General features: G+C 46.5%; 1 protein-coding gene and 1 pseudogene across 1 annotated transcript; one reads left to right on the top strand and one right to left on the bottom strand.

Moving 5' to 3' along the window:
- Positions 1–42914: 42914 nt before the first annotated feature.
- Positions 42915–59235, bottom strand: RBX1 (ring-box 1). Its single transcript, XM_002743801.6, has 5 exons — positions 59137–59235; positions 56622–56700; positions 50542–50612; positions 46525–46610; positions 42915–43099 (listed from the first exon to the last, which is right to left on the bottom strand). The coding sequence occupies exons 1-5, from the start codon at positions 59212–59214 to the stop codon at positions 43087–43089; spliced, it is 327 nt and encodes a 108-aa protein (XP_002743847.1). The 5' UTR covers positions 59215–59235; the 3' UTR covers positions 42915–43086.
- A 6074-nt stretch (positions 59236–65309) lies between these two features.
- LOC100391163 (diphosphoinositol polyphosphate phosphohydrolase 1 pseudogene) lies at positions 65310–65990 on the top strand (annotated as a pseudogene).
- The last annotated feature ends 5600 nt before the right edge of the window (positions 65991–71590 follow it).

Genomic DNA, 71590 nt, shown 5'->3' with positions numbered 1-71590 from the left:
GCTAATTTTTTGTATTTTTAGTAGAGACGGGGTTTCACCACGTTGACCAGGATGGTCTCAATCTCTTGACCTTGTGATCCACCCGCCTCGACCTCCCAAAGTGCTGGGATTACAGGCGTGAGCCACCACGTGCCTGCCCGATGAGCTGGGAGTAGTTCTTATGGGAGGAGAAGTGGCAGTTCTGGGGTGACATCTAAGACTGGAGGAGTTGAGGTCCAGGGGAGCACCTGGCTGTCTAGGGGAAGAACAACCCAGGCCTTGAGGAGCCCCTGCTTTGAGGGAGAGGAACTGATGGAGGAGGTAAGTGAGCAAGGGACAGAAAGAAAAGGGCAGGGAGGGAGTAGGGGGGCTCCGAGCATGGAGATCTCAAAACCGGTGAATAGACTTTGGCTTTCACTCTGAGATGGGGAGACTTTGCAGGGTTTTAGGCTTGAGAGGGACATGGTCTGACTTAAAGGAACCAGCCAGCATTCAGTGGACCAGGCCTGGCAGTCTGAGTCGTAAGGAGAGAGAGAAGCCAGTCAGACTCAGAGAGCCCCCCAGGGGTTCCCAGGGTAGTGTGGTGTCCCCCAGTCAATCAGATTTGCACTGTGCAAAGGTCACTTCCACCAGCACATGGGAACACTTTGTCTGACTTATGTAGTGTGTCCTGATAAAGATGTGTTGAATATAAATGGGCCAGGCAGGGTGGCACGCTCCCGCAATCTAGCCCTTTGGGAGGCTGAGGCGGGTGGATCACTTGAGATCAGTGGTTCGAGACAACCTGACCACCCTGGTGAAACCATGTCTCTACAGAAATACAAAACTTATTCAGGCATGGTGGTGCACGCCTGTAGTCCCAGCTACTCAGGAGGCTAGGGCAGGAAAATCGCTTGAACCTGGGAGGCAGAGGTTGCAGTGAGCTGAGATCGCACCATTGCACTCCAGCCTGGGCTACAGAGTGAGACTCTGTCTTAATAATAAAAATAAATAAATAAACAGGCTGGGCTCGGTGGCTCACGCCTGTAATCCCAGCATTTTCGGAGACTGAGGTGGGCAGACACCTGAGGTCAGAAGTTTGAGCACAGGCTGGACAACATGGTGACACCTTGTGTCTACTAAAAATATAACAAATTAGTCAGGTGTGGTGGTGCACACCTGTAATCCCAGCCACCCGGGAGACTGAGGCAGGAGAATGGCTTGAACTCAGGAGACAGAGGTTACAGTGAGCCAAGATTGTGCTACTGTGCTCCACCATGGGTGACGGAGCAAGACTCTGTCTCAAAAACTAAAAATAAAAATATGGTGGGGGATGGTGGCTCATGCCTGTAATCCCAGCACTTTAGGAGGCCAAGGTAGGAAGATCACTTGAGGTCAGGAGTTCAAGAGCAACCTAGTCAACATGGGGAAACCCTGTCTCTACTAAAAATACAAAAATTAGCTGAGTGTGGTGGCATTCGCCTTCCAAGCCTCACACCTCAGGAGGCTGAGGCATGAGAATTGCTTAAACCTGGGAGGTGGAGGTTGCAGTGAGCCCAGACCTTGCCACTGCACTCTAGCCTGGGTGACAGAGTGAGACTCTGTCTCAAAAAAAAAAAAAAAAACAATCAACATTAGAACATGGCAACCGTAATTGTTACAGACAAGATCCTCAGTGGGTGCTCAAATTTGTGGGTAAAAGTTTAAGGAGAAATAGAGCATTGGCATAATCTCAAAATATCTCCCCCCAAATGTTTATTAACCACAAAGATAATTGTACAGATAATAACAGGCAGACACCATCTTAACCAAATGATTAACCAAATGATTTGTACATCACCAGGAATAAGACATGCCAACACTGTTCACCTCTGATGCACCAAGAAGAGAGGGTTGCTCCTCCTGTTTGTCTTCCCCAAAAGGCATAACCTCTATCTAGTCAGAAAGAAACAGGCAACACTGTAATCTCAGAACTTTGGGAGGCCGAGGCAGGCAGGTCACCTGACGTCAGAAGTTCAAGACCAGCCTGGCCAACATCTCAAAACCCCATCTCTACTAAAAATACAAAATTAGGTGGGCATGGCGGCATGCACCTGTAATCCCAGCTTCTTGGGAGGATGAGGCAGGAGAATCACTTGAACCCAGAAGGCGGAGGTTGTAGTGAGCTGAGATCACACCATTGCACTGAAGCTTGGGCAACAAGAGCAAAACTTCGTCAAAAAAAGAAAGAAAGGGCCGGGCACGGTGGCTCATGCCTGTAATCCCAGCACTTTGGGAGGCCGAGGCGGGTGGATCATGAGGTAAAGAGATCGAGACCATCCTGGTCAACATGGTGAAACCCCGTCTCTACTAAAAATACAAAAAATTAGCTGGGCATGGTGGTGCGTGCCTGTAATCCCAGCTACTCAGGAGGCTGAGGCAGGAGAATTGCCTGAACCCAGGAGGCAGAGGTTGCAGTGAGCCGGGATCGTGCCATTGCACTCCAGCCTGGGTAACAAGAGCGAAACTCCGTCTCAAAAAAAAAAAGAAAGAGAGAGAGAGAAAGAAAGAAAGAGAAGGAAAGAAAGAAAGAGAGAAGGAAAGAAAGAAAGAAAAAAGAAAAGAAAAAGAAAGAGTGAGTGACAAATCAAAAGTGAAGGACGTAAGGACATGCTATGAATACCTGACCAGGCCAGGTGAGGTTCATACCTGTAATTCCAGCACTTTGGGAGGCCCAGACTGGAGGATTGCTTTAGCCCAGGAGTTTGAGACCAGCCTGGGCAGCAATGCGAAACCCCATCTCTACAAAATATTAAAAAGTAATTAGTGTGCACCTGTGGTCTCAGTTACTCAAGAGGCTGAGGCAGGAGGGTCACATGAACCCAGGAGGTAGAGGCTGCAGTGGAAAGTGTTTGCGCCGGTGCATTCCAGCCTAGACAACAGAGCAAGACGCTGTCTCAAAAAACAAAAGGACAGGTGAGGTAGCTCACGCCTGTAATCTCAGCACTATCAGAGGCCGAGGTGGGCGGATCACCTGAGTTCAGGAGTTCAAGACCAGCCTGGGCAACATGGTGAAACCCCATATCTACTAAAATACAAAAAGAAAAAAAAATTAGCCGAGCGTGGTGGCATGCACCTGCAATCCCAGCTACTCAGGAGGCTGAAGTGGTAAAATTGCTTGAACCCAGGAGATGGAGATTATAGTGAGCCGAGATGGCGCCGCTGCACTCCAGCCTGGGTGACAGGGTGAGACTTCATCTCAAAAACAAAACAGACAAACAAAAAAAACACCCCAGATATCTGACCAGTATTCTTCCGAAGTGTCAAGGTCATAGATAAGGAAAGACTGAGGGACCGTCACAAGGAGGGTAAAGAGACATGATGGTTTACCTGGATTGGATCCTCAGACAGAAAAACAAACCCTCCCAGAGATGGGGCATTAGTAGTAAAATTGGTAAAATCAGAATCAAGTCTGTAGTTAGCATTGTGCCAGTGTGAATTTGTTGCTTTGATAACTGCACTATGGTTCTGTCAGATGTTAACCTTAGAGGAAGCTGGGTAAGAGGATATATGGGAACTCTGTGCTATTTTTGCAATATTTCTGTAAGTCTAAAACTATTTCAAAATAAAAAGTGAAAAAAAAATTAAAGCCGATTATACCTCTAGCACCCAGCTTGTGATCTTAAATACCATTTCCTTCTCAAAGGCATCAAGGCTCCTTAGAAACACTGACTCCAGGTCTGGGGCAGAACACAGGAAGAGTCCGGCACATCTAGAAAAATCAGTGAGCAAAGAAGCTGTCAAAGACTCACAGAGGGGTGAGCTCAGTGGCTCACACCTATAATCCCAGCACTTTGGGAGGCCAAGGTGGGAGGATCATTTGAGACCAGGAATTCAAGACCAGCCTAGGCAACGAGGCGAAACCTCATCTCTACAAAAAAATAAACAAAATTAGCCTGGCGTAGTGGTGCAAGCCTGTAGCCCCAGCTACTCTGGAAGCTGAGGTAGAAGGAGGATCACTTGAGCCTAGGAGGTGGAGGCTACAGTGAGCTGTGATCATGCCATGGCACTCTGGCCTGGGTAACAAAGTGAGACCCTATCTGAAAAAAAAAAAAATTGGCTCACACCTGTAATCCCCGGACTTTGGGAGGCCAAGGAGGGTGGATCATGGGGCCAGGAGCTCAAGACCAGCCTGGCCAATATGGTGAAACCCTGTTCTCTACTGAAAATATAAAAATTAGCCGGGTGTGGTGGCTCTCGCCTATAGTCCCAGCTACTCAGGAGGCTGAGGCAGAAGAATCGCTTGAACTAGGGAGGTGGAGGTTGCAGTGAGCCAAGATTTGGCCATTGCACTCCAGCCTGGGCAACAAGAATGAAACTCTGTCTCAAAAAAAAAAAAAAAGAGAGAGAGCGAGCGAGCACAGAAACGGCCACATGAGGTTGTCGTCATCTTGCATCCTCTCATGAACTAAGGGATCTGAGCATTGGATGGCAGTGGCCTCTGATGTTACACCAGAAGAAGACAACCAGACATTATTTGCCTCTCAATGAAATCACATACTTTCCGTGAATTATTCATGTCAAACACTCAAATCTGGCCAGGCACAGTGGCTCACGCCTATAATCCCAGCACTTTGGGAGGCCGAGGTGAGCAGATCACAAGGTCAGGAGACTGAGACCAGCCTGACCAACATGGTGAAACCTGTCTCTACTATAAACACAAAAATTAGCCCAGCATGGTGGCATGCACCTGTAATCCCAGCTACTCAGGAGGCTGAGGCAGGAGAATCACTTGAATCCTGGAGGCGGAGGTTGCAGTGAGCTGAGATGTGCCACAGCACTTCAGCCTGGGTGACAGAGCAAGAATCAGTCTCAAAAAAAAACAAACCCTCTGATCTGAATCGCTTGAACCTGGGAGTCAGAGGTTGCTGCAGTGAGCAGAGATTACACCAGTGCACTCCAGCCTGGGTGACAGAACAAGACTCTATCTCAACAAAAAAAAGGAGAAAGAAAGAAAAGAAAACACCTCTAATATGAGCTGGGCAGGACAGGGTGGCATATGCCTATATCCCATCTGCTTGGGAGGCTAAGGTGGAAGGATCTCCTGAGCCCAGGAGGTGGAGGCTGCAGTGAGCTATGATCCCACCACTGCACCCCAGCATGGGCCACAGAGTGAGACCCAGTCTCTAAAACAACAGCAGCAACAACAAACCCTCTAACCTGATTCTGATCAGGCTCTATAAGAAACTACAAATTGACAGGAAATGCAAAGGACAGAAAGCTTGTTAAATTGTACCAGAGGGATGCAATCAGCAAAATCCACACCGTCTAATATGATAGAACAAGTGATGCGTATAGATACGAGATCTGAATGACCTATCAGCTAATTGCGCAGTGTGGTCCTTATTTATTTATTTATTTTAGAGACAGGGTCTCACTCTGTCTCCAAGGCTAGAGTGTAGTGGTGGGTGTGTATCTTTCCTCAAACCTTTCAGTGTGCAGTGTGTATCTCTAAAGCTCAGGCCTAAAAAAATACATTAACTACAGTACCATTATAACAACTAAGAAGATATACAATAATTCCTTGATGTCAAACGGTCTAGTCAGTGTTCATATTTCTAAGTGTTTTTTTTTTTTTTTTTTTTTTGAGACAGAGTTTTGCAATTGTTGCTCAGGCTGGAGTGCAATGGCGAGATCTCAGTTCACTGCAAGCTCTGCCTCCCGGGTTTGAGCGATTCTGCTGCCTCAGCTTCCCAAATAGCTAGGGTTACAGGTGTGCACCACCACACTCAGCTAAGTTTTGTATTTTCAGTAGAGACGGGGTTTCACCATGTTGACCAGCCTGGGCTCAAACTCCTGACCTCAGGTGATCTGCCTTGGCCTCCCAAAGTGCTGAGATTATAGGCTTGAGCCAGCGCGCCCAGCCTTTATATTTTTGTGTGTGAATTTTCTTTTCCTTTTTTTTCTCCCTCCCTCCCCTTAGTGAATTTTTAAGAAATGAAGCCCCAAGGCTGTTGCAGATCAGTTGGCCTGTTAGTTTCCCCTTTTCCTTGGGAGGCTTGGGAGGAAGGGGTAAAGGAGGTGACCTGACAGCAGGGCAAGGAGGAGAGGAGGGACAGAGTTTGGGGTCGAGGGGTGGGGAGGAAAGGGAGCTGGAGGAGCAAGGTGGGCCCCTTCCTACCCCACTGCTGGGCTCTGCTCAGCCCCAGGAGAGCCTCTGGGGTGATGTCTTCCCCATGTGGCAATGGCAATTGCTCCAGACCCAGCAGTTCCCCATGGCCAACACTTCCTCCTGCTCTTCTCACCCCTCAGCCTTTGCTAGGTCAGCTTGGCCCTGGGCTGGTGCCCACACCCATGGCCTCCCTCCTTCAGGCCTATTTACCTGGCAAGGTGCAGAATGCTGAAGGGTGTGCACCTGTCAGCCTCACTCAGCTGGGGAGGGGGCCAGGGTTAGAGCTTGACAAACTGCTTGCTTTTTTTTCTGCTGTAAATGAGGAACATTGGTTCATATGGACTCCAGTGATGAATTGCTGGGGAAAGGGAGCTCCCTTTGTTTAGTTTACAAAACCCACAACGGGGGCCAGATGTGATGGCTCATGCATGTAATTCTAGCACTTTGTGAGGCTGAGGTGGGAGGATGGGTGAGTCCAAGAGTTTGAGGTCAGCCTGAGCAACATAGGCAAGATTATTTGAGCCTGGGTGTAGAGGCTCAAACAAATCAAAACTTTAGCCAGGTGTGGTGGTACATGTCTGTAGTCTCAGCTACTTGGGAGGCTGAGGCAGGAGAACCACTTGAGCCCAGGAGTTTGAGGCTGCAGTGAGCTGTGATGGCACCACTGTACTCCAGACTGGGTAACAGAGCCAGACCTTGTCTCTCTTTTTTTTTTTTTTGAGACGGAGTTTCGCTCTTGTTACCCAGGCTATGGCGCGATCTCGGCTCACCGCAACCTCCGCCTCCTGGGTTCAGGCAATTCTCCTGCCTCAGCCTCCTGAGTAGCTGGGATTACAGGCACGCGCCACCATGCCCAGCTAATTTTTTGTATTTTTAGTAGAGACGGGGTTTCACCATGTTGACCAGGATGGTCTCGATCTCTTGACCTTGTGATCCACCCGCCTCGGCCTCCTAAAGTGCTGGGATTACAGGCGTGAGCCACCGCACCCGGCCTCCTTGTCTCTTTAAAAACAGAAAACAGGTTGGGCACAGTGGCTAACACCTATAATCCCAGCAATTTGGGAGGTCGAGGCAGGCGGATCATCTGAGATCAGGAGTTCAAGACTAGCCTGGCCAATATGGGTGAAACCCCGTCTCTACTAAAATACAAAAATTAGCCAGGCATGATGGTAGATGCCTGTAGTGGCTGAGACAGGAAAATCGCTTGAACCCGGGAGACGGTGGTTGCAGTGAGCCAAGATTGCACCACTGCACTCCACCCTGGGTGGCTGAGCAAGACACTGTCTCCATCTCAAAAAACAAACAAACAAAAAACAGAAAACAAAAATGAAGCCCACAGGGACACTTATTGCCCAGGCCATGCAACCGGAGCTCCTCTGGGGCAAGGTCCATGACCCAGTGATGTGTGGGTCCCCAGTGGGAAACACAGAGCCCGGCACGTTGGGTGGTGGAGGGAGGAAGGGGTCTTGGGAAACATTTACTAAATGAACAGTGAATGAATGAATGAGCCATGTTAAATACAGCTACGGTGAACACCGAGCAAAGTAGAACAGAGCAAGAGTTCCAAAGGCAAGCAAAGACCTAGGCTCAAATCCTTTCCTTCCGACGGAACTAGCTCTGCGGATTTGGGCAAGTCACTTAAAACACCATCAGCCTCAGGTTCCCCAACTGTAAAATGGAAGCAAAGAAATACAACCTTGCTTATGAGGTTTACATGGAATGCTGCAGAGCATGTGGATAATGGGCTTAATAAACGGTCACCATTATTTATTTATTTATTTATGAAACAAAATCTTGCTCTGTTGCCCAGGCTGGACTGCAATGGCATGATCTTGGCTCACTGCAACCTCCACCTCCTGGGTTCAAGCAGTTCTCCTGCCTCAACCTCCGGAGTAGCTAGGATTATAGGCGTGTGTCACCACATCCAGCTAATTTTGTATTTTTATTAGAGACATGGTTTCTCCATGCTGGTCAGGCTAGTCTTGAACTCCCGACCTCAGGTGATCTGCCTACTTTGGCCTCCCAAAGTGCTGGGATTATAGGGGTGAGCCACGGCGCCCGGCCTATTTTTATATTTTTTAAAATTAAGAAATATTTTATTGTACTTTTTATTATTTATTTTATTTTTGAGATGGAGTCTCACTCTGTCACCCAGGCTTGAGTGCAGTGGCGCAATCTAAGCTCACTGCAACCTCTGCCTCCTGGGTTCCTGTGATACTCCTGCCTCTGCCTCCTGAGTAGCTGGGATTACAGGCATGCGCCACCATGTTTGGCTACTTTTCTATTTTTAGTAGAGACGGGGTTTCACCATTTTGGCAAGGCTTGTCTTGAACTCCTGACCTCAGGCGATCTACCCCTGCACTCAGCCTCCCAAAGTGCTAGGATTACAGGCATGAGCCACTGGCCATCACCATTATTAGTAGTATTGTTTACTAATTCAACAAATATGCAGTAAATGCCAATTATATGCAGGGTCCTTTCTAGGCACTGGACAAAACATGCCAAGACCCTTCCCTCATGGGGTTTAAGTTCAGACACGGGAGAGGGACAATAAACACATGACATGTGACAGAGTGAAACCCGTTTAGTGAAACCCTTCTCTACTAAAAATACAAAAATTAGCTGGGGGTGGTGGTGCACACCTGTAGTCCCAGCTACTCGAGAGGTTAAGGCAGGAGAATCGCTTGATCCTGGGAGGTGGCACTGAACGGAAATTGCACCATAGCACTCCAACCTGGGTGACAGAGTGAGATTCTGTCTCAAAAAAAGAAAAAGAAAAAAAATTAAAAGACTGGAGGGGAGGGAGACAGATGTGCTGTATCAGGAAAGAGTATTTGGACAGAAAGAATGGGCCTGTGTGAGTTTCACCAGGTGGGGTGGCGGGAGTGCAGTGAGCTAGGGAAAGTGATGAGAGGAAGTCAGAGGTAAGGTGGCCAGATCACACAGGGCATCACCAGCCTTTGTGAGCTTGGCTTTTACTCCAAGGAAAGAGAAGCTACGGCAGGGTTTTGAGCATAGAGGCAACATGATCCAACTTATATTTTGGATTATTATTCTTTCATTATTTTCAGAGACAGTATTGCACTGTCACCCAGGCTGGGTTAGCGTTTAAAATGTAACTCAGGGGGCTGGGTTTGGTGGCTCATGCCTGTAATCCCAGCACTTTGGGAGGCTGAGGCAGGTGAATCATGAGGTTAAAAAAAAAAAAAAAAATGTAACTCAAGGGCTGGGTACGGTGGCTCATGCCTATAATCCCAACACTTTGGGAGGGTGAGGTAGGAGGAATGCTTGAGGCCAGTAGTTCAAGACCAACCTGGGCAAAACAGCAAGATCCCCATCTCTACAAAAAAAAAAAATTTTAAGTAGGTGGGAGTGGTAATGTGCACCTGCAGTCCCAGCTACTTGGGGAATTTGAGGTGGATGGATCACCTGAGTCCAGGAGTTTAATGCTGCAGTGAGCTATGATTGTACCACTGTACTCCAGCCTGGGTGACAGAGTGAGACCTTGTGTCAAAAAATAAATAAATAATTTAAATAATGTTTTTTTTGAGATGGAGTCTTGCTCTATCACCCAGGCTGGAGTGCAGTTGTGCAATCTCGGCTCACTGCAACCTCTGCCTCCCAGGCCCAAGCAATTCTTGTGCCTCAGCCTCCTGAGTAGCTGGGATTACAGGAGTGGGCCACCATGCCTGGTTAATTTTTTTATATTGTTTGGAGAGACAGGGTTTCACCATGTTAGCCGGGCTGGTCTCGAACTCCTGGCCTCAAGTGATCCAACTGCCTTGGCCTCCCAAAGAGCTGGCATTACAGGCATGAGCTGCCACACCTGGCTTCAGATTATTAAAATAAAGGCTAACCCCAGCTGCCTGGCTGAGCAGAAACTATAAAGAACAAAGGGAGACAGAGGCAGAGAGAACCCAGTACTAGGTGCCGAGGTGTAGCAGAGGTGGTGACAAAGACAAATGGTTGGATTCTGGAGATACATATTTTGAGACAAGGTCTCACTCTGTCACCCAGGCTAGAGTGCAGTGGTGCAATCATAGCTCACTGCAACCTGAAACTCCTGGGTTCAAGTAAGGCTCCTGTTCAAGTGAGTCTCTGCCTCAGATTCCTAAATTCTGGACATAGATATATATAGCTTTATTTCCTGAGGGTTTGGATGTGGAGTGTGAGACAGAGCCGAAGATGGCTGGATGGTTTGCTTTATTTTATTTTGAGATGAAGTTTCACTCTTGCTGCCCAGGCTGGAGTACAATGGTGTGATCTCAGCTCACCAAAACCTCCATTTCCTGAGTTCAAGTGATTCTCCTGTCTCAGCCTCCCGAGTAGCTGGGATTACAGGCATGCACCACTACACCCAGCTAATTTTGTTTTTAGTAGAGACGGAGGTTTCGCCATGTTAGTCAGCCTGGTCTTGAACTTCTGACCTCAGGTGATCCACCCACCTTGGCCTCCCACAGCGCTGGGATTACAGGCATGAGCCACAACGTCTGGCCGATGGCAGGAGAATTGCTTGAAGCTGGGGGACGGAGGTTGTAGTCAGCCAAGATCGTGCCACTGCACTCCAGGCTGGGTGATAGAGTCAGACTCTGTCTCAAAAATAAATAAATAAATAAACAAACAAACAAACAAATACTTGTACATAAATGTTTATAGCAGCACTACCTGTGACAGCCAAAGGTGGAAATCACCCAAATGTCCATCACCTGGCGAAGGGCTATATAAAATGTGACGTATACCCATGCAATGGAATATTATTCAGACATAAAGAGGAACGAAGGCTTGTTCCATGCCAAAGGGTAGATGAACCTCAAAAACATTATGCTGGCCAGGCACAGTGGCACCTGCCTATAATCCCAGCACTTCAGGAGGCTGAGGCAGGAGGATGGCTTGAGCTCAGGTGTTTGAAACCAGCTTGGAAAACAAGGTGAGATCTTGTCTCTACGAAAAATGCAGTTTAGCTGGGCATGGTGGCACATACCTTAAGTCTCAGCTATTTGGGAGGCTGAGGTGGGAGGATCACTTGAACCTGGGAGGCTGAGGCTGCAGTGAGCTGAAATTGCACCACTACACTCCAGCCTGGGCAACAGAATGAGACCGTCTCAGAAAAAACAAAAAAAAACATATGCTAAGTGAAAGACACATCACAAAAAGTCACATATTGTGTGATCCCATTCATATGAAGAGTCCAGAATAGGTAAATCCATAGAGACAGAAAGCAGATTTGCGGTTGCCTAGGGGTGGGAGCAGGTGGAATGAAGAGTGAGTACTTAGCAGGTATGGGTATGACGTAAATGTACTAAAGGATCCTGAACTGTGAGCTGTATTTTATTTATTTATTTATTTTAATAGTGATGGAAGGCCAGGCTCGGTGGCTCACGCCTGTAATCCCAGCACTTTGGGAGGCCCAGTTGGGTGGATCACCTGAGGTCGGCAGTTCGAGACCAGCCTGACCAACATGGAGAAACCCCGTCTCTACTAAAAATTCAAAATTAGCTGGGCATGGTGGCGCATGCCTGTAATCCCAGCTATTCGGGAGGCTGAGGCAGGAGAATCGCTTGAACCCAAGAGGTGGAGGTTGTGGTGAGCCAATATTTGCCATTGCACTCCAGCCTGGGCAACAATAACAGAGCTTCATCTCAATAAATAAATAAATAAATAAATAAAACAAAAATTAGCTGGGCGTGGTGGCAAGTCCCTATCATCCCAGCCACTCGGGAGACTGAGACAGGAGGATCACTGAAACCTGGGAGGTGGAGGTTGCAGTGAGCTGAGACTGTGCCACTGCATTGCAGCCTGGGCAACAGAGCAACTCTCTGTCTCAAAAATCTATCATCTATCTATCTATCTATCTATCTATCTATCTATCTATCTATCTATGGTGATGGAGTCTCACCCTGAGCTCAGCTAAGCCTCCCAAAGTGCTGGGATTAAGGGCATGAGCTACCATACCTGGCCACTGCACACTTCAAAATGATTATTTTGTGAATTTCACCTCACTTCTAAAAAGAAAGAAAGAAAAACAGAAAGCTCCATGGAAAACCTAATTCTAGGCTCCTGAGACTCAGCACTATGTAGTGACTGCCACTGCTGTCTTCTACAGGGCCATCGGTCTACGGACTGACCAGCTTTTTTTTACAGGTTCTCCACCTGGTAAAGAAGAGGGGCCCAGAGAAAGGTCAGTTTAAGGCAACTGGATTTCTCAAGCCCCAAAGCAGGAAATCTGGTCTGACAAGCACGGGACTCACATCTGAAATTTGCCCTGCCCCGGAGAACCTGTGGCTGGGGGTTGCTGGCGTCAGAAAGAGCCTGTACTTCCGGGTTTGTCTTGGTTGGGAAGGAAGGAGCGGGAGCCGCCAACCTGACTTCTCGAGCCTCCATATTTAACCCATCAGGGCCCAAGGCTCCCCGATGTAGAAGCAACTTTAGAGATACCTATGAGGAAATGGAAGCTCCAAGAAGTTAGAGATCTTCTCCCAGGCCACAGAGCCAGTAAATGGCTGAGCCGGGGTTAGCGGGAAGGAAACTAACATTTTTTTTTTGAGATGGAGTTTTACTCTTTACACAGGCTGCAGTGCAGTGTTGCAAATCTTGGCTCACTGCAACCTCCACCTCCCGGGTTCAAGGGATTCTCCTGCCTCAGCCTCCCGAGTAGCTGGGACTACAGGTGTGCACCCCCACCCATGACCCGCTAATTTAGTTTTTTGTTTTTTTTTTTAGACGGAGTTTCGCTGTTGTTACCCAGACTGGAGTGCAATGGCGCGATCTCGGCTCACCGCAACCTCCGCCTCCTGGGTTCAGGCAATTCTCCTGCCTCAGCCTCCCCAGTAGCTGGGACTATAGGCACACACCACCATGCCCAGCTAATTTTTGTATTTTTAGAAGAGACGGGGTTTCACCATGTTGACCAGAATGGTCTGATCTCTTGACCTCGTGATCCACCCGCCTCGGCCTCCCAAAGTGCTGGGATTATAGGCGTGAGCCACTGCGCCCGGCATAATTTTGTATTTTTAGTAGAGATGGGGTTTCTCCATGTTGGTCAGGCTGGTCTTGAACTCCAGACCTCAGGTGATCCGCCTGCCATGGCCTCCCAAAGTGCTGGAATTACAGGCATGAGCCACTGCACCTGGCGGAAACTAACATCTATGTAGCAACTACCCTATATCCAAAGCCTCACCTTGCAATGGAGCTGTTAGTAACCCCATTCTGCTCATGAGATTGAGAGGCTTAGTGACCTGCCATCATCACAGAGCTACTAAAAGGCAGAGATACTATTAAAATATAGGCCTACTTGACTTTTCAACAATCTACTGTTCTTCCTCACCTATGTATCCCCAATGCCTGGTATTAAGGAGTGTTTAAAACTCATTTAATATCCAGAGGTTGAGGTGGGAGGATGGCTTGAGCCCGGAAGGTAGCGGCTGTAGTGAGCCTTCATCGTACCACCGCACTGTAGCCTGGGCTCCAAAGCAAAGCCCTGTCTCAAAACAAACAAACGAACAAAAATTAGCTGGGCGTGGTGGCAGGCGCCAGTAGTCCCAGCTACTCAGGAGGCCAAGGCAAGAGGCAGAGATTGCAGTGAGCCATGATTACACCACTGCACTCCAGTCTGGCAACGGAGCAAGATTCGGTCTCAAAAAAAAAGGGGGGGGGGGGCGCATTTAAAGAAAGAATGAATGAATGAGTCACACCTTGCTCTTCCACTTTGCCGCACCTACATCCAGATTCACTCTGTTCAAAGTTAATAGATGTTCTGGAGCTTTCACATAGTTGTCTATGGTAAGTGAACTTTAAGAACTTTTAGAAATAACAGCTGCAGGCAATCCAGGACAAAAACAGTGGACCTGTTTCTTGCTAAACAGGTTAGGGCTCTTCTGTTCAAGCTGACAAGGGTTAACACAAAACAGCAAAAGCTAGAAGAGATTTCCTAACACAGCTTTACCGTGACTCGCGATTGTTATTGATCAAGGACCCCTCTGTTCGTCCCAACACCACCACCTTCAACACACATGCCTGTTTTAAAAAGCGATGTCTGTTGAGATATCGGCCTTTAAGTGGTGACTAAATTGTAACATATCAACAGTTTTCAAGCTCCTATCAGAGCTTCCTAGCAGCAGGAGATCACTACCATTACCCCACTGAGCTGATAGCATTTTAGCTCCAAGCAGGAAAGCTTGAACCATTTTATTTTGATAGTTAATGCAAGCCTGTAGGATTTGGACTTCTTGAAATATTGAAAATACCTTCTTTTTTTTTTTTTTGGTGCCTTGACTCAGATTGAAAATACTTTCTTAAGACCTTTTCTTTTTTCTTTTTTTTGAGCGGAGTCTCACTCTGTTGCCCAGGCTGGAGTGCAACTGTGCAATCTCGGCTCACAGCAACCTCCACTTCCCAGGTTCAAGCAATTCTCCTGCCTTAGCCTCCTGAGTAGCTGGTACTACAGGCACCTACCACCACACCTGGATAATTTTTTGTATTTTTAGTAGAGACAGGGTTTCACCACGTTAGCCAGGATGGTCTCAATCTCCTGACCTCATAATCTGCCCACCTCGGCCTCCCGAAGGGCTGGGATTACAGGCATGAGCCACCGTGCCTGGCTCTAAAGACCATTTCTAACAAAATTGGAAATGAAATGAGAAAATAAACGTAGCTACAAAGAACCTTTAAAGGACTGTGATTATTACACAAATAAAGCCTGGTGGGGCGCAGTGGCTCGCACCCACAATTCCAGCACTTTGGGAGGCCAAGGCAGGCAGAGTGCTTGAGCTGAGGAGCTGGAGACCAGCTTGGGCAACATGACGAAACCCAAGGCTATAAAAAAATACAAAAAAACAAGTCGGGCGTGGTGGCGCACGCCACCTACCCAGCTACCTGGGAAGCTGAGGTGGGAGGATTGCTTGAGTCCAGGAGGTCAAGTCTGCAGTGATCGGTGATTGCGCCACTGTGCTCCAGCCTGGGAGACGGAGAAAACCTGTCTCAAAAAACAAAATAAAAAGATTAATTTGAAATAAAATGGAAGACCTACATTTTGACCCAGCAATTCCATTCTAGGAATTTATCTTACAAACATATTTTTATATTAATTCAATAGTTTTTTTTGAGTCTGTGTTCTGCTAAATGCTATGCTCATATTTGCTTCTTTTTAAAAATTTTCTTTATTTTGTATTTTTGGAAACAGAATTTCTCTCTTATTGCCCAGGCTGGAGTGCAATGGTGCAATCTCGGCTCACCACAACCTCTGCCTCCTGGGTTCAAGCAATTCTCCTGCCTCAGCCTTCTGATTAGCTGGGATTACAGGTACACACCACAATGCCCAGCTAATTTTGTATTTTTAGTAGAGACATGTAACCCAACTCTTTACACATCAACAATTTTCAAGCTACTATCAGAGCTTCGTATCAGTAGATCACTACCAGTCAAACTCCCAACCTCAGGTGATCCGCCCACCTTGGCCTCCCAAAGTGCTCGAATTACAGTCGTGAGCCACCATGCCCGGTCTTTTCTTTCTTTTTTTTTTTTTAATAGCGATGGGACCTCACTACACTGCCTAGGCTAGTCTTGCACTCGTGGGCTTGGCCTCCCAAAGTCCTGGGATTACAGGCATGAGCCACCAAGCCTGGGCCTTCAGCAATTATTCTTTTAGTATCAGATACCTTTCTGGTGCCAGGAATATAAATTAGTAAACAAATTGGACAAAATCAAAACAAAACAGCAATAAAACCCTTTGTAATCTGGTGGTAGGAAACAGACAATAAATGTAATCAGAGAGTAAATTATATATACTCTGTTTGAAGGTGATGATTGCTATATGAAGAAAATTGAGCAGGACAGGGAGATTGAGAAGGCTGGGTGGGCATCTTGAAGAAGGAAGGCAGTGAGGGAGTGAGCCATGTGAATATGGGTGGTGGGGAGGGAAGGGCAAAGTCCCTGGGGTAGGGTTGAGCCTGGTGCATACACAAGAGTCATGCACAAGATTTCATTACAGTATCATTGGTAACAGCATAGGATTCAAAGAATAAGTATTCATTTATAAAGGGCCAATTAAACAGGCTATGGTACATCTACCAATGGAATATTAAGCAGCTATATAAAAGAATAAGGAAAATTTATGAAGTGAGAAGGAAATATCTCTGGAATATATTATTTGGTGAAAAAAGCAAGGAGCAGAATATATTATATGGTATGCTAACTTTATGTAAAAAAAAAAAAAGGAGGGAAATCAATATTATTAACATGTCAATTCTTTGCTGGGCGTGGTGGCTCACTCCTGTAATCCCAGGATTTTGCAAAGCTGAGGTGGGTGGATTACCTAAGGTCAGGAGTTCAAGACCAGCCTGGCAAACACAGTGAAATCCTGTTTCTACTAAAACAAAAATTAGCCAGCGTGGTGGAAGGCACCTATAATCCCAGCTACTCAGGAAGCTGAGGCAGGAGAATCACTTGAATCTAGGAGGTGGAGATTCCAGTGAGCCAAGATTGCACCATTGCACTCTAGCCTGGGCAACAGAGCAAGACTCCATCTCAAAAAGAAAAAAGAAAAAAGTTTACCAGTAAAGTGGGGTGAAGGAAAAAAAAAAGTCAATTCTTTCTCAATGAATTTATAAATTAATTGTGAGATCCCCCAAAGAAACTGAAAAGCTGGATTTAAGCACTAAGAAAGTTCATGGCTGGGTGTGGTGGCTCACACCTGTAATCCCTGCAATTTTGGGAGGCTGAGGCAGGCAGATCACTTGAGCCCAGAAGTTCAAGGCTAGCCTGGGCAACATGGTGAGACTCCATCGCTACAAAGACAACAACAACAACAACAAAAATCAACCAGGCTCGGTGGGGCATGCCTGTAGTCCCAGCTACTTGGGAGGCTGAGGTAGGAAGATGGTTTGAGCCTGGGAGTTTGAGGCTGCAGTGAGTCATGATCATGCCACTGCACTCGAGCCTAGGAAACAGAACAATATCCTGTCTCGAAAAACAAACATGAAACAAACAAAAATGAAAGAACTAAGAAAATTCTTTTTTTAAAGACAGGGTTTCATTATGTTGGTCAGGCTGGTCTTGAACTCCCGACCTCAGGTGATCTGCCCACCTTGGCCTCAAAGTGCTTGGATTACAGGCGTGAGCCACCGCACCAGGCCAAGAAAATTCTTTTTTTTTTCCTGAGACGGAGTTTCAGCTCTTGCTACCCAGGCTGGAGTGCAATGGCGCAATCTCGGCTCATCGCAACCTCCGTCTCCTGGGTTCAGGCAATTCTCCTGCCTGAGCTTCCTGAGTAGCTGGCATTACAGGCACGCGCCACCATGCCCAGCTAATTTTTTGTATTTGTAGTAGAGATGGGATTTCACCATGTTGACCAAGATGGTCTCGATCTCTTGACCTCGTGATCCACCCGACTCGGCCTCCCAAAGTGCTGGGATTACAGGCGTGAGCCACCACGCCCGGCGAAAATTCTTAAAGAGAAAGAAGGGAACTAGCCCAACTAGATATTAAAACATATTATAAAACTTCTATAATTAGGCCTGGCACAGTGGCTCACACTTGTAATCCCAGCATTTTGGGAGGCCGAGGCAGGCAGATCACCTGAGGTCAGGCGTTTTAGAGCAGCCTGATCAACATGGAGAAACCCCATCTCTACTAAAAAGACAAAATTACTGGGTGTGATGGCACATGCCTGTAATCCCAGCTACTTGGGAGGCTGAGGCAGGAGAATTGCTTGAACCCAGGAGTCGGAGGTTGCAGTGAGCTGAGATCACACCACTGAACTTCAGCCTGGGCAACAAGAGCGAAACACTGTCCCCCCACTCAAAAAAACCCTATTATAATTAAAATACTTTTGGCGGCAACACAAGTAGACAAGATTAATAGAATAGAATACATAGTCTTGAAACAGACCCAAATACACAAGGAAAGACTGGATTATGCAATAAATCATAAATCATTCGGGTCTATTGACTAGTCATCTGGAAACAAATGCCTTTGTATCCTTCCTGCATTACTTACACTAAAATAAGTTTCAAAAGGCTCAATGATATACATCTAAAACATGAAACCATAAAAGTAGCATATTAAAAAAAATTATAATCTTGCAGTGGGATAGGCTTGCTTAATTAAGCATGACTCAAAACTCAGAAATTATCAACTCTGACCACAGTACAAATTTTGAAGTTTTCCATGAAAAAATAATAGTCAAAAAACAAACCAAACAGTAATATATGCAACAAATAAGACAAATTTTTGGCCGAACGCCATGGCTCACACCTGTAATCCCAGCACTTTGGAAGGCCGTGGTAGGTGTATCATCTGAGGACAGGAGTTTAGACCAGCCTGGCCAACATGGTGAAAACTGTTCTCCACTAAAAATACAAAAGAATTATCTGGGCATGGTGGTGCGTGTCTGTACTCCCAGCTATTCGGGAGGCTTAGGCAGGAGGATCACTTGAATCTGGGAGGTAGAGGTTGCAGTGAGCTGAGATCGCCCCACTGCAATCCAGCCCAGGTGACAGAGTGAGACTTTGTTTCAAAAAAAAAAGAAAAAAAGACGGCCAGGCGAGGTGGCTCACACCTGTAATCCCAGCACTTTGGGAGGCTGAGGCGGGTGGATCACAAGGTTAGGAGATTGAGACCATCCTGGCCAACATGGTGAAACCCCGTCTTTTCTAAAAAATACACACACAAAAAAATTAGCTGGGCGTGGTGGTGCACACCTGTAGTCCCAGCTACTTGGGAGGCTGAGGCAGGTGAATCGCATGAAACTGAGAGGCAAAGGTTACAGTGAGCTGAGATCACAAAACTGCACTCCAGCCTGGTGCCTGGCCACAGAGCAAGACTCTGTCTTAAAAAAAAAAGGTGGGGGAGACAGAATTCACAGAAAAGAAATTATTACAGCTCTTAAATATATTAAAAGATGATCAGTTTCACTTAAATCCACAATTCCATTTATACTTAATGATTGGCAAAGAGAAAAATTGTTTTATAATGTAGATGACTTGTGTTCTATTTTTATTGAACACTTCTGATCTGTATAAAGACAAATCTGGCTGGGCATGGTGGCTCACACCTGTAATCCCAGCACTCCTGGGAGGCTGAGGCGAGCAGATCACCTGAGGTCAGGAGTTCAAGACCAGCCTGGCCAACATGGTGAAACCCCATCTCCACTAAAAATACAAAATTCTCTGGGCGTGGTGGTACATGCCTGTAATCTCAGTTACTCAGAAGGCTGAGGCAGGAGAATGGCTTGAACCCAGGAGGCAGAGATTTTAGTGAGCCGAGATCCTGCCATTGCTCCCCAGCCTGGGCAACAAGAGCAAAACTCCGCCTCAAAAAAAAAAGAGACATACTTAATATCTCTAAACTTGAAATTTGCTTTGTACAAGTCTATGGCTTTATTACTTTTCAAAACAAAAGTCACATTAAAATACAAACTACTCAAGAGAAAAAAAAAAAAAAAGAGAGAGAGATGGAGAAATAGGAACACTTTTACCTTGTTGGTGGGAGTGTAAATTAGTTTAACCATTGTGGAAGACAGTGTGGTGATTCCTCAAGGACCTAGACATAGAAATTCCATTTGACCCAGTAATCCCATTACTGGGTATATAAGGATTATAAATCGTTCTGCTATAAGGACACATGCACATGAATGTTCATTGCAGCACTGTTTACGATAGCAAAGACCTGGAACCAACCCAAATACCCATCGATGATAGACTGGATGGGGAAAATGTGGCACATATACACCATGGAATACTATGCAGCCATAAAAAAGGATGAGTTTGTGTCCTTTGTAGGGACATGGATGAGCCTGGTAACCATCATTCTCAGCAAACTGACACAAGAACAGAAAATCAAACACCGCATGTTCTCACTCATAGGTGGGTGTTGAACAATGAGAACACATGGACACAAGGAGGGGAGCATCACACACTGGGGTCTGTAGCGGGGAAATCGGGGCGGGACAGCAGGGGGTGGGGAGTTGGGGAGAGATAGCATGGGGAGAAATGCCAGATATAAGTGTTGGGGAGGAAGGCAGCAAATCACACTGCCCTGTGTGTTCCTATGCAACAATCTTGCATGTGCTTCACATGTACCCCAAACTTAAAATGCAATTTAAAAAAAGAAAAGAAAATGTATAGAGCATGAAGAGCCAGTGGCTATGGGTAATGTCTGTCCCTGCACTATGAGTAGTGAAAACCCGGCAAGGTGAGAACCCATATTTCCTGATCCAGCTCCAGGCTGAGTGGGAATGTGGACCCAGCATGGCCAGATCTTCAGATAATTTAAAAGAGGCAAGCAACTCTCGTACACTGCTGGTAGGCATGTAAAATAGCGCGGCACTATGGAAAACACTTTGATGATTCCTCAAAAAGTTAAACATACAGTTACCGTATGACCCAGCAATTCCATTCCCAGCTAGGTATCCACCCAAGAGAACTGAAAACGCGTCCACATGCCAATTTGCACACGAACATTTATAGCAGCACTATTGATTTTACTTTTTATTTTTTGAGACGGAGTTTCACTCTTTTGCCCAGGCTGGAGTGCAGTGGCATGATCTTGGTTCACTGCAACCTCTGCCCCCCAGGTTCAAGTGATTCTCCTGCCTCAGCCTCCCAAGTAGCTGCAATTACAGGTGCCTGCCAGCATGCCTGGCTAATTTTTTTAAGACCGAGTTTCGCTCTTGTTACCCAGGCTGGAGTGCAATGGTGCGATCTCGGCTCACCCAACATCCGCCTCCTGGGTTCAGGCAATTCTCCTGCCTCAGCCTCCTGAGTAGCTGGGATTACAGGCACGCACCACCTAATTTTTTGTATTTTTAGTAGAGTTGGGGTTTCACTGTGTTGGTCAAGCTGGTCTTGATCTCCTGACCTCAGGTGATCCACCCGCCTCATCCTCCTAAAATTAGGATTACAGGTATGAGCCAATTTTTGTGTTTTTAATAGAGACAGGGTTTCACCATATTGGCCAGGCTGGTCTTGAACTCCTGACCACAAGTGATCTACCTGCCTTGGCCTCCCAAAGTGCTGGGACTACAGATGGGAGCCAACAGGCCCAGTCTTTATTGGCTTAATTTTTGAGCAGGCAAAGCAAATGAGTGTTTGGCTTATTAGCTACCAGTTTGGAGCCTCTGTTTTAACAGAAATCACATTCTTACCTGGGGTTTCCACCTCCCAGCCCCCCTCCCCAGGGAGGCTGCTTCTTCTTTCTCATCCCTTGACGCTCTGGAGCCCACCCTGAGGCTTCTTCCAACCATCATCCTTCATTATCTTTCTAATCTAATCTAATCTAATCTAATCTAATTAGTTAATTATTAGAGCATGGTCTTCCTCTGTTGCCCCAGATGGAGTGCAGTGGCACAGACTCAGCTCACTCCAACCTCAAATTCCCAGGCTTAAGAGATCCTCCTGCCTCGGCCTCCTGAGTAGCTGGGACTATAGGTGTGTCCCAGTGCCTCCAGCTAATACTGTTTTTTGTTTTTTTCTTTCTTGAGATGGAGTTTTGCTGTCGTTACCAGACTGGAGTGCAATGGCACGATCTCGGCTCACTGCAACCTCCGCCTTCTGGGTTCAAGTAATTCTCCTGCCTCAGCCTCCCGAGTAGCTGGGACTACAGGCAAGCGCCACCGTGCCCAGCTAATTTTTGTATTTTTGGTAGAGACGGGGTTTCACCATGTTGACCAGGATGGTCTCGATCTCTTGACCTCGTGATCCACCCGCCTTGGCCTCCCAAAGTGCTGGAATTATAGGCATGAGCCACCGAGCCCGGCCGGTTTTTTTTTTTGAGACGGGGTTACTCCGTGTTGGTCAAGCTGGTCTCGAACTCCTGACCTCAGGTGATCCGCCCACCTCGGCCTCCCAAAGTGCCAAGGATTACAGCTGTGAGCCACTGCGCCTGGCCAGTATTGTTGTTTAAAGACCTCACTGCCTTCAAAGTCCTTACCTCTCAGCTATACTCATTCACCAAGAAGATTAGACCCAGGTGTACTTTCTTCTTCCTTCCTTCCTTCCTTCCTCCCTCCCTCCGTCCCTCCTTGTTTCCTTTCTTTCTTTTTTTTGAGGAGTTTTACTCTGTTGCCCAGGCTGGAGTGCAGTAGTGCCGTCTCGGCTCACTGCAACTTCTGCCTCTCGGGTTCAAGTGATTCTCCTGCCTCAGCCTCTGGAGTAGCTGGGACTGCAAGCACCTGCCATCACACCCAGTTAATGCTTTGTATTTTTAGTAGAGATGGGGTTTCACCATGTTGGCCAGACTGGTCTCGAACTCCTGACCTCGTGATCTGCCCACCTCAGCCTCCCAAAGTGCTGGGATTACAGGTGTGAGCCACTGCGCCCAGCCATTTTTTTGTATTTTTGATAGAGACAGGGTTTCACCAAGTTGGCCAGGCTGGTCTCGAACTTCTGACCTGGTGACCTGCCTGCCTTGGCCTCCCAAATGGCTGGGATTACAGGTGTGAGCCACTGCACCTGGCCTCTTTTTTTTTTTTTTTTTTTTTTTCCCAGACAAGGTAGGCCAGACTGGAGTGCAGTGGCATGATCTTGGCTCACCACAATCTCTGCCTCCCAGACTCAAGCGATTCTCCTGCCTCAGCCTCCCGAGTAACTGGGACTACAGGTGTGTGCACTATCACCGCTGCTCACACAGCCTAGGCTCAGCTTCCCACCCTCCAGCAGGAGCAGCCAGAGTAAACCTCCCCAGACCCACATCAGAGCCAGCTCCTCCCCTCCTTTGGCTTCCTAAAGGGCTTGGAATGGATTCCCAAGTCCATGGCTGGGTCCCACAGGAGGGCTCCTTCCCACGTTCGCTCCCTGCCACGATCACCTCTGAGAAGGCCACCCTTGCCCTGAAGGTCCTGCCCTAAAACAATTCCTCCTCCACTCTCCTCTTGCTCCACTCTGTTATTCTCTATCAACCCACAGCACCTGACATACTGATGTTTCCTTGCTGATTTGATGATTTTCCTCTCTCCAGCAGGACAAGCTCCATGGAGGATGTGGGCACAACATCACCTTTTTCTTTCTCTTTTTTTTTTTTTGAGATAGTCTCCTATCGTCCCTGCTGGAGTGCAGTGGCACTATATCAGCTCACTACAACCTTCACCTCCCAGGTTGAAGCAGTTTTCCAGTATCAGCCTTCTAAGTAGCTGGGATTATAGGAGTAAGCCACCACGCCTGGCTAATTTTTTAAATTTTAGTAGAGGCGAGGTTTCACCATGTTGGCCAGGCTGATCTTGAACTCCTGACCTCAGGTGATCCAGCCTCCTTGGCCTCCCAGAGTGCTGGATTATAGGTGTGAGCCACCGCACCTTTTCCACTGCTGCAACCCATGCCTTGAACCAGCCCAGCTCATAGCAGGGGTGTAATAAATATTTGTTGAATAAATGGATGACTAAAGAAGCCTATTTTATTTTATTCGGGCCTCAAGAGCCCGTTCTGAAAGTCAAAAGCTGAATTTATTATTCCTGCTTTAGCAATCTAATTTTCCCCAAGGCAATTCATCCTCGGTATTAGGCGGGTAGTCAAGGAGGAGCAGCAGCCAAGAACACGTCAAGGAATATTTTCTTTTGAGATGGAGTCTTGCTCTGTTTCCCAGGCTGGAGTGCAGTGGCGTGATCTTGGCTCACCACAACCTCTGCCTCCCAGGTTCAAGTGATTCTCTTGCCTCAGCCACCCAAGTAGCTGGGACTACGGGCACATGCCACCACGCCTGGCTAATTTCTTTTTTTTTTTTTTTTTTGAGATGGAATTTCACTCTGTCACCCAGGCTGGAGTGCACTGGCCTGATCTCGGCTCACTGCAACCTCCACCACCTGGGTTCAAGTGATTCTCCTGCCTCAGCCTCCTGAGTAGCTGGGATTACAGGCATGAACCACTACATTCAGCTAATTTTTGTGGTTTTAGTAGAGATGGGGTTTCGCCGTATTGGCCAGGCTGGTCTTGAACTCCTGACCTCGTGATCTGCACGCTTCAGTCTCCCAAAGTACTGGGATAACAGGCGTGAGCCACTGCGCCCAGCCTTTTTTGGTATTTTTAATAGAGACAGGTTTTCACCTTGTTAGCCAGAATGGTCTCGATCTCCTGACCACGTGATCCCCCCACCTTGGACTCCCAAAGTGCTGAGATTACAGGTGTGAGCCACCACCCCTGACCAGAATATTTTCTTTTTTGGTTGGTACCAGGGCTTGGGCAGGGCAGGAAGAGATTATGCGTCTCTCAGCACAATAACAGACAAGTTCTTACCCTGAAGGACTGGACATCTTTCTGTCTTCCCCGACGTGAGTCTCCATTGTCTATGAAAAGCAGAATGGAGCAGGCTGGAGGCACCCAGCTTCCCCTTTATTCAGGGGCTGGGTATGTTTTGGAGTTCAGGGGCTGGGTATGTTTTGGAGTTCAGGGGCTGCGTATGTTTTGGAGTTCAGGGGCTGGGTGCATATCACTGTTCACTGGCTAAACACCAGTAGGAGTAGAGGTCTCTACCTGAATTTGAGCTCAGGGAAGAAGAAATGTCATTGAGAAAAGGAAATGTAATACCTGAAGGAAATGATTGAGACGCATACTTTCAAGGGAGAAGAACCCTCAAGTGAAAAGGCCTCCAGGGGCTAGGTGAGGTGCCTCATGCCCATAATCCCAGCACTTTGGGAGACTGAGGTGCGAGGATCACTTGAGATTAGGAGTTCGAGACCACTCTGGCCAACATGGTGAAACTCTGTCTCTATTAAAAATACCAAAAAAAAAAAAAAAAAAAAAAAAAAGCCCAGTCATGATGGCTCCTGCCTGTAACCCCAGCATTTTGGGAGGCCGAGGTAGGCAGATTACCTGATATCAGGAGTTCGAGACTAGCCTGGCCAACCTGGTGAAACCCGTCTCCACTAAAAATACAAAATTAGCTTTCATGGTGGCGCATGCCTCTAATCCCAGCTACTCAGGAGGCTGAGACAGGAAAATCACTTGAACCCAACAGGCATAGGTTGTAGTGAGCCAAGATTATGCCATTGCACTCCAGCCTGGACAACAAGAGCAAAACTCCGTCTCAAAAAAAGAAAAAAAAAAGTAGCTGGGTGTGGCGGTGCACACCTGTAGTCCCGGCTAACTCGAGTGTCTGAGGCGGGAGGAGCACTTGTACCTGGAAGTGGGAGGTTGCAGTGTGCTGAGATTGAGACACTGCATTCTAGCCTGGGTGACAGAGTGAGACTCTGTCTCAAAAATAAAAATCAAATAAATAAATAAATAAAAACCAAAGTCAACACACACGTGCCTGGCTGGGAGAAACCTTTGCCTGCCATGATGTGACAGCTTCATAATGAAAAAGAGAATTTTGAAAGCAATAAGAAAACGACAACCCAACAGGAAACCGGGCAACTGATAGGAAAGGTGATTTGGAGAAGGATCCAAATTCCCGGTAGACCTGGGGAAATGACGTTCACTGTCTCCAGAAACCAGAGGAGTGGAAACGTGGTGGGCTAAACTGTGTCCTCAAAAAAATATGTTTTAGTCCTAACCTCCAGCCACCTCAGAATGTGATCTTTGTGGAAACAGGGTAATAATAGAGGTAACTGGTCAAGATGGGGTCATTCTGGAGCAGGGTGGGCTCTCGTCCAACATGGAGTCCTTAGAAGGAGCTGGCCAGTGAAAATGGAGACACACAGGCGGGTGGTCACACACAGATGAAAGATCAGAGGGAGGCATCTCCAGACCAAGGAACACTAAAAACTGCCAGCAAACCACCAGAGGCTGGGCTGGGGCAAGGAAGTCTTCCACCCTACAGGTTTCAGCATAAGCATGGACTTGTCCACACTTTGATTTTTGTTTGTTTGTTTTTTGAGATGGAATCTTCCCCCGTCACCCAGGCTGTAGTGCAGGGCCATGATCTCAGCTCACTGCAATCTCTGCCTCCCGGGTTTAAGCAATTCTCCTGCCCCAGCCTCCCGAGTAGCTGAGATTACAGGTGTATGCCACCATACCTGGCTAATTTTTTTATATTTTTGGTAGAGATGGGGTTTTACCATGCTGGTCAGGCTGGTCTCCAACTCCTGACCTCAGATGATCTGCTTGCCTCAGCCTCCCAAAGTGCTGGGATTGCAGGCACGAGCCACCATTCCCAGCTGACACTGATTTTGGACTTCAAGCCTCCAAAGTCGTAAGACAATACATTTCCATTTATTTATTTATTCACTTATTTTTTTGAGATGGAGTGTCGCTCTGTTGCCCAGGCTGGAGTGCAGTGGCACAATCTCAGCTCCTTGCAACCTCTACCTCCCGGGTTTAAGCAATTCTCCTGCGTCAGCCACACAAGTGGCTGGGATTACAGGCATGCATCACCACACCCGGCTCATTTTTGTGTTTTTAGTAGAGATGGTGTTTCGCCATGTTGCCCAGGCTGTTTTCCAACTCCAGGCCTCAAGTGATCTACCAACCTCGGCCTCCCAAAGTGCTGGGATTACAGGTGTGAGCCACCGTGCCTGGCCACATTTCTCTGTTGTTTTTTTTGTTTTGTTTTTGAGATGAAGTCTCACTCTTGCCCAGGCTGGAGTGCAATGGTGCGATCTCAGCTCACTGCAACCTCTGCCTCTCAGGTTCAAGCGATTCTCCTGCCTCAGTCTCCCTAGCTGGCAATACAGGCACCCACAACCACACCCAGCTAGTTTTAGTATTTTTAGTAGAGATGGGGTTTCACTATGTTGGCCAGGCTGGTCTCAAACTCTCGATCTCGTGATCTGCCCACCTCGACCTCCCAAAGTGCTGGGATCACAGGCATGAGCTGGAGAGACTGTGCCCAGAAGCGGATCAGATCTGAGCGCAGTCTTCTGAGTCCGAATCTCATGTTCTTTCCACTGAATGACTTTACCTCTTATGCAGGGAACAAACTCTCCAAGTGTTGAGTGTTAGAAAATGTTCCCATTTAAGGGGTGGCGGGGTCGGGGGCGGTCATCTCCTGAAAGAAAGGAATCTGCCCAGGGAAACTCAGACTTCCCAGGGCTCTGGGTTGCGGGGTGGCAGAGCACCGTGGTTGAGATGTACACTAAAGCCAGAATAAATAACCCTAGACCTCTCCTGTATGAAATTCTAGGCTGGGCGTGGTGGCTTATGCCTAGAATCCCAGCACTTTGGGAGGCCAAGGCGGGTGGATCACGAGGTCAAGAGATCGAGACCATCCTGGTCAATATGGTGAAACCCCGTCTCTACTAAAAATACAAAAATTAGCTGGGCATGGTGGTGCGCGCCTGTAGTCCCAGCTACCTGGGAGGCTGAGGCAGGAGAATTGCCTGAACCCAGGGGGCGGAGGTTGTGATGAGCCGAGATCACGCTATTGCACTCCAGCCTGGGTAACAAGAGCAAAACTCCATCTCAAAAAAAAAAAAAAAAAAAAAAAAGAAATTCTAGTGGAGGCAAGTCATAGAAGACATCAAAGGTTTCAGAAAAATTTGTGGGAGAAAAGCACTAGATTGAAGAGGATTCTATGTATTCCCTTACATATTTCTGGGAACTGGGAAAAGCTAGTGGTACCAGTTGGGTTCCTGGTAGCAAACAGGAGAGACCAACTGGCTAGCTTGTGCAGGAAGGGGACTTGTTGGGAGACCATCAGACAGCTCAGCAAATGGCAGGAAGGGCTGGGTGAGGGATTACACACCTGTAGTCCCATCTCTTTGGGAGCTCAGGGGTTCAAGACTAGCCTGGGAAACCTGGTGAAATCCCATCTCTACAAAAAGCAGGAAGATTAGCCAGGTGTGGTGGCACATTGCCTGTAGTTTGACCATATTGGCCAGGCTGGTCTCGAACTACTGACCTTGTAATCCGCCCGCATTGGCTTCCCAAAGTGCTGGGATTACAGTCGTGAGCCACCGTGCCTGGCCTCATTTCTATTTTTAAACCACCTAGTGTGTGGTCCTTTGTCATACCGTCCCTAGAAAATAAACACGCAAATTAAAACAACATTGAGATCACTTTTTTTTTTTGAGAGGGAGTTTCGCTCTTGTTACCCAGGCTGGAGTGCAATGGCACAATCTTGGCTCACCGCAACCTCCGCCTCCTGGGTTCAGGCAATTCTCCTGCCTCGGCCTCCTGAGTAGCTGGGCCTACAGGCACATGCCACCATGCCCAGCTAATTTTTTGTATTTTTAGTAGAGACGGGGTTTCACCATGTTGACCAGGATGGTCTCGATCTCTTGACCTTGTGATTCACCCGCCTCGGCCTTCCAAAGTGCTGGGATTACAGGCGTGAGCCATCGTGCCCTGCCTAGATCACTTTTATTTTTCTCATCAGTTGGCAAAAAAAATGAAAAATATTATATCTGTGCTGGCAAAGATGTGAGAAAAAGATGCACTCCAGCCTGGGTAACTCTCACTGCAACTCCGATGGGAGTGGGATTTAGTGACAGCCCTTGGGAGGCAATTTGGCAAGACACCGTCAGATAAAAATGAAAAGGCTCATGTCCTACAGATTGGCAATCCCGGTTCTTTCTGTCTATCCTGGAGAAATACGTACACATGTTCACAAAAGAGTTGCATAGTAGAGGCCGGTGGCTCAAGCCTATAATCCCAGCACTTTGGGAGGCTGAGGCGGGTGGATCACAAGATCAAGAGATCGAGACCATCCTGGTCAACATGGTGAAACCCCGTCTCTACTAAAAATACAAAAATCAGCTGGGCATGGTGGTGCACGCCTGTAGTCCCAGCTACTCGGGAGGCTGAGTCAGGAGAATTGCCTGAACCCAGGAGGCGGAGGTTGCGGTGAGCCGAGATTGTGCCATTGCACTCCAGTCTGAGTAACAACAGCAAAATTCCATCTAAAAAAAAAAGAGTTGCAGCATATTAGAATGTTCTTTGTGGCATTTTTGTAACAGCAGAAAACCTGACAAATCTATGACATCTGTGGATAAGAAATGGCTCATGGGCTGATCTGTCTCTGCCCAGGGGAGTTCACCGTGAAGTTGCTGAAGCATAAGATGCAGGCATCTCACTTGCACCTTCCCCTTCCAAGGCCCAGGGAGGGGGTCTAACAATTTCTATTTGCAACTTTGTTCCCTCTCTCCCTCCCTCCCGCTCTCTCTCCCTTCCTCTCTTTTTTTTCCTCTCTCTTTCTTTCTTTTTTTCATTCTTTCCTTCTTTCTTGACAGACTTTCAGTCTTGTTGCCCAGGTTACAGCGCAGTGGTGTAATCTCAGCTCACCTGGGTTCAGGTGATTCTCCTGCCTCAGCCTCCTCAGTAGCTGGGATTACAGGGATGTGCCACCACGCCTGGCTAATTTTTGTGTGTGTGTATATATATATATATTTCTTTTCTTTTCTTTTTTTTTTTTTTTTTAGTAGAGACAGGGTTTCTCCATGTTGATCAGGCTGGTCTTGAACTCCTGACCTCAGGTGATTCGCCCACCTTGGCCTCCAAAAGTACTGGGATAACAGGCATGAGACACTGCACCCAGCCCTTATTATTTCTTAAAGAGGCTTCCCCTGAATGCATAAGCTCCAGGTTCTATAACATCTGGGCCTGCTCCTGTCCTACTCTATAATAGATGATGACAATTAACAAAGAAATAGGGCCAGTGAGCCAGGCGTGGTGGCTCATGCCTGTAATCCCAACACTTTGGGAGGCTGAGGTGGGCGGGTCATTTGAGGTCAGGAGTTGGAGAGCAGCCTGGCCAACATGGTGAAATCCCATCTCTACTGAAAATACAAAGTTTAGCTGGTCGTGGTGGGGCTTGCCTGTAATCCCAGCTACTCAGGAGGCTGAGGCAGGGAATCACTTGAACCCGGGAGGTGGAAGTTGCAGTGAGGTCACCACTGCACTCCAGCCTGGGTGAGAGTAAGACTCTGTTTCAAAAGAAAGAAAAAAAAGAAAAGAGAAAAATAAGGAAACAGGGCCAGTGGCTAGAGAATAGAGAGTTTCACCGAGTGGAGCATCTGAGTTCCTGCAGAAGGTTGGAAGTGACAAGTTGAGAAACGATTCAGCCATCACCTTCTGCCACCCACCCTGGGCAGTGGGTGTGGGCCTGTGATACAGGCTGGATCAATCTGAGAGGCTCCTATATGGTGGAGTGGGATTAGGGGCAGTGGTGACCGTGAGTGTCCCAGGGGCCACCTGCCCACAGGGCCATGATGAGCATCCGGGAGTGGCTGATGGCTCCCGTTTTTTGGTCTCAGCTACCTTTTGTCCCTCTTGGTTTGGCCTTTTTTTTCTAAGTTTCTTTTCTAGTCTTCCTGCCATTTGTTCATTTTTGTTTGTTTTTGAGATAGGATCTTGCTCTGTCACCTAGGCTGGAGTTCAGTGGTGTGATCATGGCTCACTACAACCTTGACCTCCCTGGGCTCAGGTGATCCTCCCACCTCAGCCTCCAAGTAGCTGGAACTACAGGCCATGTGCTACCACACCTAGCTAATCTTCCTATTTTTCCTAGAGATGGGATTTCACCAGGTTTCCCAGGCTGGTCTTGAACCCCTGAGCTCCCAAAGAGATGGGACTACAGGTGTGTAATCCCTCGCCCAGCCCTTCCTGCCATTTGCTGAGCTGTCTGATGGTCGCCCAACACGTCCCCTTCCTGCACAAGCTAGCCAGTTGGTCTCTCCTGTTTGCCACCAGGAACCCGACTGGTACCACTAGCTTTTCCCAGTTCCCAGAAATATGTAAGGGAATACATAGTGCTTTTCTCCCACAAATTTTTCTGAAACCTTTGATGTCTACTATGACTTGCCTCCACTAGAATTTCATAAGAGGTGGTGTTTAACCTGACAGGAGAGGTCTAGGGTTATTTATTCTGGCTTTAGTGCACATCTCAACCACGGTGCTCTGCCACCCTGCAACCCAGAGCCCTAGGAAGTCTGAGGTTCCCTGGGCAGATTCCTTTCTTTCAGGAGATGACCCCCCACATCGCTAAATGGGAACATTTTTCTAACACTCAACACTTGGAGAGTTTGTTCCCTGCATAAGAGGTAAAGTCATTCAGTGAAAAGAACATGAGATTCTGAGTCAGGAGACTGCACTCAGATCTGATCTGCCTCCGGGCACAGTCTCTCCAGCTCATGCCTGTGATGCCAGCACTTTAGGAAGTCGAGGTGGGCGGATCACGAGGTTGAGAGTTTGAGACCAGCCTGGCCAACATAGTGAAACCCCATCTCTACTAAAAATACTAAAATTAGCCGGCCATGGTGGTGCACGCCTGTAATCCCAGCTACTAGGGAGGCTGAGGCAGGAGAATCGCTTGAATCCAGGAGGCAGAGGTTGCAGTGAGCCAAGTCCACGCTATTGTACTCTAGCCTGGGTGACAAAGTGCGTGACAGATGGCTGGTCTCAAACTCTTGACCTCAAATGATCCACCCATCTCAGCCCCCTAAAGTGCTGGGATTATAGGAGTGAGCCACTGCTCCCAGTCCAGAAATTGTTTTTATGAACAAGTTACACTCTATTCCTTGGACTTGAGAAACGTGGACTGGAAGAGGATTGGGTGCTTGGGGCAAAGGCAGCCAGCTCGGGAGGTCAGTGCCCTGTGAGCTGGACTAGTCCTGCCCAATCACCTGTCTTTCATGGACAGATGAAATGCAAGGCTTATGTGGAGACTTGTGCCACAGAGTGACACAGAAACCCAGAGATCCACAGAGATGACAGCCAAAAGTTGAAGTCAAGGCAGTAGAAGCTTTTTTTTTTTTTTTTATGAGCCTTGCTCAGGCGCCTCACAGGTTCAAGCAATTCTCCTGCCTCAGCCTCCTGAGTATCTGGGACTACAGGCGCCACCACCACACCCAGCTAATTTTGTATATATATATTTTTAAGTAGAGACAGGATTTCACCATTTGGCCAGGCTGGTCTCTATCTCTTGAATTTGTAATCTGCCCGCCTCGGCCTCCTAAAGTGTTGGGATTACAGGTGAGCCTTGCCACTGCTGGTGAGGCAGTGGAAGCTTTAAGCATTTACGTTGCAGCTGTACCGATAGGAGTGAGGCGGCGGCCGGAGAGGCCGTGGTGGTTGCAGGTGCTGTTGGCTCCAGCACTGTATCCCTTGGGCCTTCTCGGTCCACCTGCAGGTGTAGGCGGTGGTTCCCTGCACACACAAAGCTTCACTCCAGTACCCCCGTCTCTCAGCTTCTTAGCCTGAAGTTGTTTTTTTTTTCCTGGAGCAGTGAACTCTTTCTCAGCCTTTTGTGCAGGGGAGCCCAGAAGGGCCAGGGATTTAAAACCTCCAGGGCCTGGCTCAGTACCCAGGGGGGTGTGCAGTGCTGTGCTGTGCTGTGCTCTGCACCACCCATCAGAGGGCCCGGGTGGGGACTGAGCCCAGTTGTCCACAGAGGTGACCCACTCAGTGTCTTTCCTCAACTTCCCTGTCTCACATTCCCTCTCCTGCACTGTGCTTCTTGGAATCAACCCCAATATAAGCTACCGAGTTCTCATCTCAGGCTCTTCTTTAGGGGAATCTAAATTTAGACAGTGGCACTAGAAGAAGAGATGCAGCAACGGGAATCTGCTGTGGGTGCTGAGAAGCAGCGGATACCTCTACAGGGACAACCGGATGGAGGCCTATAGCCTCCTGAGCAACAGTCCAGTCTCCCAGGCCAGATCGAGTAGACAGCTAGGATTTCCTGTGAGCTAGCTGTGCTATCAGTGTGCCTGAGGGAACCCAAGAAGGTCTCTGGTCCTTTCAACCTGAAGGCACCTAACCAGCTTCTTCTAAGGAGAGCTGCGGTTTGTGAAGCAGCAGGGAGTGTCCAGCTCTATGGCGGGCACTGCACTTTCATCTCTCATTCTTGCAAGATAGATAAGATCTTCTATTGAAAAACAAAGTAGGCTCGGTGGGGTGGCTCACACCTGTAATCTCAGCATTTTGGGATGCCGAGGCCTGTGGATCACTAGGTCAGGAGTTCAAGACCAGCCTGACCAGTATGGTGAAACCCCGTCTCTACGAAAAATACAAAAATTAGCCAGGTGCAGTGGCATGAGCCTATAGTCCCAGCTACTCAGGAGGCTGAGGCAGGAGAATCGCTTGAGCCTGGGAGGCAGAGGTTGCAGTGAGCCAAGATTGCACCATTGCACTCTAGCCTGGGTGACAGAGTGAGACGGTCTCAACAACCCCCCCCCAAAATGCAAAGTAGGCTGGGGCTCAGTGGCTTACACCTGTAATCCCAGGACTTTGGGAGGCTGAGGAGAGTGGATCACCTGAGGTTAGGAGTTCGTAACCAGCCTGACCAACATGGAGAAACCTGAACTCTACTAAAAATACAAAAATTAGCCGGGCATTGTGGCATCTGCCTGTAATCTCAGCTACTAGGGAGACTGAGGAGAATCGCTTGAACCCAGAAAGCAGAGGTTGCAGTGAGCTGAGATCCTGCCATTGCACTCCAGCCTGGGCAATAAGAGCAAAACTCCATCTCAAAAAAATAAAAATAAAACTTAGTTGGGTGTGGTGGCAGGCACCTGTAATCTCAGCTACTTAGGAGGCTGAAGCAGGGAGAATTGCTTGAACCCAGGAGGCAGAGGTTGCAGTGAGCCAAGATCTCGCCACCGCATTCCAGCCTGGGCAACAGAGTGTCTCAAATAAATAAATAAATAAATAAAATAAAAAGCTTTTCTATTCTGAATCATGAATGACGATACTGCAGGTTGGACCACCCTCTGCAAAGGGTAAGGTGAGGCAAAATCATCATCACCAAAGCCCAAGAGAGGGGAAGCAAATCCTCTGGGTGGGTAAGGGGATAGGGCTTGGTATCAATTGTGGGCCAAGAATGGGCACACCAGCCTTGGAGTCAGGCAGACCCTGATTCAAATTCAGCCTCTGCTGTTTCCTACCATGGGAACTTCCAGGAGTCACTCAGCTTTCTGGGTATCAGATTCCTGATGTGCAGCATCGGGGCAATAACAGCACTAATTTCACAGGCTCTATTTTTGTTGTTTGCGATGGAGTCTTGCTCTATCGCCAGGCTGGAGTGTAGTGGCACCATCTTGGCTCACTGCAACCTCCACCTCCTGGGTTCAAGTGATTCTCCTGGCTCAGCCTCCTGAGTAGCTGGGATTACAGGCAAGCAACACCACACCCGGCTAATTTTAGTATTTTTAGTAGAGACAGGGGTTTCACCATTTGGCCGGGCTGGTCTCGAACTCCTGATCTCCAGTGATCCACCTGCCTTGGCCTCCCAAAGTGCTGGGATTACAGGTGTGAGCCACCGCGCCCAGCCCACAGGCTGTATTTTTGTGATGAATAAGTAGATGATACAGTTCCCACCTGTGGCTGACACATCACTGAAAGTCAATGAATAGGCCAGGCACCGTGGCTCACGCGCTTTGGGAACCTGAGGCAGGTGGTTCGCCTGAGGTCAGGAGTTCAAGACCAGCCTGGCCAACGTAGTGAAACCTCATCTCTACTAAAAATACGAAAATTAACCAGGCATGATTGCACACACTGTAATCCCAGCTACTAGGGAGGCTGAGGCAGGAGAATTGCTTGAAGCGGGGAGACCAACGTTGCAGTGATCCGAGATTGCACTGCTGTGATCCATTCAGCTTTCTGGATGACAGAGCCAGACTCTGCCTCAACAACAACAATAACAGCAACAGCAGAAACTTCTTCCCCAGGCCAACACCTCTCCAGCTGAACTGGCCCCAGCCTTCCTCTGTGAAAATGATGCTCCCTCCTGAGTTCATAGAGCTCCAACCACGCTAGGGCAAGTCATCATCTGCCCCAGGGACTTGGTCTGAGACTCCCCCCATATCTCTGATGACTGGCTTCATCAAGTCTCAGAACTTGTCTGTCATGTCCCCAAAGAGGACTTCCCTGTGACTCTGTTAGAAGTGGCCATCCAGTTTCACTCTATGACACCTCAACCCATTTCACTATCTACATGGCACTTAGCACTATCTAAAGCAAGTCACATAAGTGATTACTTCTTTTTACTTTTTTTAAGTTAAAAAAATTATTATTATTATTATTTTGTTAAGACAGGGTTTCACCATGTTGGTCAGGCTGGTCTCGAACTCCCAACCTCAGGTGATCCACCCACCTTGGCCTCCAAAGTGCTTGGATTACAGGCGTGAGCCACCGCGCCCGGCCAAATTTTTTAATTTTTTTGAGATGGAGTCTCACTCTGTGCCCAGGCTGGAGTGCAATGGTGTGATCTTGGCTCACCACTACCTCAGTCCCCTGGGTTCAAGCGATTCTCCTGCCTCAGTCTCCAAAGTAGCTGGGATTACAGGCATCCTGCCACTGCGCCTGGCGAATTTTTTTTTTTTTTTAGTAGTATTTTTCACCATCTTGGCCAGGCTGGTCTTGAACTTCTGACCTCGTGATCCACCCGCCTCGGCTTCCCAAAGTGCTGGGATTGCAGGCGTGAGCCACCGCGCCTGGCCAAGATCTAGGATTTCAACCTACTCTAGTCTAACCCCTTGTTGTGGAAGGAGACTTGGGGATCAAGAAGACTTTAGGGAGAAATCTGAGTCAGGGTGTGAAAATACACAGGTAGACCAGGTGTGGTGGCTCATGCCTGTAATCCAAGCACTTTGGAGGCCATGGCAGGCGGATCACCTGAGGTCGGGAGTTCAAGATCAGCCTGACCAACATGGTGAAACCCCATCTTTATATTTAAAAAATTTTTTTTAAAGAAAATAAAAAGAAAGAAAATACACAGGTAATGTTGGAGCCCAGGAGTTCAGCAGGATGCAACAACAGCACGGAGGATGCTTGGACACTAGGAAAAAGCAGGGAGAGAGGACGGCTCAAGAGCCTTATAGATTCTTCATTTTTTTTTTTTTTTTGAGAAGGAGTCTTGCACCGTTGCATAGGCTGGAGTGCAGTGGCACAATCTTGGCTCACTGCAACCTCTGCCTCTGGATTCAAGCGATTCTCCTGCCTTGGCCTTCCAGGTAGCTGGGATTACAGGCACCTGCCACCATGCCCAGCTAATGTCTTGTATTTTCTCTTTTAGTAGAGACAGGGTTTCACTGCGTTGGCCAGGATGATCTCAAACTCCTGATCTCATGTTCCGCCTGCCTCTGCCTTCCAAAGTGCTGGGATTACAGGCGTGAGCCACAGTGCCTGGCCAGATCCTCCATTCTTAATGCAAAGCAAAGTGTGTGGATACTGCACAGAGTGGACAATTTGACACAGGGAGCAAAATAGTTTCAGGCGTCTCTGGGATGAGATGTGATGGGGGTGGTGACAAGGAGACCAGTGCTTGACTTTGTTCAAAAACCAAGGTTTGGCCAGGCACAGTGACTCTCACACCTGTAATCCCAGCACTTTGGGAGGCCAAGGAGGCCTCCTTGCTCAGTCCAAGATTTGGAGACCAGATTGGGCAACATAGTGAGACTCCACCTCTACAAAAGATTGAAAAAATGTGCCAGGTGGCCAGGGGCGGTGGCTCGCACTTGTAATCCCAAGCACTTTGGGAGGCCAAGGCAGGCAGATCATGAGGTCAAGAGATTGAGACCAGCCTGGCCAACATGGTGAAACCCCATCTCTACTAAAAATACAAAAATTAGCCGGGTGTGGTGGGGCATGCCTACAGTCCCAGCTACTCAGGGGGCTGAGGCAGAAGAATTCTTGAACTGGGGAGGCAGAGGTTGCAGTGAGCCGAGATCGGGCCACTGAACTGCAGCCTGATGACAGAGCGAGTCTCCATTTCAAAGAACAACAATAAAAAAATTTGCCAGGCATGGTGGCTGTGACCACACCACTGCACTCCAGCCTGGATGATAGAACAAGACCCTGACTCAAAAAAAAAAAAAAAAAGTGGTAAAATATATAAAATTTACTATTCTGGCTGGGGCAGGCAGATCACTTGAGGCCAGAAGGTCGAGACCAGCCTAAGCAACATGGTGAAACCCCATTACTACTAAAGAATACAAAAATTAGCTGGATGTGGTGGTGAGTGCCTGTAATCCTAGCTACTTGAGAGGCTGAAGCATGAGAATTGCTTGAACCTGGGAGGCGGAGGTTGCAGTGAGCTGAGATCTTGCCACTGTCCTCCAGCCTGGGTGACAGAGTAAGACTCTGTCTCAAAAAAAAAAAAAAATTACTATTCTTAAAATTATCTATATCTTAGAGGATTCAGGGAACGTGAGCTTGTTGAGGGGGAGGAATCTTTAAAAAGCATAGAGCTGGGTATATGACATATTTTTTTTTTTTGAGACGGAGTTTCGCTCTTGTTACCCAGGCTGGAGTGCAATGGCGCGATCTCGGCTCACCGCAACCTCTGCCTCCTGGGTTCAGGCAAATCTCCTGCCTCAGCTTCCTGAGTAGCTGGGATTACAGGCACGCGCCACCATGCCCAGCTAATTTTTTGTATTTTTTTTTTTTAGAGGAGACGGGGTTTCACCATGTTGACCAGGATGGTCTCGATCTCTTGACCTCATGATCCACCTGTCTCGGCCTCCCAAAGTGCTGGGATTACAGGCTTGAGCCACCGCGGTCGGCCGACTTTTTTTTTGTTTTGTTTTTTTGAGATGGAGTTTCACTCTTGTCGCCCAGGCTGGAGTGTAATGGCACGATCTTGGCTCACTGCAACCTCCACCTCCAGGGTTCAAGTGATTCTCCTGCCTCAGCCTCCCAAGAAGCTAGGACTACAGGCATGTACCACTATGTCCAGCTAATACTTTTGTATTTTTAGTAGAGATAGGGTTTCACCATGTTGGCCAGGATGGTCTCAATCTCTTGACCTCAGGTGATCCACCTACCTCTGCCTTCCAAAATGCTGGGATTACAGGCATGAGCCAGCATGCCTGGACACCCAGTCTTTATTTAGAGGAGCCTAACGAGGACCAGACCCCCAGCACAAAAGATACACCTCATGTATTCTCATTTATTGTGGGAGATAAAAATTAAAACAATTGAACTCATGGAGATAGAGTACGGTTACCAGAGTCGGGAAGGGTAGTGGGGTGATGGAAAGCAGGAAGAGGGGATGGTTAATGGGTACCAAAAAATTAGTTAGAAAGAATGAAGTCTAGTATTTGACAGTGCAACAGGTGACTATAGTCAATAACAATTTTATTCTACATCTAAAAATAACATCTAATAATAAAAGAGGATAATAGGACTATTTGTAACAAAAAGGATAAATGCTTGAGGTGATGGACACCCCATTTCCCATGATGTGATTATTATGCATTGTATTCTTGTATCAAAGTTTCTCATGTACCCCATAAATATGTAAACCTATTGTGCATCCACAATTTTTTTTTTTTTTGAGATGGAGTTTCCCTCTGTTGCCCAGACTGGAGTGCAGTGGCATGATCTTGGCTCACTGCAACCCCTGCCTCCCAGGTTCAAGTCATTTGCCTGCCTCAGCCTCCTCTGGGATTACAGGCACGCGCCACCACACCTGGCTAACTTTTTTGTATTTTTATTAGAAACACGGTTTCTCCATGTTGGCCAGACTGGTCTCTAACTCCTGACCTTGTGATCCACCTGCCTTGGCCTCCCAAAGTGCTGGGATTACAGTTATGAGCCACTACACCCAGCTAATTTTTTTTTTGAGACAGAGTTTCCCTCTTGTTACCCAGGCTGGAGTGCAATGGTGCGATCTCGGCTCACCGCAACCTCCACCTCCTGGGTTCAGGCAATTCTCCTGCCTCAGCCTCCTGAGTAGCTGGGATTACAGGCACGCGCCACCGTGCCCAGCTAATTTTTTGTATTTTTAGTAGAGATGGGGTTTCACCGTGTTGACAAGATGGTCTCGATCTCTTGACCTCGTGATCCACCCGCCTTGGCCTCCCAAAGTGCTGGGATTACAGGCTTGAGCCACCGCGCCCAGCCCTAATTTTTTTTTTTTTGAGGTGGAGTCTAGCTCTGTTGCCCAGGCTGGAGAGCAGTGGCACAATCTCAGCTCACTGCAACCTTTGCCTCCTGGGTTCAAGCAATTTTTCTCAGCCTCCCGAATAGCTGGGATTACAGGCACCCTCCACTACCCAGCTACTTTTTGTATTTTTAGTAGAGGCAGGGTTTCATTGTGTTGGCCAGGCTGGTCTCGAACTCCTGACTTCGTGATCCATCTGCCTCTGTCTCCTAAAGTGCTGGGATTACAAGCATGAGCAACTGTGCCCGGCCAATTTTTTTTTTTTTCTTAATGAACTTGGAGTTAGTCCCTTGCCTGTGGCAGAAGCTTCAGGAAAGGTGGCAGAGTTGTTGGCATCCAGAGTTTTCCTGTCATGTCTGAAGCTGGTCTCTGTGAAAGAGAGGCAGTGAGAATCCCAGCAGCATGGATTCCCTGCTTCTATTCACTCCTAGATCCAGCTGTGCCTTGAGCCCTTTGTTCTTTTCCATTCCAGATCTCTATAGACATCCAAGAAATTTCCCTTTTCCCAAGCAGAAGCTGGATTTCTGTACTTTACACCAAGAATCCTGATCAAAACCCAAGCAGAATTCTGGAAATATGTAATGTGTCATCTGTGCAAAAAGAAATGTGTTCTTCATTAATGAAAGTATGCGTTTGAATGCTGCCTGGAAAGGCTTTAAAAGAAGGAATTTCTGCTGAGGACCATAGTCCCAAAATTATACAAATAGGAACAGTAGCAGCTGCCTCCATTTGAGAGCTAGCTACATATTAGGTACTGTGGTAATTTAGTGGGGAAGCCAGTTTTGTTCCAAGTTAGACTTTGAAGTTCTTGTTTTATTTTGTTTTTGGTTTTTTTTTGAGACAAAGTTTCCCTCTTGTTGCCCAGGCTGAAGGTAATGGTGCGATCTCAGCTCACCACATCTCCACCTCCCGGGTTCAAGTGATTCTCTTGCCTCAGCCTCCCAAGTAGCTGGGATTACAGGCGCCACCACGCCCAGCTAATTTTGTATTTTTAGTAGAGATGGGGGTTTCTCCATGTTGGTCAGGCTGGTCTTGAACTCCCAACCTTAGGTGATCCACCTGCCTTGGCCTCACAAAGTGCTGGGATTACAGGTGTGAGCCACCACGCCCGGCCAGACTTTGAAGTTCTTAATGACTAAATTAAATAAAAGTTTTCAAACATTTCAGTCTCAGGAACCTTCTATGATATTAAAAACTGAGGACTCCAAAGAGTTTTATGTGGTTTTCATCTATAAATATTGACCATAATGGAATCTAGAACTGAGAAAGTAGCCTGGGCAACATAGTGAGACTCTCTTTGAGACAGGGTCTCCCTCTGTTGCCCAGGATGGAGTGTAGTGAGATGATCTTGGCTCACCGCAACCTCCATCTTCTGGGTTCAAGCAATCCTCCTGCCTCAGCCTCCCAGGCAGCTGCAACTACAGGTACATGCCACCATGCAGAGCTAATTTTTGTATTTTTTGGAAACGAGGTTTCACCATGTTGCCCAGGCGGGTCTTGAACTCCTGGACTCAAGCAATCTGCCCACCTTGGCCTCCCAAAGTGCTGGGATTACAGATGTGAGCTACCATGCCTGGCCAAGATTCTCTCTACCAAAAATTTATAAACCCAAGTTAAAAATTGATGTCATGCGGCCAGGCGAGGTGGCTCACACCTGTATTCCCAGCAGTTTAGGAGGCCAAGGTGGGCGGATTGAGGTCAGGAGTATAAGACTAGCCTGGTCAACATGGTGAAACCTTGTCTCTACAAAAATACAAAAGTTAGCTGGATGTGGTGGCTGGCGCCTGTAATCCCAGCTCCTCTGGAGGCTGAGGCAGAAGAATTGCTTGAACCAGGAAGGCAGAGGTGCAGTGAACTGAGATGGTGCCACTGCACTCCAGCCTGGGTGACAGAGCAAGGCTTTGTTTAAAAAAAAAAAAAAATTAGCTGGGTGTGGTGGTGCAAGCCTGTAGTCTCAGCTACTTAGGAGGCCGAGTGGGGAGGATTACTTGAACCCAGCAGGTTGGGGCCGCAATGAGCTGTGATCTAGCCACTGCACTCCAGCCTTGGGGACAGAGCAAGATCATGTCTCAAATCCCCCTGCCCCACAAAGAAAACCCCCAGAAATTTAAAAAATGACTAGAAAAGAATAAAAAGCCTTCGCTTATCAATATATTTTTATTTTTTCAAAACAAAAAATGTGAAAAGACTAGCATTATTTTGTATTTTCGCTAATCTCTTTGACAGCTGATTTAATAGAAGACAGTTGGATTTGTAAGTCGGTTTCTTCATTAGACACACTGCTTTGGTTGAGTATAAAGAAAAACTGCTTTCAAATAGACTTGCAGTTGGAAGAACTTCATGAACCCCTAAAAGGGTTTCAGGTACCCCCTTGTCAGGAATCCTCAGACGATACTTTGAGAACCACTGCAACGAACTATATTGCTTCTCACTTAAAAAGTCTTTATTATTAGCTATTGAATTAGTATTAGTACTGACAATTCCTTCCATCCCCACCCAAGATATTTTAAACAAACTATGAAGGGTGGTGAGGGTGAGGGAAACCTGAACTCTTTTGTTAATTCAATTTTAAGTGACATCCGTATTTTTTTGTTTTTTTTTTTTTTGCGACAGGGTTGTAGTCACCCAGGCTGGAGTGCAGTGACACAACCCCGGGCTTCCTGGGCTCAAGCAATCCTCCCGCCTTAGTCCCCCAAACAGCTACACACCACCACGCTTGGCTATATTTTTTGTAGAGACAGGGTTTCACCATATTGCCCAGGCTGGTCTCTTAACTTCTAAACTCAAGCCATTCTCCCACCTTGGCCTCTCAAAGGACTAGATTACAGGCATAAGCCACTGTGACATCAATTTTTTTTTTTAAGACAGTCTCGCTTTTTCACCTAGGCTGGAGTGCAGTAGCATAATCTTGGCTCACTACAACCTCCGCCTCCTGGGTTTAAGCAATTCTCCTGCCTCAGCCTCCCAAGCAGCAAGAATCCTTGGGAGGACTCTTGTCCTACTGTGAGCAGGCACCTGCCACCACACCCAGCTAATTTCTGTATTTTTTAGTAGAGATGGGGTTTCACCATATTGGCCAAACTGGTCTCTAACTCCCAACCTTGTGATCTGCCCGCCTCAACCTCCCGAAGTGCTGGGATTACAGGTGTGGGCCACCATGCTGTGTGACATCAATTTTTGCACTTGAGTTCATAAATTGTCCTTTTGCCAGCCAATGTTATATCTATCTTTTTCTAAGCTAAGAAGAGATAGCAAAATGTCATACTCAGGGGTCCCTAACCCTTGGGCTGCGGAGTGGATCCCAGTCCATGGCCTGCTAGGAACCTGGCTGTATAGCAGGAGGTGAGCAGGGTGGTGATCAAGCATTACCACCTGAGCTGTGCCTGTCACATCAGTGGCAGCATTAGATTCTCACAGGAGCTTGAACCCTATGGCGAACTGTGCATGTCAGGGAGCTCGGTTACGGATCCATCTAATGCATGATGATCTCAGGTGGAACAGTTCCAAAACCATCCCCACGCACGCCTGCACCTCGGTCCATGGAAAAATTGTCTTCCATGAAACCAATCCCTGGTGCCAAAAAGGCTGGGGACTGCTGTCATACACAACCAAAGTTGACATTTGTATAGTGGTTTTACATTTCACAAAGCCTCTCTCTGTGCCCATGTGATGCCACTCAGTCCTGAGAAGCCCACAGTACAGAGGAGGAAAACTCAGAGGAGAGAGGCAACTTTTCCAAGATTACCATTAGTAACCAGGCTGCGGAACCAGGACTCAGAACTGGCTTTGATGACTGAATCCCACGTGGTCCTCTCATTCAGCAGCCCGCTGCTGTCACACAGGAGGAGAAAGCAGGGCTGACTGCTGTTCTGAGCGCCAGCGATCCACACTCTGCCTTGAGCTGCTGGATTCCTCATGACTAAGTAATGCACCCACAGGACAAACCTGCTCTGGCCCTGATGAACAAACATTTCACTTTGGAAAGCTGAGCTTTCAGCCTTGGAAGAGAGGAGACTGCATTTATGTTCACTTTGTTCATATACACAAGAGAGAGCATCTGTTCTGCAATCCAACTGGACTTTATTTGACACGTAATACAATATGGTTACAGAAACAGCAAACTGAAAAAACAGCAGAAAAACACAGTTCCATCTAATTTCTAATTAGGTAACAGCAGGGAAAGTCATTGAATGAATAACAAAACGATTAAGCTTGATGGAAGAAGCCTTTTCCTAGTGCCCATATCTGAAAGACAAAGTAAATTACTCTGATTAATTCCATGGTAATTTCCTGTTTGAGACATAAAACCTGGTTAAACATATGAGCAACTTTACTTAGAACCTAAGTGGCCACAGTGCGCTCCAAGACTGGGTGACAACAATGACACTAGCTTGGCTATCACTGTGATTCCCTTTCCCCTCCCCATCATTCAGAACTGCTTGCCTACTACCCCCTCTTAGTGACAGGCCCTCCCTGTGACTCAACTAGAACCACCTAACGGGTGCCAGCAGCTGCCTGGTGGTATCAGGGAGTTGAGGGGGAAAATCATTGGTGGTTGTGAAAGGGAGCTCCACCTACGCACTCGAAGCTCAGACAGTTTAAACTTTTAGGCTGCCCGATCATGGCGGCCTATTTTCACCTCAACTCCAGCACTCAGGCATGTTTAAGGTAAACCAAATTGTGAGAATCGCAATTGACTGGCCTTCAATTTCAAAATTTATCATCAGCTCCAATTACACTCAGAAAATGTACATTCTCATTACATTCAGATCCATACAAAGAAAAGAGAAGCTAGGTGTGGATTTCAGGGGGGTCTGTTTTCCCCAGAAACCCAAATTTGGCTCTAAGAAGATTATAAAAATAAATAAAGGGCCAAGCATGGTAACTCACCCCTGTAATCCCAGCTCTTTGAGAGGCTGAGGTGGGCAGATCACCTGAGGTCAGGAGTTCAAGACCAGTCTGGCCAACATGGTGAAACCCCAACTCTACTAACAATACAAAAATTAGCCGGGCGTGGTGACAGGTGCCTGTAATCCCAGCTACTCAGGAGGCTGAAGCAGGAGAATTGCTTTAACTGGAGAGTTAAAGGTTACAGTGAACCCAGATCCCACCATGGCACTCTAGCCTGGGCGACAGAGTGAGAATCCATCTCAAAAAAAAAAAAAAGTAAAAACAAACAAGGTCAAGGAATTTCTTCCATATATAAACAGATTTCCTGAACACAAGATCCCTCATTATTATCTTTTGTCCTGGATCATTTTAGGCAGTTAGCCTGATTAAAATAATTTGTTATGTGGATAGAAACTAGGGCACTGGAACTCTGGATCACAGCTTCTCATAAGAAATCTACTTGAGGGCCAGGCGCAGCGGCTCACATCTGTAATCCCAGCACTTTGGGAGGCTGAGGCGGGTGGATCACGAGGTCAAGAGATCGAGACCATCCTGGTCAACATGGTGAAACCCCGTCTCTACTAAACATACAAAAAATTAGCTGGGCATGGTGGCACGTGCCTGTAATCCCAGCTACTCGGGAGGCTGAGGCAGGAGAATTGCCTGAACCCAGGAGGCGGAGGTTGCGGTGAGCCAAGATCACGCCACTGCACTTCAGCCTGGGTAACGAGAGCGAAACTCCGTCTCAAAAAAAAAAAAAAAAAAAGAAAGAAATCTACTTGGATATTGTCTAAAAAAAGTTATTGTGCCAAATTCCACATAGGTTAGGCTCTAGCATGTGAGATGGGCTGTAGAACAATCCTATCAGATTAAAGAATGCTGAAGAATTCCTTTTCCCAATGCACTGATAACCATCACCTAGGAAAGTCACCAGTTAGGCAGAGTGGCAGAGTCAAAGCCCCAAATAAAGAATCCTTCGATTTAGCCCTGGGCACATGTATGGGCAAAACGAGACAGTTTTGGTCCAAAATGGAACCTTGAGCCTGCTCCAGGGCAGAGCCAATTACAAAGGTCCCCTGAAAACTTAGAAAAGTGCTCTGCTTTGAATGTATTCCTATCATGGTTCCCCGTAGAATGCAAGCTCCAAGGACCATCTCAAACATTTTTATACCTTACACAGTACTTAGCATACATTTTGCTGAAGGGAGTCCAACAGTACCACTTAGATACTCAGTATTTGGTAGGTTTCTTAAAAACTGAATATGCATTGGTAAGACTTCCAAATGTTTTACCAAAATAAATTATTGAATTTAAAGGCAAAATCACTGCACCAATAATGGATTTCTAAGCACTTCATAAACAAAAGAATACTTTTTGTTGTTGTTTTTTAAACCTAAGAATAGCTTAGTAAAGACTTACATTTAAGTCAAAAAACTCCTTTCCCATAAAAAATTCAGTAAAGAAAATGATCAATAATTCAAAAGAAAAAATGTGCAGGAAGATACACACACACACAGGCAGTTCACAGAAAAACCTAAGACATATAAAAACATGAAAATTTTCCCAACCTCACTGAAAATTCAAGAATGAAAATCAAATACTGATTGCCACTTATCAGAGTGGCCAGGATGGAAAAATTTTGTAACAGAGCACTGGTAGGAAATGAAGAAAGTGGAGTTCTGCTCACTATTTGGAGGGAGTGTAAATTAGTGTATATTCTTAGGAATGGAAACACTAACACTATTTATCAAAAATAAAAATATAGGCCGGGCATGATGGCTCACAACTGTTATCTCAGCACTTTGGGAGGCCAGGCGGGTGGATCACAAGGTCAAGAGATTGAGACCATCCTGGTCAACAAGGTGAAACCCCGTCTCTACTAAAAATACAAAAATTAGCTGGGCATGGTGGTGCACGCCTATAGTCCCAGCTACTCGAAAGGCTGAGGCAGAATTGCTTGAACCCAGAAGGCAGAGGCTGTGGTGAGCCGAGATCGTGCCATTGCACTCCAGTCTGGGTAACAACAGCGAAACTCTGTCTCAAAAAAAAAATAAATAAAAATATACACTCTCTTTTTTTTTGAGACGGAGTTTCACTTTGTTACCCAGGTTGGAGTGAAGTGGTGTGATCTTGGCTCACTGCAACCGCCACCCCCGGGGTTCAAAAAGATTCTTCTGCCTGGGCCTCCTGAATAGCTGGGATATATGCGCCAGCCACCACGCCTGGCTAATTTTTGTATTTTTAGTAGAGACGGAGTTTCACCATGTTTGCCAGGCTGGTCTCAAATCCCCGACCTCATGTGATCTGCCTGCCTCTTGGCCTCCTAAAGTACTGGGATTACAGGTGTTAGCCACCATATCCAGCCTGGGACTGACTTTTAAAAATAAAAAATATGTGAAAAAACAAACAAATGGCCAGGCATGGTGGCTCACATTTATAATCCGAGCTACCCGGCAGGCTGAGTGCGGCGGATCACTTGAACCTGGGAGGTGGAGACTGCAGTGAGCCAAGATAGCACCACTGCACTCCAGCCTGGGCAACAGAACGAGACTCTGTCTTAAAAAAAACAAAACAAAAAATAGGTTGGGAAATCCTAGGCTGCAAATGTCTAATGTTGGCTAATCCTTTGTGTATTTTCTATACAGATAAGTCCTAGCTTAAGTAATCAAAAGCTAGTTTTAAAAAGTAAGGTAGGTATCATGTCTTCATCCCGTAAGACCATGCTCCTTTGAGCCTGAGGAAAGTTAAAAAGCCCCATCAAAATAACCGAAGATACCTACTTTTGGAATTCCCACTCTCTGTTGTCCAACGGACACACCTGTCGTGTTTTGAGCCAGCGAGAGATGCAGTGGAAGTGAAAAGCATGCTGAAAGAAAAGACATAGTTTATTAAAAATAACTGTGCAGGCTCAGCCTTCGACCGACCATAGGTACCACAGGGCAGTGGCGCGGGTGACGTACAGAGGGCTAGAAAAGGAGATAACAGAGGCAAAAGTTCAACAACTGATTCTATCTTGGTTAGGTGCAAGGATATTTCCAACAAAGCATTTGTTAAAAATGTCATTGCTACTAAAGGAAATCGTTTAGGAAGCACTGGAGTATGTGCTAGCACTGAGCCTTCTTCTTTTCTCTAAGAGAACAGGAAACGTAGCTCCTTGGTCCCATTCAGCCTGTAAGGCGATACTTCCACTTTCCTTGGGAAAGGAAGCCCCTGATCACATGCACACTTCAAAGATCCCCATTCCTGGCCTCAAGCTTCATTCTCATCCTCCTGCCCCTGGAGAATGCGACCTGTAGGAGCAGAGCCTTCTCCCCAGCCCTTGGTAGGGAAGTGCACGGCCACTGCCGCCCACCTAGAACTGAGTAGGGCCCTTCCCCAAGCTCCCCACACCCAGCTCAGCTCTGATCAAAGAAACTTTACTTCCCGATTTATTCAGAGACATACTGATGCTACAAGAGCTCAGTACTTTACATGCGTTTAATGGGTAAGGGACTTTGTATTAGGAAATGAGATAGGAGAAAACTGGGGTAAAAGGAAGTATTCTTATGAGGGACAAACAGCACATAAGCAGCCTAAAGAGCATCAAAAGGCTTATTTCATAATCAAGACAGGAAGTAAAAAGACAAGAGTACCAAGAACACCGGTAACTGACAGAAAGCTAGAAGTCTGTTTAGATTTGGGAAAAGGACAATCTGCGTGCAGTGTTTTGGTGTGGGCTAATGACATGCAGATGTTAATCACAATGCCTCTGCGATGAGCACTTCTCCTCCTCCCTGTGCTCATGAGTGTATTAGGAGAGACGCAGCAAGTGCTTCCTTCATTTCGTCTGTGATTGGTGGGCTGTGGAGCAGCACAGGGAGAACTCATACCCTAACCAAATGACAAAAGCTTTGCAGGCTTCACTTACTAACAACTGAAATCTGGTCAGTATGTCTCCCAAAGTATGTAAGAACTTAAGGGATTATATCATATGGATTATTATCTTCTGAAATGTCTTTTAACAAAGACAAAAAATATAACTCAGTAATTAAGAATGGAATCCACAGCAAGTACACTAGGGGTACCCAACAGGAAAAATATTCTCCCAGAGTGCTGGCCTTATGGAAGATCCCTTTTCTACTGACTCTCAAATAACTCACTGTGAAGAAGAGAAAAAGCTGAATTTCCAAAAGGCAGAAAGCGGAGACATTTTTCTTAACCACCAGGTGTTGGGGGTCGGGCTCACCTAAGGCTACTGGACAGCTTCTCCATCTCCCATCCACTAAGCACTTTGCTGCAGCAGTACAGGGTACTGGTATAGCTCCACTAAGTGAGAGAACACCAAGTGCTGGGGACAAGGGGGCTGTAAATGAGGTGCAGGGAGGTGACAGCACCCCTGAACATTTACTAAGAAGTATTAATGGGTATATTTAGCAGTCAAAGTGCAATTTTCAGAAGATAAATTTACAGTACTTGACAGTCTACAGAAGATGTTGACATACATTACCTCATTTGAGCCCTCACATCAACCCTGGCAGGCAAGCATGACAGATATTTTTATCTTCATTTTACAGGCAGGAAACGGAAACCCAGACAAGTGACTTGCTTAATTCACAGAGCTGGTTTGTAGAAGACTGAGAATTAGAACCCAGGACCACCCCAGAGGCTTCTGCCTCACCTTGCCGGCTCTCCTTTACAGCAGGCTCTCTGAGCAAATCTCTCCTTAGCCAAACTGAAGGGGAAGTTCACTCTCTTTTTCTTCCACATAAACATGGTTCTTAGTATATGTCTGCATGCTAGAGAGGGCAAAGAGCCCAATATGCTTTTTTTTTGAGATGGAGTCTTGCTCTGTCGCCCAGGCTGGCGTGCAGTGGTGCCATCTTGGCTCACTGCAACCTCCATCTCCTGGGTTCAAGTGATTCTCCTGTCTCAGCCTCCCAAATACCTGGGATTACAGGTGCACGCCACCATGCCTGACTAATTTTCATATTTTTAGTAGAGATGGGGTTTCACCATGTTGGCCAGGCTGGTCTCGAACTCCTGACCTCAGGTGATCTACCTGCCTCAGCCTCCCAAAGTGCTGGGGTTACAGGCGTGAGCCACCTTGCCAGGCCCCAGTATACTTCTTTTATCCCCATAAAAGAGTAAAGCTCCCCTCTGGCCAACATGGGCTAATGTGAGCCTGGCCAAAGGGTCCCAAAAGAGACAGAAGAAGGTGTACCAGAAAGTGTGGGTAGGAGCTGGGCATAGTGGCTCATGCCTGTAATCTCAATACTCTTGGAGGCCGAGGTGGGAGGATTGCCCTGAGGTCAGGAGTTTGAGACCAGCCTGGCCAACATGGTGAAACCCCAACTCTACTAAAAATACAAAAATTAGCCAGGTGTGGTGATGCACACTTGTAAACCCAGCTACTCAGAAGGCTGAAGCAGGAAAATCACTTGAACCCAGGAGGAGAAGGTTGCAGTGAGCTGGGATGGCATCACTGTACTCCAGTTTGGACAACAGAGTAAGACTCTGTCTCAAAAAAAAAAAAAAAAAAAGTGTAGGTAAGAGAGTTGCAAGCCAATAGGAAAAAATACTGAGAATACCATCTCCACAGTAACCCCTCTACCTCAAATTTGTATTTATTTAGATTTTTTTTTAAGATGGAGTTTTGCTCTCGTTGCCCAGGCTGGAGTGCAATGGCACAATCTTGGCTCACCACAACCTCCGCCTCTCAGGGTCAAACAATTCTCCTGCGTCTGCCTCCTGAGTAGCTGGGATTACAGGCATCCACCACCATGCCTGGCCAATTTTTTGTATTTTTATTTTTAGTAGAGACAGGGTTTCACCATGTTAGTCAGTCTGGCCTTGAACTCCTGACTTCAGGTGATCTGCCCAACTCGGCCTCCCAAAGTGCTGGGATTACAGGTGTGAGCCACCACGCCTGGCCTATTTAGATTTTTTTTAACAAGCACTTATGCTTACTATGTGCTGGGAGCTGTTCTAATCACATTTTAACATAAATCATCTAATCCTGATTACAATTTGATGGGGTCTACCATCAGCCCTATTTTATATGAGGGAACCCAAGATTAGAGATGTTAAATGCCTTGCCTAACGTCACTTAGCAAGTAAGTCACAAAGATAGGGAATGGTGGTCTGACTCTAGAATCCCTTAGCCCTGAGTCATGCTGAGAACTGTGGGTATTCTGTACCCATGACACAGGAGGCTCTGACAAGACAATTTTAGCTCATGTGACTGGGATTTTACAGCTTAAAGAATGAATTTTTAACACATGCTGGAAATAACATATTTGATATTGGCTATCCTTCACAGCTGTCACACTCTTGGAAGGCCATTCAGTCCAATAAAGCTACACAAAACATTTCTGGCATAAGCCATGTTAAAAAAATTCCTAATGTGCCATACTTAAAACACACACACATACAGAGAAACTTCAACACTCAATTTACTCATCAAACTTAGTTCCATGAGACATCTGGTCTTTAAAAAAAGACTGTTTCGAAGGTAAAGATTTCTACCAAGAGAATATTCCAAAGGGTGTATGTACGTGTTGAAGGCAATTCCCACAGATGAAGCCCCAAAACATTGCTCACAAAAGTGGGTCCACTTTATAATCAAGACAAGTGCCTCTTTGCAGTAACTAGTAATTTTTACCCTGTAACTGGTGAATAGTATGATGATTTAAAATCTTTTTTACTATTTGTATACCTTTTGGAAGAAAGGTGGGCTACTCATTTTTCCCCTATTTTCAAAGCAGAAAAAGTGGAAGTGTGTTTACAAGCCATGCTGATAGGTAAAGATGTTTCCTTACGTTACAGACTCCCCATGCAACGGTACACTCTTCTGAAGTAGCGGACGCCTGGTTAGCTTGACATTCTATGCCTGTGGGAACAAGAGCAACAGGATCACTGGACCTTGGGAGCTGCAAGGTTTCAATCTATAGCAGCCAAAACAATTCTCAAGTGGTTAATTAGCCATAATTATTTTTTAATGAATGTGGGAAAGGGAGAAGAGAGAAGATAGAGATAACAGTATGCTTTCTGACTATTTCCTATCCTTGTTTAAAAAGAGTAACAAGGCCAGGCACCGTGGCTCACGCCTGTAATACCAGCACTTTGGGAGGCTGAGGTGGGTGGATCACGAAGTCAAGAGATCGAGACCATCCTTGTCAGCATGGTGAAACTCCGTCTCTACTAAAAATGCAAAAAATTAGCTGGGCATGGTGGCACGTGCCTATAATCCCAGCTACTCAGGAGGCTGAAGCTGGAGAATTGCCTGAACCCAGGAGGCGGAGGCTGCGGTGAGCCGAGATCACGCCATTGTACTCCAGCCTGGGTAACAAGAGCGAAACTCCGTCTCAAAAAAGAGTAACAAATGGGAAATGCACATCTCACTCCTGTTGCCCAGGCTACAGTGCAGTGGCATGAGCATGGCTCACTGCAGCCTTGACTTCCTGGGCTCAGGTGATTCTCCCTCAGCCTTCTGAGTAGCTGGGACTGTAGGCGCGTGGCACCACACCCAACTAATTGTTTGTATTTTTTGTAGAGATGAGGTTTCACCATGTTGCCTTAACTGAGATGACATCTTGATTGAGATTAAGATCTGATGGGTAAAGCACAACTGGGGATAAATACTCAAAGAACAAGAATTACTAATGCAAAATTTGCTTTCTCTGATGATAGTAACTAAACAATCTCCCTTCTGAAGAATAAAAAGCTTCAGAAGAAACTATTTAATAGGGGAGAATTACTTCAAACCACTACAGGTGAGAAATAGTAAAACAATTTAAAAAAAAACCAACAAAATTAGATGTTAATGGGTATACGTGGTTTTAGAGGAAGAGATACCACAATAAGGATTTTTTTTTCACTCTTCAAAAATATGCAAAGTGGGCCGGGCGAGGTGGCTCACTGTAATGCCAGCACCATGAGAGGCCAAGGTGGGTGGATCACCAGCAGCCAGGAGTGTGAGACAAGCCTGACCAACATGGCAAAACCCCATCTCTACTAAAAAATTAGCTGGGCGTGGTAGAGCATGTCTGTAATGCCAGTTACTTGGGAGGCTGAGTCTGGAGAATTGCTTGAACCTAGAGGGCAGAGGTTGCAGTGAGCTGAGGTCACACTACTGCACTTCAGACTGGGCAACAGACTGTCTCAACAAAAACAAAAAACAAAGAACAAAAACAAAGGCTGGGTATGGAGGCTCATGCTTGCAATCCCAGCACTTTGGGAGGACAAGGTGGGAGGATCACCTGAGGTCGGGAGTTCGAGACCAGACTGACCAACATGGAAAAACCCCATCTCTATTAAAAATACAAAAATTTGTCAGGCATGGTGGCACATGCTTGTAATCCCAGCTACTCGGGAGGGTGAGGCAAGAGAATCCCTTGAACCTGGGAGGCAGAGGTTGCAGTGAGCTGAGATCATGCCATTGCACTCCAACCTGGGTGACAGTGTGAGACTCCATTTCGAAAATTAAAAAAAAAAAAAAATTAGCTAGGTCTGGTAGAGCACGCCTGTGGTCCTAGCTAGTTGGAGGCTGAGATAGGAGGGCTGCTTGATCCCAGGTCAAGGCTGCAGTGAGCTATAATTATGCCACTGCACTCGAGACTGGGCAACTGAGCAAGACCCTATCTCTAACAGAAAAAAAAATACATAAAAAGAAATAAAAAATAAAAAGTGTTTCTTTTGTGAGATAAGGTCTCACTCTCTCACCTAGGCTGAAGTGCAGAGGTGCAATCTTGAGTCACTGTCATCTCCACCTCCTGGGCTCAAGTGATCTTCCCACCTAAGCCTCCCAAGTAGCAGTAAGCCACCATGTCTGGCTAATTTCTTGTAGAGACAGGGTTTCACCATGTTGCCCAAGCTGGCCTTGAACTCCTAGGCTCAAATGATCCATCTGCCTTGGCCACCCAAAACTGGAGGTAGCTCACACCTGTAGGGTTTACAGGTGTGAGCTACCTCATCTAGCCAAGAGAGTCTTTTTATTTTTTGAGTCAGAATTTCACTCTTGTTGCCCAGACCGGAGTGCAACAGTGTGATCTTGGCGCACCACAACCTCCATCTCCCAGGTTCAAGCAATTCTCCTGCCTCAGCCTCCCGAGTAGCTGGGTTTACAGGCATGCCCTACCAAGTCTGGCTAATTTTGTATTTTTAGTAGAGACAGGGTTTCTCCATGTTGGTCAGGCTGGTCTCGAACTTCTGATCTCAGGTGATCTGCCCACCTTGGCCTCCCAAAGTGCTGGCATTATATGTGTGAGCCACCACACCCAGTCAGAGTGTCTTTCTGTTTTTTTTTTGTTGTTGTTGTTGTTGTTTTTTAAACTGAGTTTAGCTCTTTTTGGCCAGGCTAGAGTGCAATGGCGCCATCTTGGCTCACTGTAACCTCTGCCTCCTGGGTTCAAGTGATTCTCTTGCCTCAGCCTCCTGTGTAGCTGGGATTACAGTTGCACAAGTGCCACCATACCTGGCTAATTTTGTATTTTTAGTAGAGACAGGGTTTCACCATGTTGGGCAGGCTGGTCTTGAACTTCTGACCTCAGGTGACCCGCCCACCTCAGCCTCCCAAAGTGCTGGGATTACCAGCAGAAGCCGCCTGCGCTGGCCCAAGAGTGTGTTTCTTAAAAGTAAAGACTTGAGTCTGGGCATGGTGGCTCAGCTCTGTAATCCCAACACTTTGGGAGGCCAAGGCAGGGCAGACTGCTTGAGGCCAGGAGTTTGAGTGGGTCACATCTGTAAACCCTGTGCTTTGGGAGGCCGAGGTAGGCGGTCATCTGGTCAGGAGTTCAAGACCAGCCTGGCCAACATGGCAAAACCCTGTCTCTACTAAAAATACAAAAAAATTAGCTGGGCGAGGCGGCCCACGCCTGTAGTCCCAGCTACTTGGGAGGGTGAGGCAGGAGAATCACTTGAACCCGGGAGGCAGAGGTTGCAGTGAGTCAAGATTGAGTCACTGCACTCCAGCCTGAGTGAAAGAGAGAGACTCTGTTTCAAAAAAATAAAAAAAGGTAAAGACCTGATCTTAGTCATTGGTTTATCCTGGTGCCTACCAAATGCTCAGGATATATCATTAGATAAATAAAAGATATGACTTAGAAAATATTTTCATAAATTTTGTTACAGGATTTCAATATTCTACTTCATGTGACACTTAAAATATATTATGAGACAAAACAGATATCTAACTGAAAGCCTACTGTGATGTGTCAAGCACTTCACTCTAAGAGAAGACAGAATATGGATCACTTGTCCCTTGTGGTCCTTCTAAAAAGTGCATTTTCTCATATCCAGAGACATATACACACTGACTTAAACATAGAGAAAAAAAATCAGGGTTGTATAAAATCATTAACTCTTTTCAAAAGAGAGCCCCAAGAAAGTAAAATTTTTTGTGGGTTTAACTCCTTGTGAAAATGCAAGGCCCAGAAACTAGCAAGCATGTAATCAAAGACCCCACCCAAACACATTTGAAATTGTGCATGTGTTTTTCTGTGATGAGTCCATGTCATCTATATTAAACGTGATGGTAGCTGCTGATCTCCCTTGGCTGTAGTGTGAAGAGATAAACAGAGTCAAAGCTCAAATAAGCCAAGTGCAATACAGGACCAGTATGTGCCATGACTGGTCCATGACGCTTTACAACACAAAATATTTGATTTGTGCCTTCCAAGTTGAAAACAACTGAGCAAGTTTAAGATAAGATCTAAAGCTCAACTATGGGTTAGTCTTACATTGCACAATAAAACAGCTATTAGCCACATGTGACTACTGAGCGCTTAAAATGTGGCTAGTCTGAATCCAAATGTGCTGTACGTGTAAAATACACACTGAATTTCAAAGACCACACAAAAACCAGAATGTAAAATATTTCATTTTTTTTACATTAATTACATGTCGAAATAAAAATATTTTGGTTATAATAGACTAAGTAAGATAGATTAATTTCACCTTTTTATTTTCTTTTTACTTTCTTAATGTGGGTTCTAGAAAATTTCAGGCCAGCCACAGTGGCTCACACCTGTAATTACAACATTTTGGAAGGCCAAAGCAGGAGGATCACTTGAAGCCAGTTAGAGACCGGCCTGGGCAACAAAGCGAGATCCTGTCTCTGAAAAAAATAAAAAAGGAAAAAGAAAATTTTAAATTATATATGTTTGTATTTGTGGCTTACATTCACATTGGACAGTGCTAGGTTAGACAAAACCAATGAAGAAAAGAGGCAAAGAGTATTCCAGGCAAAAAGAATAGGCTATATAAGGGCTCTAAAAAAGAGGATGGACACTTCAAAAATGGAAAAGCCAGCCAGGTGTGGTGGCTCATGCCTGTAATCCCAGCACTTTGGAAGTCTAAGGTGGGTGGATCACTTGAGTTGAGGAGACCAGCCTGGCCAACATGGTAAAACACTGTCGCTACTAAAAGTACAAAAATCAGCAAGGCATGGTGGCAGGCACCTGTAATCCCAGCTACTGAGGAGGCTGAGGCAGGAGAATCCCCTGAACCTGGGAAGCGGAGGTTGTAGTGAGCTGAGATCAAACCACTGCACTCTAGCCTGGGCGACTCCGTCTCAAAAAAAGAAAAGAAAAATGGAAAAGTAGCCAGGGACCTTGGCTGCTTCTGCCACCATGGTTGGTTAGGGAAAAAAAAAAGCATCCAGGTAAACCACCACAGTGAGCAGGAGTAACTCAAGATGAAGTTGGAAAGGCAGGCGAGTGATCTGAAATATAAGTTCCTATAATTCCAATTCTAGAAACTTGAAGTTTCTTTCCTTCATTTCTAGCCTCAGTAACAAATCATTTTAGTTCCTGGATGAAAAAGTAACCTCAACTGTTCCTGGTATGATCAACATTCTTGTCCCTACTACTATAAGGACAGGAAATCAATCCATCAAAGTCTATAATCGAATCACTACGTGCTGACCCATTACATGTAATAAAATATGTAAAGATTTAAATAAAATTTCTTTAGTGCAATTAATTACCTATTTAGATGTTGAAAATGATGTCTTTTTTTTTTTTTTAACTATGTTTAGGGCTAACATACAAAATCCTTATACCTTAGGCTTCTTTCCTTTGTAAACAATGACCAGCAAAAATTACCTCAGATAGAATTTTTTTTTTTTTTTTTTTGGGAGACAGAGTTGCTGAGGGAGGCCGAGGCGGTAGATCAGTTTGTAGTGCAGTGGTGTGATCTCAGTTCACTGTAACCTTCACTTCCCAGGTTCAAGCTATTTTCCTGCTTCAGCCTCTCAAGTAGCTGGGATTACAGACATGCACCATCACGACCAGCTAATTTTTGTATTTTTCGTAGAGACGGGGTTTCACCATTTGGCCAGGCTAGTCTTGAACTCCTGGCCTCAAATAAGCTGCCTGCCTCTGCCTCCTAAAGTGCTGGGTTTACAGGCATGCACCACCATGCCTGGCTAATCTTTGTGTTTTCAATAAAGTTGGGGTTTCACCATGTTGGCCAGTCCGGTCAACTCCTGGCCTCACATGATCTACCCACCTTGGCCTCCCAAAGTGAGCCAATGTGCCTGGCCTCAGACAGAACATTTTAGCTCAAAGTTTATTTTCCTCTGTTCACTATTTCTACCTTCGAGTCTAGGTACAAGAGGGGAGATACCCAGGAAGAGTCAATAGTGCCTGTTGTCCACAATTCATTCTAAATGTGTCCCTGCCATCTTTAGATTGAGTAGATTTATTCTGAGAGCTGGGTATGCTTCCAGGACATCATAAAAAAACTACTCTATTTCCAACACATCAACAGATTAGATACAGAAGACCGAGTGCTCAGCATAGGCTTCTATCTCCTTGTGAAGAAGAAAATTGGTCACATCAAGATAGCCACAATCTCTGTAACCTTCTCAACTTTCTCCCATCCTCCTCCAATTACTTACAAAGATCCATAATGTGGTTCCTGCAGATGGCACAGTTATCAACCACAATATCCCAGGCCCAGAGGGCTACTGCATTCCACTGCAAAGACAAAAAGAGGGAACAATGCATTCTCCTTGTAACACACACTCTTTACGACTTCATGCTGCAGCTGCAGTTACCACCTCTTCGGCCATGGGGAACCACCAAACACAAGTTTCTGGATATTACATTATTCTTATTATATCAAAGGACAACGGTAGACTACACGTATGTTCTCCCATTCTCCAAAAGGCTGCGTATGTCAACACAGAAATTAATGAGTCATCTTTTGTTTCTTATAGTTTAAAATACTTTGGCCAGGAGCACGCCTATAATCCTAGCACTTTGGGAGGCTGAGGCGGGTGGATCACAAGGTCAAGAGATCGAGACCATCCTGGTCAACGAGGTGAAACCCTGTCTCTACTAAAAATACAAAAATTAGCTGGGCACGGTAGTGCGCACCTGATGTCCCAGCTACTCGGGAGGCTGAGGCAGAATTGCTTGAACCCAGAAGGCGGAGGTTGCAGTGAGCCGAGATCGTGCCATTGCACTCCAAGCTGGGTAACAACAGCACAACTCCATCTCAAAATAAAATAAAATAAAACAATTTAGTTAGTGGCCAGGCACAGTGGCTTGTACCTATAATCCTAGCACTTTGGGAGGCCGAGGCGAGGGGATCACCTGAGGTCAGGAATTTGAGACAAGCCTGGCCAACATGGCAAAACCTCATCTCTAGTAAAAATACAAAACTTAGCTGGGCATGGTGGCAGTTGACTATAATCCCAGCTACTCGGCAGGCCGAGGCAGAACTGCTTGAACCTCGGGGGCAGAGGTTGCAATGAGCTGACATTGGTGCCACTTTACTCCAGCCTGGGCAAAAGGGTGACTCTGCCTCAAAAAAATGAAATAAAATAATTGTCAGCCGTATCAATGTAAACAAATTAGGAACAATTTTTAACTGCCCGTTGTAGGCTTAATAAACACAAACTTGAATTACTGTGCAGGTTTTTGTGGCAGTTGCAGAAGAGCTCAAAATCTGAGTGAGTATCTGCTCTTCCAGGAAGCTCCGGAAGCATGAGCAGTGAGGTGAAAGCTAGGGAACAGAATGAACTAAGATGATCATGGGACCATAAAATGGATAATCATGGGATAAGCTGGATAATTAAGTACCCGTGTCAGTACACAGACCAAGGTCATCACTTAAATCTTAGAAGATTACTTTATAACAAATTCTAGAATTCACTAGAATTTTGTTTGATTCTTACCATAAAATAAACAGATGTTCCCAACTTTTATGTCTTGTATTGAGATAATTCCAGTAAGAGTTTAACTAAAAGTGGCATTTCAGTTATTCCACTCTGGCTTCCTCAGTTACGAATACTGCCAAACCTTCATCACTTTCAGACCCCATTCTCAGTGCCTTATAACTTCTTTCCCACTTTTCACATCACAGTTTCAACTTGGAGGAAAAGCCCCTCTTCTATTATTCTTCAATATGGCTGCTGGCTGTAACTGAGCAGCAGTGGCCACAATGAGACACCAAAAAGCACTAGGAGGGGGGATATGTCAGTGTTTAACCAGATGTTCCAGGAATATCTTCCCTATTTCAGAATCTCCATTTTGAACAGCTTTCATGTTAGGTGGGAATCGACACTGTCCCCCAAACTGTGGCAAACCACTAAAAGGCATTTCATATAAAAAGACACGTTCCATTTTTGCTTTTCCACTCTTACCAAGTCATTCACGACTAGTACTCAACCCTCCCTAAATGCCACAGGATTTGGGCTCGGATTTTCTTAACAAATGCCACCATGCTTTTTATTTTTATTTTGGAAGGGGGAGATTCTGGACGTGACAGAGAACCCAGGACTGAGATGGTTATGTGAAAAGACAACAGACGTCTCAGAAGAGCCAAGCACTACACTCCAGACTCTTTAGACGGTGTGAGGCCCAGAGATGGGGTTAATGGAGGCCTCGGTTCGGCGAGCACCAAGTCTGGATTCCTCAAAGTGAGAGGACCCCAAGCTTCAAAAAGGGGCGGGGCAAGATCACCAGCGGGGTCCCTCAGAGGCCTCCAATGCAGTACGACCTCAGATTGTTCCCAGCTTTCGCCGCACTGCCCCATCCTCCACCGCCGCAGTCACTCCGACTCCCCATTTCACCCACCCTACCCCACCCTGTCCTTCCCCCACCTCGACCACTCCAGTGACAGCTCAAGCGCTTGGCTCCTGCCGCCAAATCGCAACCCCGCGTATCTCAATAAGCAGCTCCGTGATTGGCCCCTCAGCCTCACAGCGAAACCAACACGTCCCTGACAGTGGGCCACCGTCACGCCGATCAACTCTAAGACCCGCCCCCCGGCTTCCTTTCGTGGTACCCGGTCCCAGGAACGCCCTGAAATGAAACCCTTTACTCCGCGCCTCGACCATCCTGGGGCCTGCCAGCCAGATCCGCGCCTCTCTAGCTTCCCTGAGGAAGGTGCTGGCGAGACCCAACCTTTTTCACTTCAAAGCGCTTCTTGCCCGCGCCGCTGTTGGTGCCGCTCGGGGTATCCACATCCATCGCTGCCGCCATTTTGGAAATACAAGATCTGTCGTCCGACCACCGCGCCTGCGCAACTGTGCACGCCTCACTCCCCCGCCTCCCGGCACCTCCTCCCACACCCCACCCCTTATTGGCGCGCGAGAGGCAGGTGGGGGCGGAGCACGTCACCACGCCTCTTAAAGGGGCTGGCGCAGATTGCCCCACCCGCGTCGTGTCGGCCGGTGGGGGCGGTGGCGGGAGTGGCTGGGGCGGGGCCGAGGCTACGTGAGCTAGCCTGGTGGAAATGTTCGAAAGGGTTTGCTCTCGCCGCCTCTTCTGGGAAGCCCCCGACCACACTCCGTCAGCTGGGGCGGCGGCTGTTTCCTCCGCATGAGCACGACCTGCGCCGCAGCCCTACCCGGCTTGTCGGGCTCTCCGGGTCGCCGCGCAGCTCCCAGTGCGGGCTGGGGAAGGCGCGGGGGTGGGTACCCGCCGCCTACCCCAGAACCCGAGAGCCCTCGCTGGTCTTTCGCAGACTCTGACCCGCCTCGTAGCCAGGCCCGAGGTGCAGTCCTCCTGAGAGGGCTGGAGCGCAGGCACCGTCTGGTCTCCGATTTCTGTTTGGGAACTGCTCGGGGATTCGATGGGAAGAAGGGAGACCTCAGAAGGCCCTCCTCAAGGCCAGACTGAGCAGGCCCCCAGCCCTGCCCTCACCCGCCCGCGAAGCCTGGGGGGTGGCCTCTGCGCCCGCCTAGTCGCAGTCCTAGGACCGCCTTTGGTTGGGGTGCCCGGCTTCACTATAGCGTGTCAGTCCCCACTCCCCCTTCCTCAGTTGTCATCTGCGTGGGGTGATTTCTTCCCGGTCCGTGTCCTCTGTCTGCTGCTTGAGCTATAATGAAACCAACCCACTTGAAGTCACTGTATTTCTTGAATTTTGTGAGGCATTCTGATCTTTTTTTTTTTTTAATGGAGACAATGTCTCACTATGTTGCCCTGGCTGGCCTCGAACTCTTGGTCTCAGGCGATCCTCACACTTCGGCCTCCCACAGTGAGTACTCACAGGAGTACGCCACCACGCCCGGCACAAGCACCTGTACTTCGTGTCACTCTCCCATTTCTGCCTAGACCAGGACTCCCTTTGACATCTCTAACCTTGCAGAGGTGTGACTGCCAGATCACTCTTAGAGGCATGGTGGCACATGCCTGTAATCTCAGCACTTTGGGAGGCTGAGGCGGGTGGATGGATCACATGAGGTCAGGAGTTCGAGACCAGCCTGGCCAACATGGCAAAACCCCATCTCTACAAAAAATAGAAAAATTAGCCAGGTGTGGTGGCATGCGCCTGTAGTGCCAGCTACTCAGGAGGCTGAGGCAGGAGAATCGCTTGAACTCGGGAGGCAGAGGTTGCAGTGAGCCGAGGTAGTGCCAGTGCACTCCAGCCTGGTGAGAGAGCGAGACTCCATCTCAAAATAATAATAATAATAACAGTGAAAGAATTGCGATTTGTTTCCCTTTTAGTCATAAACAGGAACAGCAGATCCTGGAAAACACCACCACAGCTTTAACCAGACTTGAAAAATTGTTTGAGACCTTAAAGAGCTATAGGAAGCCTACAGAGTTTTTCTTAGCCCAAGTTTTAATGATTTTATGTGAAAATATCTGTCATTAATGTATTGTGTGCCTACAGGTCCTGATGGGAATACCAGAAACACATTGTAAATTAAGGCATTGAAGACATATTTATCCATCATTCAATAAAAGTATTGATATGTGCCAGGTTCTATTTGAAACAGGAGAGCCATAGTAAGAGTCAGATAAACCCCTAGTTAGGGAACAATACACAAGTCAACACATAAATACATCAAGAAGTCTCAGAGCCGGGCAAGCTGGCTCATGCCTCTAATCCCAGCACTTTGGGAGGCCAAGGCAAGCAGATCACCTGATGTCAGGAGTTCCACACCAGCCTGGCCAACATGGTGAAACCTCGTCTCTACTAAAAATACAAAACCAAAAATTAGCCGGGCATGCATGGTGGCGAATGCCTGTAGTCCCAGCTACTTGGAACACTGAGGAAGGGGAATCTCTTGAACCCGGGAGGTGAAGGTTGCCATGAGCTTAGATTGTTCCACTGCACTCTAGCCTAGGTGACAAGAGTGAGCGTTTATCTAAAAAAAAAAAAAAAGTCTCAGCTATTGAGCTACCCTCTAGGTGGGGTGGATCAGGCCTATAATTCCAGCACTTTGGGAGGTCAAGGTGGGCAGGTCACTTGAATACAGCAGTTTGAGACCAGCCTGGCCAACATGGCGAAACTCTGGGTCTACCAAAAATACAAAAATTAGCCAGGTGTGGTGGTGCGTGCCTGTAATCCCAGGTACTCAGGAGGCTGAGGCAGGAGAATTGCTTGAACCCAGGAGGTGAAGGTTGCAGTGAGCCAAGATTGTGCCACTGCACTCCAGCCTGGGTGACAGAGCGAGACTCCCTCTCAAAAAAAAAAAAAAGTCTCAGGTAGACCGGGCACAGTGGCTCATGCCTGTAATCCCAGCACTTTGGGAGGTGGAAGCGGATGGATCATGAGCTCAGGAGTTCGAGCCCAGCCTGGCCAACATGGTGAAACCCTGTCTTTACTAAAAACACAAAAATTAGCTAGGCATGGTGGCGCATGCCTGTAATCCCAGCTAGTCAGGAGGCCGAAGTAGGAGAATCACTTGAATCAGGGAGTCAGAGGTTGCAGTGAGCTGAGATGGTGCCACGGCACTCCAGTCTGGCAACAGAGTGAGACCATGTCTCAAAAAAAGTCTCAGGTATCCGGTGCTATGAAGAAAACAAGGTAAAGAGATGGAGGGGAGAAGGAGACAACAGTTAATTGGGTGATTGAATAAGGCTTTTATGAAGAACAACATTTAACCTGAAGTCCTTTTAATGGCCCTACATGATCTACTTTCCTATCCAATTTATATATGCCTTCTAACATATTTTGTCTAAACTGGGCATATAGTCCCAGCTACTCAGGAGGCTAAGGAGGTAGGAGAATCCATTGAGCCTGGGAATTCAAGGCTGCAGTGAGCTAAAATTGCACCACTGCACTCCAGTCTGAGCTAGAGTAAGCCTCTACCTCCAAACAAACATATTTTGTCATTTACTCGTTTATTAGGGTTATTGGTTTTTGTGTGTCTTCACCAAGAAAAGGGAATTTTGATTGCTTTGTTTATTGGTAACAAAAACTGGTACATTGTATGTGCTCATTATGGATTAAATAAATAAATTTGGAGCCTACTGAGCAAGCAGAAAGTAGTAAGAGATGTTGGAGAGGCAGTCAGGCGGCAGAGGAGACAGGGGTTTTATTATAGATCTTATGGAAGGCATTGAAGTTTTTTTTGTTTTTTTTTTTTTGAGAGTGTTGCTATGTTGCCAGGCTGGAGTGCAGTAGTGTGATCTCAGCTCATTGCAGCCTCCACCTCCTGGGTTCAAGCGATTCTCCTGCTAGAGCTTCTCCTTTGGCTGAGATTATAATTGTCTGCCACCACACCTGGGTAAGTTTTTGTATTTTTAGCTCAGGTATCCATCAGGTGGTGTGGCTCTTGCCTGCAATCCCAGCACTCTGGGAGGCTGAGGTGGGCAGACTACTTGAGGTTAGGAGTTTGAGACTAGCCTGGCCAACATGGTGAAAATTTAGTGGTTTGTGCCTGTAATTCCAGCTACTCAGGAGGCTGAGGCAGGAGAATCGCTTGAACCTGGGAGGCAGAAATTGCAGTGAGCCGAGATCATGCCACTGCACTCCAGCCTGCGTGATAGACTGAGGCTCTGTCTCAAAAAAAAAAGAAAAAAAAAAAAAGAGAGAGAGAGAAAGGGAAGAAAGGGAAGGAGGGAAGGAAGGAAAGGAAAGAAACCAAATGGAAGTATTAGAACTGAAAAATGCAGTAAGTGAATTTAAAATCCCAGTGGATGGGTTCAACAACAGAGTTTTTCCCAACAGAAGCTGGGAGGAAAAAAGATATGGAAGTGATAGAGGAAAAAAAAAATAACTGAACTGGAGGATAGAACAACAGAAATTAGGCCAGGCATGGTGGCTCACACCTCTTATCCTAGCACTTTGGAAGGCCAAGGGGGGCAGATTGCTCAGGAGTTTGAGACCAGCCTGGGCAACATGGTGAAACCCTGTCTCTATCTACTAAAAATAAAAAAAATTAGCCAGGCATGGTGTTGCATGCCTGTAATCCCAGCCACTCGCCACTCAGGAGGCTGAGGCAGGACAATCACTTGAACCTGGGAGGCAGAGGTTGCAATGAGCTGAGATGGCACCACTGCACTCCAGCTTGGGCAATAGAGCGAGACTCTGTCTCCAAAGCAAACAAACAAAACCCAAAACAATAGAAATTACCCAATCTGAACAAGAGAGAGAAAACAGACTGAAAACAAAATGAAAAAACAGAGCTTTGTGGACCTGTGGAAATACCACAAAAGATCTAATATTTGTGTCATCAGGGTTCCAGGCAGAGAGGATAAAGAGGGCCAGGTTGAAAAGGTAATTGATGGCCGGGCGCGGTGGCTCACGCCTATAATCCCAGCACTTTGGGAGGCCGAGGCGGGTGGATCACGAGGTCAAGAGATTGAGACCATCCTGGTCAAAATGGGGAAACCCCGTCTCTACTAAAAATACAAAAAATTAGCTGGGCACGGTGGCGTGTGCCTGTAGTCCCAGCTACTCGGGAGGCTGAGGCAGGAGAATTGCTTGAACCCAGGAGGCGGAGGTTGCGGTGAGCCGAGATCGTTCCATTGCACTCCAGTCTGGGTAACAAAAGCGAAACTCCGTCTCAAAAAAAAAAAAAGAAAAGAAAACGTAATTGATGAAATAATGGCTGGATACTTGCCAACTCTGGCAAGAAAAATCTGTAGATTTGAGAAGCTGAGCAAGCACGACACAGAATAAACCCACAGAAATCCATGCCACAACACATCACAAACTTCTGAAAACCAAAGAGAGAAGAATTGTTGAAAGCAGCAAGAGAAAACAACACCTTACCTAAAGAGGAAACATTATTTGAATGGCAGATTTCTCACCACAAACCACAGAGGCCAGCAGAAGTGGCAAAATGTTTTTCATGCAAAAAGCAAATACAAAAAAAAGCACCTGTCAACTCAAAATACTATACATGGTGAAAATATCCTTCAGGAACCAAGGGGGAATCAAGACATTCTCAGAAGGAAAACTAAGAGAATTTGTCATCATTAGGCCTTCCCCTAGAAAGAAGACAATAAAACAAGGACCTTGGAAAATTAGAAAGAAAGAACAAACACAGTAAGAAAAAATATGGGCAAATACAAAAAGTTTGTCTTCTCCTTTTGAGTTTTCTAAATTACGTTTGACAGTTGAAGTAAAAATAAATCTTTTTGGAGATGGAGTCTTGCTCTCTTGCCCAGGCTAGAGTGCAGTGGCAGGATCTCGGCTCACTACAACCTCTGCCTCCCTTGTTCAAGCAATTCCCATGCTTCAGCCTCCCAGGTAGCTGGGATTACAGGCATGTGCCACCATGCCCGGCTAATTTTTGTATATTTTTCTTTAGTGGAGATGGGGTTTCACCATGTTGGCCAGACTGGTCTCAAACTTCTGACCTCAAGTGATCTGCTCGCCTTGGCCTCCCAAAGTTCTGGGATTACAGGCATGAGCCATTGCACCCAGCCTGAAGGAAAAATTATAGCATTATCTAAGATAGTCCTAAATCTATATGGAGAAAATATTTTAAACAATTATCTTATAAACCAGGAGGGGTGAAGGGACACAGAGGGAGGTAAGGTTTCTATATTTCACTCAAACTGGTAAAATGAAGACATTAGAAGACTGTCATAAGTCATGTATATAAGAGCAGCCACTTAAAAAGCTATGCAAAGAGACACAGAAAAGAAACACTATAGATAAATCAAAATGGAATTCTAAAAAATGTTAAACCCACAGAAAGGCAGAAAAACATAGAAAACAAAACATAAAATGAGGTGGGGCACCTGTAATTCTAGCACTTTGGGAGACCAAGGTGAGAGGATCCCTTGAGCCCAGGAGTTGGAGACCAGCTTTGGCAACATAATGAGACCTCATCTCTACAAAAATACACACACGCCCCACCCCTCGATTCCTGCAACCCGCACCACACCCCGACCTGGGCCTGGAGGATGATGAAGCTCAAGTCGAACCAGACCCGCACCTATGATGGCGATGGCTACAAGAAGCAGGCCGCATGCCTGTGTTTCCGCAGCGAGAGCGAGGAGGAGGTGCTACTCGTGAGCAGTAGTTGCCATCCAGACAGGTGGATTGTCTCTGGAGGAGGCATGGAGCCCCAGGAGGAGCCAAGTGTGGCAGCAGTTCGTGAAGTCTGTGAGGAGGCTGCAGTAAAAGGGACATTGGGAAGATTAGTTGGAATTTTTGAGAACCGGGAGAGAAAGCACAGGACGTATGTCTATGTGCTCATTGTCACTGAAGTGCTGGAAGACTGGGAAGACTCAGTGAACATTGGAAGGAAGAGGGAATGGTTTAAAATAGAAGACGCTGCATAAAAGTGCTGCAGTATCACAAACCCGTGCAGGCGTCATATTTTGAAACATTGAGGCAAGGCTACTCAGCCAATATTGGCACCCCAGTTGTGGCTACCACGTACTCAGTTTCTGCTCAGAGCTCAATGTCAGGCATCAGATGACTGAAGACTTCCTGTAAGAGAAATGGAAGTTGGAAACTAGACTGAAGTGCAGATCTTCCCTCTCACCCTGGCTCTTTCCACTTCTCCTCACAGGCCTCTTCTTTCAAATAGGCATGATGGGCAGCAGAGAAAGGGTATATTGATAATGTTACTATTTGGTGTTAAGTGATGGGGCTTTTTCTTCTCTTTTTATTGAGGGGTGGGGGTTGGGGGTGTAATTTGTAAGTACTTTTGTGCATGATCTGTCCCTCCCTCCTCCCATCCCTGCAGTCCTCTGAAGAGAGGCCAATAGCCTTACCCTGCCTTGGATTCTGAAGTATTCCTGTTTGTCTTATGCTAGCCCTGGCCAGACATTTTTCTTTGATTTTTAATTTTTTTTTGTTAAAAGATACCAGGCTGGGCGCGGTGGCTGACGTCTATAATCCCAGCACTTTGGGAGGCCGAGATGGGTGGATCACTAGGTCAAGAGATCGTGACCATCCTGGTCAACATGGTGAAACCTCATCTCTACTAAAAATACAAAACTTAGCTGGGCATGGTGGCGCAACCTGTAGTCCCAGCTACTTGGGCGGCTGAGGTAGGAGAATTGCTTGAACCCAGGAGGTGGAGGTTGCGGTGAGCCGAGATAGCGCCATTGCACTCCAGCCTGGGTAGTAAGAGTGAAACTCCATCTCAAAAAAATAAAAAATAAAAAATACCAGTATGAGATGATAACCTTTCAAGAATTTGTCCTATAATGTGCTGTACAGTTCAGTAGGGTGGTCACTTTCATTGCAGGATATATTTATCTACACATTATATATTGGACATATAATATGTAAATAAATAACTTCTAGAAAGAAAAAAAAACAAAAATACACACACACACAAACACGAGTGTGGTGGTGCACAACTCTATTCTCAACTACTTGGGTGGCTGAGGCAGGAGGATGGCTTGAGCCCACCAATGTCAAGACTGCAGTAAGCTGCGATTCTGGCACTAGACTCCAGTGTAAGTGATAGAGTGAGACCTTGTCTCAAAAATAATTATTTCAACCTAAGGAAGCTGATTAGAAAAATAGAAAAAATGGGCCGGGTGTGGTGGCTCACATGTGTAATCCCAGCACTTTGGGAGGCCGAGGCGGGTGGATCACCTGAGGTCGGGAGTTTGAGCCCAGCCTGACTGACATGGAGAAACCCTGTCTCTCCTAAAAATGCAGAATTATCTGGGCATGGTGGCTCATGCCTGTAATCCCAGCAACTCGGGAGGCTGAGGCAGGAGAATTGCTTGAACCCAGGAGGCAGAGGTTGCACTAAACCGAGATTGTGCCATTGCACTCTAGACTGGGCAACAAGAGTGAAATTCCGTCTCAAAAAAATAAATAATACATTGTATTATAAGTAATCTAGAGATAATTTAACCTATGCAGGAAGATGTGCCTAGGTTATATGAAAATACTATACCTTTTAATCTCAGGGAGTGAACATCCTGGGATTTTGGTATACGTGGGGGATCCTGGAGCCAATCCCCCATAGATACCAAGGGACAACTGTACTTAATGGTGAAATGCTGAGTGTTTTCTCCTAAAATTGGAAACAAGGCAAGAATGGCCACTCTTGTCACTGTTTCACTCTTATTCAATATAGCTCTGGAACTTCTAGCCAGTGCAACAAGACGGGGGAAAAAAAAAAAAGGAAGTAGCTGGATACCATGGCTGACACCTGTTATCCCAGCATTTTGGGAGACTGAGGTAGGCCAATCACCTGAGGTCAGGAGTTCCAGACCAGCCTGGCCAACATGGTGACACCCTGTCTCTACCAAAAATAACGAAAATTAGCCAGGCGTGGTGGTGTGCACCGGTAATCCCAGCTACTTGGGAGGCAGAGACAGGAGAATCGCTTGAACCAGGGAGGCAGAGGTTGCAGTGAGCTGAGACTGAGCCATTGCACTCTAGCCTGGGTGACAGATCAAGAGACTGTCTCAGAAAAAAAAAAAAAAAAAGTAAAAGGAAGTAAAAGGCATACAGATTGGAAAGGAAGAAATAAAATTGTCCTATTTTTAGACCACACATGGTTTATGTAGTAAATCTCAAGGAATCTAGCAAAACTCTTAGAACTAATAAATGAGTTCAGCAAGGTTATAGGATACATGATGAACATACAAAAATAAATTGTGTATACTAGCTATGAATATGTGGACACTGAAATTAAAAAGAATGTGACATTTCCAGTCATCCAAAAAGTGAAATATTTAGGTGTAAGTCTAACAAAACATAAAATTTGAGACTCGTGTACTGAAAACTATACAACACTGATAAGAGAAATTAAAAATCTATGTTTTTTTTTACTTTTTTTTATACCATATATTATATCATAGCAGTAACTATCTTATTTATTTATTTATTTATTTTTGAGATGGAGTCTCACTTGGTCGCCCAGGCTGGAGTTCAGTGGCGCAATCTTCAACTTCCTGGTTCAAGCTATTCTCCTGCCTCAGCCTCTCTAGTAGTTCAGATTACAGACGCCTGCCACTTTGCCCAGCTAATTTTTTGGTATTTTTAATAGAGACGGGGTTTCACCCTGTTGGCCAGGATGGTCTTGATCTCCTGATCTTGTCATCTGCCCACCTCAGCCTCCCAAAGTGCTAGGATTACAGGTGTGAGCCACCATGCCCAGCCAATATATGTATATTTTTGAGACACAATCTCCCTTAGTTGCCCAGGCTGGAATGCAGTGGTGTGATCTGAGCTCACTGCAGCCTTGGACTCCTGGGCTCAAGAAGTCCTCCTACTTTAGCATCCCAAGTAGCTGGGACTATAGGTGCCCGCCACCATGGCCGGATAATTTTTTGGTATTTTTTTGTAGAGATGGGTCTCATCAAGTTGACCAGGCTGGTCTCCAACTCCTGGCCTCAAGAAATTGTTGTTCCTCAGTCTCCCAAAGTGCTGAGATTATAGGCATGAACCACCATATCTGGTTTAAAAAAAAATTTTTTAATGGCCATACAGTGTTCATGGGTTGTAAGATTCAACACTGTAAAGATGTCAGTTTTCATGAAATTTCAGTTTAACAAAATTCCTATCAAAATCCTAGTAAGTTTTTTAAATTTATAGACAAAATTATTATTACTATTATTTTCTTTTTTGATACAGAGTCTCGCTCTGTCACCCTGGCTGGAGTGCAGTGGTGTGATCTTGGCTCACTGCAACCTCCACCTCCCAGGTTCAAGTGATTCTCCTGCCTCAGCCTCCCAAGTAGCTGAGATTACAGGCACCCACCACCATGTCTGGCTAATTTTTGTATTTTTTTTAGTAGAGATGAGTTTCACATGTTGGCCGGGCTGGTCTCAAACTCCTGACCTCAGGTGATCTGCCTGCCTTGGCCTCCGAAAGTGCTGGGATTATAGGCGTGAGCCACCGAGTCTGGCCTATTCTAAAATTTATATTAAAAGGCAAAGGAATTAGAGTAGCTAAGACAGTTTTGAAGAGGAAGAATAAAGTGTGAGGAATCTCTTTACCTGTTTTCTTTTCTTTTTTTTTTTTTTTTTTGAGACAGTCTCACTCTGTCACCAGGCACCAGGCTGGAGTGCAGTGGCCAGACCTCGGTTCACTGCAACCTCCGCCTCCCGGGTTCAAGCAATTCTCCTGCCTCAGCCTCCTGAGTAGCTGGGACTGCCCAGCTAATTTTTTTTTTGTATTTTTAGTAGAGACGGGGTTTCACCATGTTGGCCAGGATGGTCTCCATCTCTTGACCTCGTGATCCGCCCGCCTCCGCCTCCCAAAGTGCTGGGATTACAGGCGTCAGCCACCGCACCTGGCCATCTTTACCTGTCTTTTCAAGACATACTTTTTACAGTTGCAGTAATCAAGACTGGTGTTGGTGGAGGATAGACATACACATCAAGGGAACAGAATAGAGAACCCAGAAAAGACTCACTCAAATGTGCCCAACTGAATTTTGACAGAGGTACAAAAGTAATTCAGTGGAGGAAAAACACACCATTTTAAACAAATGGTGCTGGAGCAATGAAATATCTATTGGCAAACAAAAAAAAAAACAAAAAACTCTCGACCTATGTCTCACATGTTATACAAAAATTAACATGTATCATACACTTAAACCTAAAACATAAAAGTATAAAACTTTTAGAATGAAGGCCAGGTGCAGTGGCTCACCCTTGTAATCCCAGCCCTTTGGGAGGCCAAGGTGGGTGAATCATGAGGTCAGGAGATGAGACCATCCTGGCCAACATGGTGAAACTCCATCTCTACTGAAATATAAAAAATTAGCTGGTCTCTTGTAGTAAAACAAACAAAAAAAATTAGCTGGTTGTTGTGGTGCATGCCTGTAATCCTAGCTACTCGGCAGGCTGAGGCAGGGGATTGCTTGAACCTGGGAGGCAGAGATCATGGCACTGCACTCCACCCTGGTGACAGAATGAAACTCCAAAAAGAAAATGGAAAAATGAAGCATCTGAATGAAGGACTAATAATACCAAATTCAGCTTTTGTGAATCTTATCTGCAGATATGTACAGACCACATCCTAAGGTTGACTTCTTCCTCAACAGAAATACATGATCCAGTGCCTTATTGGAAATGATCTGTATGTTTGTTTTTTTAAAATAGAGATGGCGTTTCACCATGTTGGTCAGGCTGGTCTTGAACTCCTGACCTCAGGTGATTCACCCACCTCGGTCTCCCAAAGTGTTGGGATTAACAGGCATGAGCCACTGAACCCAGCCTGATTTTCTTGTTTTAAGAACTGGTGTATATAGGTACATCTTGAATGTTCTGCTTTCCTTACCCTTATGCCTGTACTTTACCTCAGCCTTCAATTTCATTGTGTTTCTTTGCTACTTAATATCTTGAAATCTGGTATGAAACTATTGCATGATCCCTGCATCTCTGCTTGTGCATATATCATAGTTCTCTTATAATGAGTGTGCATAGATCTAATTCATTTGAGGTAATCAAAGTTTAAATAATATATCGGATCATTAAAAATAAAATGTAACTTAAATGCAAAAAAACCAAACCCCAAAAAACAACAACAAAAATAAACTTTTAGAATGAAAGGAGAAAATTTGCACGATCTAGGGCCAGACAGAATTCTTAGACTTGACACCAATAGCATTATCTAGGAATGGAACAATTGATAAATTGAACATTAGAATTTAAAACTTTTGCTCTGTGAAAGGGCCTGTTAAAAGGATGAACAGACAGCTACAGAATGGGAGAAAGTGTTTGCAAACCATATATCTGACAAAGCACTAAGAGATAGAATATATCAAGAAAGAATTCTTGGCCGGGTGTGGTGGCTCACACCTGTAATCCCAGCACTTTGGGAAGCCGAAGCAGGTGGATCACAAGGTCAGGAGTTTGAAACCAGTCTGGCCAACATAGGGAAACCTCTTCTCTACAAGTTAGCCAGACATGGTGGCATGTGCCTGTAATCCCAGCTACTCAGGAGGCTGAGACAGGAGAATCGCTTGAACCTGGGAGGTGGAGATTACAGTGAGCTGAGATGGCGACACTGCACTCCAGCCTGGGCAACAAAGGGAGACTCCGTCACACACACACAAAAAGAAAGAATTCTTAAAACTCAGCTGTCAAAAAACAATCCAATTAGACATGCGCAAGTGGCATGAAAAGATATTTCATTGGAGAGGATATATAATACAAATGGCAAGGAAGCAAAAGAAGAGATGTTCAGCACCATTTGCCATCAGAGAAATGCAAATTTAAACCAGAATGAGATATCACT

Source organism: Callithrix jacchus, chromosome 1 (genome assembly GCF_049354715.1).
Source record: "Callithrix jacchus isolate 240 chromosome 1, calJac240_pri, whole genome shotgun sequence".
Taxonomy (NCBI): domain Eukaryota; kingdom Metazoa; phylum Chordata; class Mammalia; order Primates; family Cebidae; genus Callithrix; species Callithrix jacchus.
This window is presented reverse-complemented; position numbering and strand designations above follow the sequence as displayed.

What these genes read in the sequence shown, in the direction of transcription:
- RBX1 (XM_002743801.6), bottom strand. Translation starts at nt 59,214, where the DNA reads ATGGCGGCAGCGATGGATGTGGATACCCCGAGCGGCACCAACAGCGGC. An exon ending in GAACCACATTATGGATCTTT is followed by an intron (nt 50,613 to 56,621) that starts GTAAGTAATTGG and finishes TTGTTCCCACAG; the next exon opens with GCATAGAATGTCAAGCTAAC. An exon ending in TTGCATGGGGAGTCTGTAAC is followed by an intron (nt 46,611 to 50,541) that starts GTAAGGAAACAT and finishes CTTTTCTTTCAG; the next exon opens with CATGCTTTTCACTTCCACTG.